This window comes from Cibotium barometz, chromosome 5 (assembly GCF_041138505.1).
Source record: "Cibotium barometz isolate CiBa-2024 chromosome 5, ASM4113850v1, whole genome shotgun sequence".
Classification (NCBI taxonomy): domain Eukaryota; kingdom Viridiplantae; phylum Streptophyta; class Polypodiopsida; order Cyatheales; family Cibotiaceae; genus Cibotium; species Cibotium barometz.
In genome coordinates this window covers 29,826,845-29,898,933 of record NC_141050.1, presented here as the reverse complement: position 1 = coordinate 29,898,933, position 72,089 = coordinate 29,826,845, and the positions used below count along the sequence as shown (strand labels likewise).

General features: G+C 38.7%; 1 protein-coding gene across 1 annotated transcript; it reads left to right on the top strand.

Annotated features, from left to right (window-relative positions):
* Positions 1 to 18,092: 18,092 nt before the first annotated feature.
* Positions 18,093 to 21,700, top strand: LOC147638338 (receptor homology region, transmembrane domain- and RING domain-containing protein 5-like). The gene is made up of 4 exons (XM_086798264.1): positions 18,093 to 18,502; positions 19,177 to 19,410; positions 20,264 to 20,668; positions 20,742 to 21,700. The coding sequence occupies exons 1-4, from the start codon at positions 18,346 to 18,348 to the stop codon at positions 21,290 to 21,292; spliced, it is 1,347 nt and encodes a 448-aa protein (XP_086654390.1). The 5' UTR covers positions 18,093 to 18,345; the 3' UTR covers positions 21,293 to 21,700.
* Positions 21,701 to 72,089: the final 50,389 nt, after the last annotated feature.

Below are 72,089 nucleotides of genomic sequence, written 5' to 3'. Positions count from 1 at the left end.
TATGCAAAGAGTGAGATCAACATGACTGAGGAGACTAAGTTACGTTTGGAAGGTTCTAATGAAAACCCAGACAATCAGACGAGCAATAGGGAGGGGGTTTGCAAGTTAAGTTTTCCCTCTTTTAGTGTCCAATCTGAGAGAGAGATGTGATAGCTTGGGGCGTTTGAAGTACCGAAGGAGACACATGAAGTGCTAGCTTGGATGTTTGATAGGATACCATGGATTACCAATGTCATTAAAGCATAGATTCAAGGGGAAAAATTAGAAGTGGAGGGCAAGGGCACTTATATAATAGACTGGCATTTAGGAGGTGGCTTGAAGACAATAAAGTGCCTTCTTGGGTGTCCACAAGGTACTAACACCCCAAATCCTTGTCCATGGTGCATGATAATGGTGAGAGAAAAGAAATAGAAGGCAGGAAGGAAGAGGAAGCTAGAGAATCAAGATGATGAGAATGACACAGTGGTGGATGATAATGCTAGCAATTGGGTTGGTGGTGTCTTGTCTGCTAACATGCTAGCTGAGCCAAATAGGCATTTGAGAGACCTCGAATGGAATCCTGTGATTCCATTTGAACTCAAGAATGTCCACTTTTGTACTTTGCATGCATTCATGCGTGTGTTTGATCGTCTACTCAAGTGTCACATTGATTGTGCATTTACTAAGCAAGGCGAGGAAAGACAGCACGAAGCTCTTCAAAAAGTAGAGGAACTACTGAACTCAATTGGATGCCATGGCCGCAATGTGCAGATTATTGTTAAAAACAAGAAGACCTCTGGCATTAATCATGAAGTGGTCCAACAGGTGCAAGACATTTTCTAGAAGGCCAGAAAAAGTAAAGAACTCAAAGTCCTGGGACTTGTGAAGGATTTGTGTAAATGCACAACATTTGGCTGCACCAATCTAAGCCTTGTAGTTGTACGTGAGAAAGTTTGGTCAGACTTCAATAAGATGGTTAAATTAATGAGCAAAAGCAGGACGACTATAGAGGAGCACCAAAAATTTCAAAATTTTACAAAAGCCATGGTCGATACATGGGGTGATACCAACATTACGCATTACATGGTAAACGAGTTTCTTTCTACTCATCAATTTGAAATGATTATAAGGCATAAAGTATAGCTTCTGAATTGGTCGTGTTTTCTTTTGTAGCATATTTTGTATGCACATGGTGCATACTTCATGAATGAATATGGTTCTCTTGACATGTGGAGCACCCAAGGAATGAAAAAATCTCACTACCGAGCTAGAGGAGTATATTTCAAAAACACCCGACATGGAGGAGGAAAGACTCGTATAAATTATCTCAAAGAAATGTTCAATTGGTTCTACATATATACTTTTGGGCTAAAACTATCAATGGAAAGGCTCGTACGAGTGATTAAGCAAAGCAGCACGAAATCGAGCCAACATGAGGAGATCACTGAAGTGGAAAACTGGAACAGGACCAACACGTCATGCAGTATGGAGATCATCAAGAAGACGAGAAGGAAGAATTTGGATTTAGTGTATCGAAATTTTGTATGCAAAATTTATAACATTTTGAAGTGTTGTAAACATTTTTGCTTAATACAGACTTGTAATTAAAACTTATTCGTATCATTTCATTACACAAAAGATATAACAAAATATTTATAATAACAAGATAATTAACTACTCTTGAGTCTCTTCTGTACTTGCTCTTCCTCTTCACTAGGCATTTTTCCTCTATAATGCAAAAACTTCTTGTGAACTATAACTCTTCATTCAGTGCATTTACATCTTCTAGTCCAGCACCTAGAGCATAGCTAGCATAACAGAGGAAGTATCTGGTTTTGGAAGGCCAAAATCTTGCACCATATCCAAAGATACAAATAGCAGCACACTTCTCTATCAGCATGACCTTATGTGTATTGTAAGGGATAAAGAAATAGCTCGTATATCTAGATAGTGCCTTGAGTGTGAGAAGTGGAATTTCATCATCACTAGAATATTTACTGTGGTAGACAATAAATATTTCTTTGTCAATAGATGGGATGTAGTGTGCAAGAGCAGCATCTTGGCCAACTCTTGCATGGGCAGCACCTCCACGTCGTCCAAGGAAACCATCGGCATCATCAAGCTCAATCTGCAATAAACAAAGAATAAGCTTTCACATAAATTCAGTCAATACCAAAACATAAATTCACTCAAGAACAGATAAATTACCTTCTAGTTCTCATCCTCTTCCAACTTCAATGCATCCCAAAGGTTGATGGAGCCTTCTTCATTTCCTTGATCAAGGGTGGGCAAGGGCTCTCTTCCTAACTCCTCTTGAAGATTTTGAAATTTCAGTAATTCCTAACTCCTCTTGAAGATTTTGAAATTCTAGCTCTGTGGGAAGAGAAGATTCAATTTCCTTGGCTTTTTCAAAGCACAATGACATGGCTCTAGGGGCTTCACTGAAGTTCTCTGTCACTTCAGTGTCCAATTTCAGAAACTCCTCTTTATGTTCATTTTCCACATCCAGTAAACCCTTGGTAGCTTCACAACCATCTACTATAATTGCAAGGCAGTAATCCTCCCTTAAATTATAAAGCTTTTGTATGTGGGAGAGAAGAATAAAATTCTTGCCATTAATAAGAAAGGAGGGCAGCCCATGGAGGATGAAGTTTGATTTCAAGTGTTCTCCATGCACAAACGATTCCTCATCAATAACAGTGGATGCCTTAAAATTTGCCACATCAAAACTTGTGCTTAGAAGCTTCTCCTCATTCACCAGAAACTAGGTCCATAACTTCATCTCATCAGATTCAATATCTGTGACAAATGAAGCTTGTGCAACCTTTTGACCCTTCCTGAACTTCCAGTTCATCCTTTGTGTAGTCCTCTTTGTATGCATAAAGAAAAAAATAAGTCACAAATCCAAAGTAGTAGTCAAGAACTTTGCACTTTTTCTTATGAAGAGGGCAGTGTTCAAGACATATCTTTATCCTCTTATCTTCTGAATAGGCATCCCACCTGCCTGACATGCTCTTCTTTTCAGATGAGGATAGGACAAAGCTAGACATGTGAACATATTGTGATGATCCCTCATTTATAATATCTATACTAACAAATTTACTATATGCCTCCCACTCTTTCACTAACATGGAGCTTGCCATGTCCTTAACTATTTGTTCTAAATTGAAGGGTGTGCACATTAAATATAGGCTCAACATCTGGAAGATGCTCATCCTGGCCTAGCTCTCCTTAATAAATCAAGTAGGTTCTCATGGGCACTAGGCTCATCTTTTACCTCTTCAAGTGCCTCTGCATCTTCCAAAGGATCATAGGAGTGAACCACTTAAACCACCTGCTCCATGCTAGCCACGACACGATGACAAATAACTAGTAAGAAGCAGAATTGTCTATCGCAAACGCTAAACTGTAGATGCGAGGGAAGCCAATCCATGGTGCGAGGACGAAGAAACAACTATAAAACAAACCCTCTTATCGCACATGAACAGAACTATAAAGCGTGTGTGGAAGGGGCAAAGGACAGAAAATTAAAAAAAAGTAAATTTAAACAAGGCACGAATATATATAAATCTTATTAGGGCTGACGTCATACATGCACAATGGAAGTGTAGGGCTGCATCAACAAATTGTGCTGTTGTGCCACGTGTAGGACTGACATCATCACAGGAGTGCCATGTGTAGGACTGACATCATCACAGGAGTGCCACGTGTAGGTCTGACATCACACAGGAGTGCCACGTGTAGGGTTGACATCATCATCAGAGTGACACGTGGCACTTGTAATGATGACATCGCATCCTATAAAATGGGTAAAATATTCTCTCTTTTTTATCGGTGCTAAAGTTTTGTCAGAGGTACCATTCCGTAATCTCCATCTATGGCGCGGATACTACCATCCGTCAGCACACTTTTCGCACCGCGGACAGCATCCTCCCTCAACGACACGAATAGCTTCGTCCGATAGGTTCCAATCACACACTTCGCACTGTGGACCGTGTCCTCCCTCGAAAAAGCAACCTCCTCCCACGTCGCGAGTAGACACATCCGACAGGATCCAAGACCTTCTATCACATCGTGGATGGCTAGCCTCTCGACCTCAACGCCTTCTCGCCCTCCTCCCACGGCGCGAGTAAACACATCCGGCACAATCTAATCTCTCCTATCGCACCGTGGCTTCCTCATAGTATGGCTCGTAAAGAGCAGCCTATGAGGATGGTTTACCCAGATCCCTCTCTTCCTAAAGATTCAACGCCAGAGCAAGAGCCAGAGTAGGAGATAGAGGCAACCACTTCAAAGCAACCATTAGAGAAGAAACAAGTAAAGGGCAGAACAAATTTATCCAAGGCAAGAACTTTCCTCCAAAGACAAAAGAAATTGTTTGCTGAGATTAGGAAAGCACAGGAGACTACACATCTACTCATCCCTAGGGCACCATTCCTTAGAATTGTAAGAATAGTTAGTGAGACAAAATCAAAGGGCAAAGACATTATAGATGGTAGAGCAGTGCACTGGCATGTCTTCAAGACGCTTGTGAAGACTTTCTTATAGACTTCATGAATGATAGCTTCATGTGTGCTGCCCATGCAAGAAGAGTCACTTTGATGGACATAGACATGACACTTGTTAGCAGGGTGAGGTATAGGTTTGATAAATTTCTTCATCCCTTACCAAAATGAGGGATAGGAGAGCCTTTGAGATCCTTGCAATTCCCCCAGCATTGAAAAGGAAATCAAAGGCAAATGATATTAAAGTTGAAGAAGTTACTTCCCCTCCCAAAAGAAGAAAAAGAAAAGAAAGTTGGTTAAGAAATCTAAGCTAGATGATAAGAGTTCTGAGGAGGAGGAGGAGGAAGAGGAGGTGAAGGAAAAGGAGGAGGAGGTGATTGAAAAGGTCTCACATGTGTATGATAGCTTAGAGACCCTTATGCAGCGGGGGAAGGCTAATACTCAGAGGCTTGCCCAAGTACAAGGGTAGCTAATCTGCAATGTTGGGACAGTGGAGGAAGACTATCTCTATATTGCACCTGGGGACCTCTACATGCTTGTAGAGAAGGATAGGGAGATCAATGACAGTGTTGTTTTCTTGTGTATAAGGTATTACATTTCACATATGTATATTTTCTTATATGTTTATTTTCTCGGATGTTAATATTTTCTCATATTTTGTTCATTCCTTCATAAACTCTTGTAGGACACTTATAAAGGAATTGCTTCCAAATCAATTCAACAAAATATTTATTTGTGATCCCTTAGTGTTTCTTGCATTGATTGATATGAAGAAGAAGACTTTTGAGCTGGCATCCTATTTCAGGCCAATGAGAAATAAGAACATTTGTTTTGTTGTTTTGCCATATGTAGAGAGGTTTGTCTCTAACTAATGATTCCTTTGTGTTTTGCAAATATTTGACATACGATATTTACTCTTATATCTTTTTTTTTTCCAGTGGGCATTGGAGTGCTTGTGTCATTAATCTTCTGAGAAGGACTGTTATTTTCACGAACAGTCTAACTGGCATGCATGGGCAGATTAAATTGTAAGTTCTCTAAATACTGAGCTTTATTCTCTATTTTTTCTTATATTCAAATTGTAAGTAGTTCTCCTTGATAACTTGAATATTGAGCTTTATTAATTATTTTTCCTTATATTCAAATTTGGTTTTTAATAGGGCATGTAAGAGAGATATTGCAACTATTGAAGATGAATATCCAAATTATAAAAAGGAGGTAGAGTATAAGTTTTTGAATCAGCCACGGTGACTTTACAAAAAGATTCTACCTCATGTGGATGGCATGTTATTGCCAATGTGTGGAAATATCTTTTATTTAAATATACCGAGATTGATAGCAGTGTAGGTTAAATTAAAAACCCACTATTTTTGTAGTTAATTTTTACTTAATTTTTGAACTTATTTTCTATAGCTCTTGGTTCTTAAATCTGAAAAGTTTTTTCAATTTGACAGACTCTTGGATCTCACGAGTTTTGGATGTGGAGTGTTCGTGCAAGAGCTATCAATATAGTTTTGAATAATTCAATTACTCCAAATGTTCCAGATTCTCCACTGCCCCCAAGGCAAGCCTCTCCATCTAAGAAGAAGAAGAAAATGCCTTTACATTCACATATAAAGCATTTTATGTTTAAACAAGGAACTGTACAAAAAAGAAACCAAGGGTGCTCCTCAACACACATAAAGAAACCAAAGGTACTAAAACAGGAAATACCTCAAAGAAAAGTGGTCCTCAAGTAGGTGCCAAGAAGGGTGTTGGCAAGAAAGCTAAGAAGGAACTCAAGTTCAAGTTTACAAAGGAGACCACAAAACCAGAGAAGACAAAGGGGGACATGGAGACAAAGGAGGCTACAAAACCAAAGAAGACAAAGGGGGACATGAAGACAAAACCAAAGGAGATGGAGACAAAATAGAAATCTTCATTCTCCTCCCTATTTATCATTGTAAATAGTTGTAAATTTTCTTCTAATTTTATAATCTTGCATGTAAATTCTCTTCTCATGTTGTGATGTTTTTCACTCAAAACACATTTGTACTTGAGTTTGTAATGGTTTTGAGATATTGTGCCATAATTATCATCTCGTGACTCGAGTACATCTCTAAAAGGAAAATATTAGAACTCTTAAAGGGATTCATAAAAAGAGGTGTGAATATTGTAATTATAAAAGAACAACCTAAAAAATTACAGACACACCAATTACAAGACAAAACTTTTCATTGATGAATTACATACGTAAATTTACAAAATCCAAAGAGTAAATAGACTTCAAAAAAAACTCCAAAGCTTTCTTATTAAGTCATGCTTATACAATTATATTCCCAATCAGCATCTACCAAGGTCTTCGACTCCATTCGCATTTGAATCTTTCTATTCTTCACCTTAAACTGTGCCCCACTTATATCTTCACTTCCCATGATATTGAGGTGCTCCCTAATATTTAGTAGGCTCCAATGCCCGCTTGCACTTACAATTTCCACCAAACCATTGGACAACCTAACACATGTCAAGAGGCAAAACAACTTGCTCATCTGCTTACAATGGGACCCAACTACTATTTTTCTTCATCCACCGTTCGTAATAAAAGCGAATGTATAAGGTAGCACGAGCTTTAAGATACCAAAATGTAACACTGGACTCTACTATTTTGCACTTGAATGTATCATCCTTATGATGCCACGCTACAATGTCCCACTGCTCTCCAAGAAAGGCAACCATGTTATCACCTAGTACTTTCTTGCACACAAACATGGTAAGTGTTTGTGAGAAAACAAATTAATTGAACATCTTAACAAAAATATGAATTGGACATACCCAACTGAGACCCATAGATCGAGATGGCTTTGTAAACTTCAAAGATCCTTGTATGTCACAAAGCATCTTTGATTCATAACCATAACCGTCCAAGCATCAGGAGTTGGCCATTCAACAGAAGAGAGGAGAGGAGATGTGATGATCTCTACCTTACGAAACTCACCGTCATGCATTGGCACCACATATAGGAGTGTCGGTAAAAGAAGATCTTTTCCTTAAGAAGGTTTGCACTGGTTTTACAAGAAAACAATGCCTCACCAATGTTTGCATGGAGTGCTTGAAATGTTCCGATAAGGCTTCGTAATGGTTGCTTCTCTATTAAGTTGGAAGGAAAAATATCTACAACCCAAAAATAAGATCATTAAACATGAAAGATGTAGCTATCATAATATCACAAGCCTCCTTCCTTCCCTATGATACTTACAGTTGCATGGGAATCAAGTTTATTTACAAAGATGTATGTCTCGTGCCGTGTACACATGTTGTACAATGGCCACCAAGTCTCCATTGCTCGATTTTTTGAATCCCTCTAAATGACCCTTCCAATGAAGCTCCATCACATCTCGTCTCGTCGAACTCGATGTGGACCAATAGCAGTACGCTGTAGGAAAACCCAAGCACCCTTGCAAAATGCCTCTCTCCCCCAAGCACCATCATTGTCCCTCTTATTATACAATGAGGTGTCCTCAATCTCATATCAATTGTGCAGCCATATCAATTGTGAAGCTATAGTAGTAAGATTAGGGTTGGGCAAATGAGATAGAGAAAGAAAACGTGAAGATGCTATGTAGATTAGGGTTTCGGGCTTGATGGTTTCATTAGGATTGGGCAAATGAGATAGAGATGGAAGAGGAAGGGAGGAAGAGTTTAATTTGGACGTTTTCAAGAGGGAAAGCGGACTGCACAAAGAAATTTTTGACTACAATAAAATTTGAGATGGGTTTTTGGGGGAAAAGTGAGTTTTGGGGGAATCTCAAAAATTTTAAAATTTTCAGGATTTTTTGAGCCACGAAAATGGTGGGACCATACCTACCCTAAACCCCCTACTTTTTTAGAGGGACAAGTGTAATTAGTAGTACTGAAAGCCTAGTCCCCCTCCCTACATCCTAGGCTCCCTCCCTATATTCAAAGAAGACCAAATGTGCACAATCGCTAATTACTTTCATTAGCAAAAGGCCCAAAATATGTTCAAATGTCCCCTAATGGTTCAGTTAGGTTACAAGATGGAAACTTGTACTCAAAGACTTGAGATGTTGTGCTTGTATTCCAATGCTTGAAATGTCCTCCCTTTATATGAGGAGAGTACAACATGGCCTTTCTCTTGCATGTGGGATAATTCTCACTTGGTGATGTGGCTTTTCACACTCACTCCATATTTTCCTTGTGCTCTTTGGTACCATATTTCTCAACATAACCAACTAATAAATATTTTTCTGTATTGTACCGTTAAGGAAGAAAATCTATTTATAAAATATTATCTTCAATAACTATCCTTAACTTCTTGAGCGTGTTAGAATTTTAAATAACTACCCCACTTCTTTAACATGATATGATTCAGGGCTCACTGCTTGAGATGTCAAAATTTTAAACAAATTGTCAATCTCTATAACCAACTAACATATATTTTTCTATGTTTTACTATTAAGGAAGAAAATCTGTTCACAAATTATTCTATTCAATAACTATCCTTAACTCCCAAAGCATGACAAAATTTTAAATAACTACCCACTTCCGTAATAAGATATGATTCAGGGCTCACTACTTAAGATGTCAGAATTTTAAACAAATTCAATGTTTGGGATATGGAGATCAATTTAGCTTGCTCTCTCTCTCTCTCTCTCTCTCTCTCTCTCTCTCTCTCTCTCTCTCTCTCTTTGTCCTCCTCCTCCTTTCCTCTCTCTCTTTCCTTCTATCTCTATGTGGTAGATGGAAATGAGTCCTCTTCAAAATTCTCAAGTTTTAGTTATATTTTATAAAATTTATAAAGAAATACCTTCTCTCAAAATGGTCAATTTCCTCTTAATGATGAGAAGGTTTTCAGTCTGGGTCAATAAAATGTGTTGCGTATCCTCTTCAAAATTGTCAAGTTTTAGTTCTATTTTATTTCCTTCTATCTCTCTCTATTTTTCCCTAGGTCTCTCTCTATCTCTCCTTGTCTTCTTCCTCCCTCCTCTTCTCCTTCTCTGCCATCTCTGTCTCTGTCAGGTTCCATAGCTACTGTCGGGCTGGACTATGCCGCCGTCATCATCGTCTTTGCCTCCATCATATAGCAAGACAATCTCTCTCTCCCTCTCCAATATGGTGCACCCATGGTGCTCCCCAATACCCCACGCCGCAGGCGCAGATACTCTGTGAGCTCTTGGGGAGCACCATGGGTGCACCCCTTTCCCCATGTGTATTCGAAGTAGAAGAGACACTTCAAGGAATATATTGTCAACACTATAAGAAGTGCCTAGGGGATTCACTCACAATAAAGGGGGACGCCACCTGCATGCATGAACCTCAAGAAAACCCCCTATATATGATTCTTATGAGATGATAACACCTCCCTATTTAAGCTTATAAGGATACCTTTAAAAATGACTATGTTACACCCCTTCCTGATATCTATGTTTTATCTCTAGCATTTACACACCCCCTCTCTTTAGATTAAAGTATCTTACTTTGAACCTTATTGGGCAAACATAAGTACTTCATGCATGCTACCAAGAAATAGATGTTAAGTACTAGGAAATCATCACTGTAAATCACCACAACCTAGTTGAATCATTATTGAAGCATGTTGTGATCATTTCTTGATATCATTAGATCATTACCATACATGCACCATGAAAGTAAGTACTACTAAGGCCCCCTCCCCCTAACTTAAATTTAAAATTTAGTATTCACCTAAATACATGACCTTACCCCTACCTTATAATCTTATGCCTCATTTCAAAAAACCCCCCTCTTGTACACTCACATGATATCATAAGTTTTCTAAGAGTGAATCCCTCGGGAAGAAGTGTCATGAGTGCCAAACACCAGTGTTGGATTAATATGCTTTGGGACATGCATGAACTACATGGAACCTATAGTTGATAGAGTCTTCCATAGAATTTTCTAGCTACTAAGGCTTAGGTAGATGCTGAAGCATCCAATTGGGAACCATAAGAGGAAAGGCCATTTTTTATCAATTGGGAGCATAGTGTCCTCAGAATCCTATTGGTTCAAGGCATAAATGTTAATACATGGATGAGAGGCTACCAAAACACAAAGCATGCAGCTTGTAGGAGCCTCTATCAATCATATACAAACATGATAGAAACATTTACCCTCAGGATGTCTAGCTCTGGTCCTTGAAGTGCATGGAGATACCATTGAACATTGAGCTCCGACCTTGGGTTTGGCGTAAAGGTGAGAGAAGGGCATGGGGCATGGGGTGCACCCATGGTGCTCCCCAAGAGCCCACAGAGCACCCGCACACGTAATAGTGACCTTAAGACGGGCCAAGGCCATCTTGCTCTGCTCATTGTAGCCAACAATATAAAAGTATTCATCCATTGCATCCACCCAATTAATGAACAATTTTAGCCACATTATTTCCTTCGCCTCGGAAAGTTCTTGGCTGAGATTTGTGCAGGGCTTTATGAATATCACATCCTTCCACCATATGGGAAGATTCGCGTGCTTGACTCATAAATAATAATTTTGAAAAAATAATTACACACTTAAAGCTTAGAGATAGCGACTTGAGTGAAAGTAAGATTCTTTATTTACTCAAAAGATCTTATTACATTGCAATAGTAGATGAGTCTAATTTGTTCTTCCAAATAAGTGAAAATTTTGATATTGTCATATAATTATAAATTTTTGATGGGGAAGATACAAACTTCACACTAGGAAATGCATACGATTTTTCCAAGGAAGTGTCCCTCCATAATTCTCATCGATAGAAGTCATATCAAGACGACTTAGAGAGACTACCACGTACTATCCCTTGATCATGGAGCAGACATTTGTTCTCAAATTTTTACAAATTTTAGAATAAAAAACCTATTTGACCCAAGTTTACTAAGTTTTTCAAACAATTTTTGGGTTTTGTTTGGAAAGCACTCGTCCACCCTACCTCTTGCTTTCTAGTGGTAAAACCAATTTCTACTTCAACCAAATTCATAGCCACAACCTAGAGTTCATCTAATCTCCTAGGTTTAGCCTGCCACCCTACGATTGGACCTATGGAGTCAGCGTGAACTCACACATCCGTAATTGATATTCCTAATTAGTTACTTACACACTCAACTGAATTGTGTTGGAAGGCAGTTCACGTACACACTCCATAGCATACAATTCTTTGACTGAAAACTTTTCAAGTACAGAAATATATATATATATATATATATATATATATATATATATATATATATATATATATATATTCTGAGTGTCATACTAAAAACACTGAAATATCAAACACGCACCCATAATTGATATTCTTGATTCGTTAATCACAAACCTAACTGAATTGGAAGACAATTCACACACACACACACACTCCATAGTATACAAACCTAACTGAAGTGCATTAGAAGACAGTTTACACACACACTTCATAGCATACAAATCTTTGACTAAATTCTTAAAACTTTTCTATTTTCTTCTTCGATTGTATATCCAATTTCTACTTTGACCAAATCTCATCCAATCCCCTGGGTTGAGCCTGCCACCCTACCACTAGACATATAGAGAGCTAGCGTGAACTTCCCATAATTAATATTCTAGATTTGCTACACACCTAATTGAATTACGTTAAAAGATAGTTCACGCACACACTCCACACCATACAATTCTTTGATTGAATTCTTAAAACTTTTCAAGTAGAGAGAAAAATATATATATATATATTCAGAGAGTCATACTAAAAACATTGAAATATCAAATAATAATAATGTCACGTGTATCAAAATATCTCCTTGTACCATGCCTTTGCTCCTCAAACCAGGAAGATATGCACCTATTTGAGCTCGAGCACTCCAATTTGTGCTACCATCTAGCAAGGAGCTCACAAGTCATGCATCCCAGATTGGCAAGGGCTTCTTCTAATAATGACCATATCCTTCCCAAGGCATAAGCACTCCAGGTTATGTTCACACCAAAGCCTTGTGATCGACATGTAGGTCTAGCCTAGACCTATCTGATGGCATAGTATACAGCAGGACTGCCTCTGTCCCCACACTAGATGTGCTAAGAGCACATCCACACCCACCGAGATGGATCACGGTCTCAGACAACCATCTTCGTGAAAAAGACTCACCACTCAGATGACGTCTGCCCGCCATCATATCAACTTGTGAGGTACCTTCACAAGTTCTATTAGGTATTTAAATAATTTTCACTAAGTATACAATATTTAAAATATCAGGAATGATCAAGCAACCATGCCTCATGCATGCATCACAAAATGGGGTAAACCATCGCAAAGTTCAGGTGAGCCGTCTCACAGTCCTCCATCAACCCTCCAAACGTGTTTCTCGATCCAACCACTTTTCGTTCTTCCAAGCCTTTGAATAATAGTTTTGGTCTTTTTAGTATCTAGGTTGAGTCCCAAGGTTACTTATTTTTAATTTGATCCTTTGTGCTAAGATGAGCCTTAATCTGAACTTTAACTAGACCAAGGCATAAGCTCTTGATTCTAGTCTAAACATTTTTGGTTAAATTCTCTAGACCTTTCTTAATCATTGAGAATTTCCTCGTTTCTCTGAGGTTTCCACTAAACGTTGTTCGTCTTCTAATTTTTATCCTGAGGTCTTAATTTTAGTATCCCAAACTTCTAGCTTTTTAGTCAACTTAATGACTCCAAAAGGTAGATCTTGGAGTTCCTATCCTTTCTTTGGAACTTTTTCTTGCATTATTTATTCTTTAAATCTAGATAAGAATCCATCTAGGATAAGCTCTCCTCAATTATCAGCTCGGATTAACTTATAAACACGCTTTAAAAAATTACTCTAGATTTCTCTCTAGGGTCTTAATGGGTATTTGAATTTGTCTCTACTCTTTCTTCAAGGTTTTAAATCCTTTTTATTTCTTTTAGGTTTTAAACCTCTACACTGACCTTGATTTTTCTCTAATTCTTAATTTCTACACATTCTATTTGTAGAGTTTCACTATCTCTCCCTCGAATCTTGTAGAATTTGGGTTTCTTCTTCATTCTAGACTTTTCTAAATTAAAGCTCTTTCCCATATAATTTTACCTTTCACTTTTAACTCCAGTTTCGATGGGGATAAATTCCATTAGAGTAGATATTCTCTTTAAAGATGACTAAATCTTTATTGGGATTATGGTCACATTCACAAGGATTCTCTTTCCATTGTTTATGTTGCTAGTAATACTATCATAAAAATATTTTAGAAATATAAAAGAGTATTTTCAAAGCTAATGATGATGCTTCTACTGGCATATAGTGAAAATGAGAGAGATAACCTCTTTAAATACATGAGGGCTCTTTCATATGCATGGAATTTCAATTGGCATGTATGAGTCTCAACCACCATGTGTAACAAAGGGATTTTAGGCTTGCACAAGCACATGGGGGATGGGCCTAGGCACATGGGACTTACACATATGGTGTTAGGGCATGGGGGCCTTGGGACTATAAAAGGCACTAGCCCTAGGATGATGGTACCTTTGAATATCATTTGATATTGGATATCTTTAGACTTCTCTAGCACTCTCTCTAATCTAGGCTAATCAAGCTCATCAAAGCTAATTAGGCTAATCCTAGGATAATCTAGGTGTAGCTTTCTTGTATTGGTATCAGAGCTCTTGGCTTAGATCTTGATGCTTTGATTAAGGAGTGATTAGTGCTTAATCCACTTTCATATTAGTGCTTTTACATGGTTTTCACATTTTTGTTGATTTTGTTTTGAGTGGATTAGCAATAGAATTAGTGATAATCATATTTAAATACATGCTAATCATAAATTTCAAAAATCCTAATTCTTGTACAGATTTGAGAAAATCTTGATTTTTTTAATTTTTTTGATTTTCGAGTTCAATTTTATAGTCATTTTCATCATAAATTTTCTTGAAATCCATTGTCAAACCATCTTGATTAGAGCCTTTCTTCAACCAACTTACAGATAAACCCTAGTTTTCTTCATCATTTGCCTAGATATGGGGAATCTTGGTAGTTTGGGAAAACTTGTTGATTGCTATGCAAAATCTTGGTGTAATTTTTAAGAAAGTGTGTGGAATATAATTTTATGCAGAATGATTGGTGTAGAGTGTTGCAGTTTGCAGATTCAATAAGAGTTTGCAGACAAAGTTGTGCAGAGTACAATTTACAAAGATTTAGATATAGTTTCCAAAGACAAGTGTGCAGATTGATCAAGACATATGTGCATACTATTAATTGTAGAAATCTTGGAACTATTTACAATAGTTTGGTCGATCAAAGTTGATTAAAAGCAAGTGTCTTGGTGAAAATAATCATAATCTTGAGTAATTTTGAAGTAAATACACCAAGACAAGTGCATTAAGAACAATTTTGCAAGCTACATTATGGGGACAACGGTGTTTAACGCATTTTCATCAAGAAAATGTATGGAATACATTCTATTACAAATCTATGCAATCAGTTCTTTATAAAGAACACATAGTTCATATCTTTTTGCAAAAGAACACAAGCTTAACAATTGTGTGCAAATAGTGTGAATGCATTACATATGCATGCAAGCATGTCTGTAGAAAGTTTTTCATTGATTTCTTGATGTATGTGTATGATTAGTGTAAGAGGAATCAATAAGGAACTTCACAAGCAAGAAGTCAAGTGTATAAGTAGGGAATTGCACATGTATTGAAACCAATCTTGTTACATTTAACATAGTAAACAATGGATGTAAGGCAGTAAACAATATTGATTAAGACTGTTACCCTGGTTATGTTCTTGCATTTTGATCCAAGAAAAGACAATATCACTATACAGATTGCAGAATTTTAGTGTTGGTCTATGTGCAAAGGAAAATCTAAGGGACTGTTGGTACAACAAGGCAACATCACAACTCCTACTATTCATGCATGACAATTCACCTTAATATGTATTTTCTATGCTTTATTCACATCATTCTATATCCACAATTCACCAAAACCCTTTGTACATTGCTTATGTTGCGTAATGTACATCACTATCATCATCAATTACAGTTCAATTTCAACCAAGCATTGAGTTTTTTCTCTCATCTAAGTCCAACATACAATATGCATATGCCAAGCAAGACAAGATGGGAAATCTTGGATCTAATTCAGTGCTAAAACCACCTCCGGTTTGGCTTCACACCAGGTGCATCTCACAACAGGTTTACACATCACAAGAAGTTTACAAAGTTCATTGGTACATGGCTAAAGGGAAGGGCACAAGCGTTAATAAAGAGCTTAAGCACCAACCATGCCAACTCTACTAAACAAGTTGGTGAAGGGCTTTAGTTACTGTACTAGCTTGGATGAGAAGAAGACCACCCTGATTACATCTTGCAAGTGTGAGTGGCTCGACATTATTGTGGCAAGTGTGGTTTGACCTATGCCTATCAAAAGACTTCAACTAAATGGCTCGGTCATTGAATTCGTAGGTAGGTTGAGATTTAATTAGGCAGATGGAGCTAAATAAACACATCAAAGAGGTTTTTGAAGGGAATGATGAAGAAATGACAGATATGAGAAAGAAGTATGAAAACAGGCTTTCTTTCTTAAGCTCTCAGGAGACTCATAGATTTCCCATAAGCTTTTAGCAATTGTAATCACAAGAAAAGCAAACATCACCCTTAGGCCCAAACGCAAGCTTTGCGCCATCTCAGTATTTTGCAAGTACAGATAATGGACACCAATGAGGAGTAGTCGTTTGGAAGGATTTTAAGCACTTAGGCTCTAGGCATCACTGATGCAGTCGAATTAGCCCCCAGCCCAAGCAGCTTCCAAACAACTCAAGTGTCAACCAGATCTTGAGCTCTAGAAGAACAGCGTACAGAGCTCTTGAGCTCATCTGAGAATCTACAACACACACACACATTGTGCTTTCAGCTCAGAATCCACAACACACATTAGTGCTCACTTTTCAACAGAAAATAACAACAAAAGCATAACTACACTTGGATCTAGCTAGCATCACAGAACTCTTGAGAGCTTTTAGTGAAGGAAGGAGATTCTCAACTTCTCAGCCTTTATTTGTAAATGGCTTCAAACTTCACAACCCTAACCTTAGGGTTTGTTTAACCTTTCACACTTACTTTGCCCATTTACACTTACCTTCCATTCCCACCATGACCCTTTTACACTTGAAATTTGGTCTTCACACCTACTTGCCCATCCATATTTTGTCCAGTTCGTCAACCTTCCATTCCACACACTCTTCCTTCTTCTTTTTTTGACCAACCCATTATTCCTTTTGTCTAGCCCTTTTACCGCTTCACATCTACTTGGCCCTTAGGGACATTTCACACACAGTGTGCTTTGTTGGGTCTATTGACACGCTATGTGACATTAGTGCATTGTATAACCCTTTTTCACACACGAGCACAGTTGGAGGGGCATTCACACGCTTCGTGCTTTATGGGCTTGTTCACATACCTTAGCACATTGTGGACTTGTTTCTCTCACTTGGGGATTTTTTTAGCCTTTGTTCGCATGCTTTGTGCTTATTTGGTGTGTTCATGTGTAGCCAACGTTATTTACTATTACCCTTCTACTACTTGTCACATCATGGTCCTTTCTTTCTATCATTTTGTGACTCTTGATGATTAGGGACACATGTGTGATGCTAGATTTTTAGTGGGGATTCTTCATACGCAGTACCATGGGCTACCCGACATGAACACATTATACGTCACTTTTGCCGACTTTATGAGACATCTAGACTTCGGCCAGTGGATCCTTCATCATCTATCTTGTGTGATGAGGAGATAGTCCATTCAAGCCATGGAGTTGCAGAGTTTGTTGTCTACACATGTTCATCATCTATGGTATGAGAGATATTGGCAGATTCGACTTGGCAGATTCGATGATCCCGTGTGATTGATACTTCTTAGAGGTAGATGGGTCAGTTTTTCTTAGTTGGGATTATTCCAATGCAAGAAAGCTACACCTAGATTATCCTAGGATTAGCCTAATTAGCATTGATTAGCGTGGATTAGAGAGAGAGAGAGAGAGCTAGTCCCAAGGCCCCCACTCCCTAACATCACGTGTAAATGCTCCTAAGCCCCATGCCATTCTTGATGTGCTTATGCAAGTCAAATGTCCCTTTGTTACACCATGCACATCACTTTAGATGAGATAACTCAAGGAAAAAGGGCTAGACTAAGACTTACTAGAACAAGAGCCCACCATGCACTAATGCAACTAGAGTTGAGGGAGCTCGACACTTCTCATGTAAGAAACCACTTGCTTTATCAATACCACTTAACAAAAACCATGTGCATATTACCACTTATCATTTTTCACTCAGCATTTGGTTTTCTCAAACTGTGCTTTTCACTCGACCTTAGAATTAAATTTCCAAAGAATGCACACACTTAGGCTAGGCCTATTTAATTTATTTTTCTCAAGATGCTACCAACACATTTACCCAAGCTCTTAGTGCTAGGCTAAACCCCGAGTTCGGGATTTAATTATGGGTTCATATTTTTCGAATTCACATGAAATCTAAGTGCTTTCACACAGGGGTACACATACATGTGTGTGTACATGTGCACGATTGTACTTTATAATTTTCTAAGCATAGAAACCTCAGAAAATTTCAAGGTTATCACCTACAAAATAATTTTCAAAAGTCTTTTCTTATTTTTCTTATATTTTCCATGTGCATAAAATTCTTCTTCAAGAATTTACAGTTTTTGAGCCAATTTATTTCTTTTAATTAAGATTTTCTTTAGTATCTTCTAGGGCTGTACAATGCAGACTTTGGGGCTGGGGCTAGGGTTAGGACTAGGGCTAGGGCTGTCACTCTATTGAAGGAAAGAGCTAAGGTTAGGGTTACAGAGTCTGGGCTACGGTTAGGGTTGTAAAATTTGAGCTAGGATTAGGATGAGGTTCTGTGTTTTTATGGCGGCGGTGGCAGGCAAATCTTCAGCTTCTGCACTGCTTTTCCTGATTTTATGCATGTTGGTGCTGTCGGAGGCCGCCGTGATCATCACCAAAGGCAACAGTTCTCTGGTATTCGAAGCAACAGACGCCAGCTTCGGTAAGAGAATTCAGCCCAATATTCTTATCTTCCTGTTCTTCACAAGATTCCTTCTAATTTGCTCTGATTGAACCGTTAAAATCTTATTAACTGTCTCATTTCATGCTGCAAAATTTGCTGTGAATTCTGGGCACTCGAGCAATTTGTATTACAGAAGCAGTAGATCTTACACCACTTAAGAATACTGAGCTTAACATGCTTTTCTGGGCTTTTTTCTGCTGTTTTCCTTTGCCCACCGCATCATAGCTGATGGACCTTGGCTGCAGCTGTCTACAAACACGGTTTTTACTTGCTTCTCCTTTTTTTTTTTGGGGTGGGGGGGGGGGTTTCCACATCAACCAAAAGGATGTAGCATCTTCCTTTTGGTCGGGTACACAGATGCTTGCAACCCATCACAATGCCAACCAGCAGGGCTTCCTTGTTTGTATGGATTTGTGTCGTCGTCCAACCCATCCAAGATAACACATTTCAGACACTTTGATGGCTGTTTAGTCAGCAAGATTGGTGTTACATATTGTCTGCCACGATATGGTGCTTCTATGGTACTGTTTTCCTTTGGTTCTATGTATGTTACTCAAATTTGATGTTGCTGACATATGCGAATGCAGTGGCATGCACTTTTATTTGAAACTCTAATTTGTGTTTTTGCAACTGTGTTTTAATGTCATGTGCAGCCCCACGGGTTCCGACCTCCGGCATCTGTGGGATCCTCATCTTTGGAAATCCATCTCATGCATGCACTCCCCTCAGCAGTGTGGTGGCAGCTTCCAATGACTGTGCAAGTTCACAACTTGTCCTGATATCACGTGGGGATTGCTCCTTTGATACAAAGGTTCGCCATGCGCAGGATGCAGGTTTTAGTGCTGTCATCGTTGCCGACAATGTAGAAAATGCAGATCTTGTCACTAGTAAGTGGAAAACAATTAAGTATGCCATTCTAAAGGGTTTTCAATACAAGACCATAGCGCCAGTGTTTATTTTTTCAAGTAGGGTACCCTTTTTCTTTAGAAGGCCTTCAAGAGAGGGCCAACATAGAGGTACCTTTAAAGTTCCTCCGTAAAACATTTACAAATGAAATGAAATCAACCCATATATGCGCTATCAGATTAGCCCTATTATAATCCCTTTATTTATGAAGTTTGTTTTTCTCGATCACCATGGTTCCACTCTAAAGCTACATTGGCAGCTATCAACAAATGTCGTCAAAAAAAGACCTGATTAATGTGTAATTTGTAGCTATGACAACTCCATTTTGATAAGATTTCAAGTAAGCTTAAACAAGTTTGATTAATCTTTATTGCTGTGCTAAGCTTAAACATCAAGTTTGATTAATCTTTATTATTTGTACTTATTTATGTTTAAATACAAAAGTTTTTATATTGTAACATTGAAAAAGTCTTAAAACATGTTTACCTATGCTTGAAGTGTTTCCTCAAGACCAGATTCATAACGATGATGAATCGTATGTTCAGGGACTTCTTCGGCCAATGTATCTAAAGAAGCAACAAATTAGTACCTACATGCTCTTCATGTGCAGGGTTCTCATCCTTCCATGTGAAGGACAAATTTTTTTTAATAGCACTTCAAGAGCTATACTTGACTCTTTCTCATATTGCTTTAGCAGGTCCAAATGCCGCTAGAAGGGCTCTAGGTCAAAATGTTGCTAGAAGGGCTTTGCAACCTTAAAAAATAAACACTGCATAGCGCTTTTGATGTAAGCAAGCTTGTAGTGGACTCTAATTTTCATGTCTTTTGTGTCAGTGGCTGGTAACAGAAGAGGCATTACAATACCAGCAGTATTCATTTCGAAAGTAGCTGGGGATGTACTTTCGCAGTACACAAATGATTCATATGCAGACTGCTGGATTTTGTCATCTTCTTATGAGAACGTTGCTTGGCTAGTCATGATTATCGCCTTCATCTCCTTGCTTGCCATCACGGCAGTCTTTGCAATATGTTTCCTTATCCAGCAACAACGGAGGCGACGTATTCGCAGGAGGAGATCAAAAGAGTCGAATGGTATTAGTTATCAAGTAGTAAAATCTATGCCGACTATGGTATATCAATGCAATAGTGATGATGGCAGTGAAGCATCTGACACATGTGCCATCTGCTTGGAGGAGTATGTGGATGGTGCAAAGCTGCGTATACTGCCATGCAATCATAGTAAGTGGAGGCTCAAGTTTTGTTGCTATTTGCATGTCAATTGAGTACCCTTTCTCATTTCTCTTCTCTGCAGGGTTCCATTGCTTATGTATAGATGCATGGCTCACAAACTGGCGAGCATTTTGCCCTGTATGCAAACAGCATGTTGTCAAGGCCACTTCTCCACCTTCAGAACGCACGCCATTACTGCTTCCCAACAATTCCCAACAGCAGGTTACTTCTGCACAGGAAGGCGCACAAGCACTAACAACACAAGAGTCCTATGCGAACAGCTTTGATTTGAACTCTCCATCCTTGCTGCGAGATGAAACTTGCCGGTTTTCCTTCAGTCAGCTGGCTTCAAGGTCTCTTGTGATGCCCAGTAGAGCTATGTGTGCATCTAGACATATGTCTCTGCAATCCTTGGGCGTCCAAGGGTCTTCCAGGCAACCTGGTCATGATTCTGTAGAGGCTTTTCGCGTGTCTCCATATTTTACCCCGCCATCTCTCTTTTGCAACTCAGCTCCAAATGTACTTGTCCCCTTAGAGTCTTCATCTAGCGACTCTCATTACAGTGCTATGAACTGTGGCCTATCACCGGAATCCTCATTGCTGGAATCTCCTCAAAGCAGAGGTGAATCTTAACTTCATTAGGAGTGGGGATCCCTTGTGTTGTGTACATACTGAACACAGCTTTGCTTATCATGGTTGTCAATGTCTATACAGCGCTGAATCCATAGAGATCAAGGAAAACCTTGTATTCAAGGTTTTCGATAGTGCCTTTTATCCAAGGCTTTTCCCCCGCTTTTTTTGGAGGCTCTATAATAGATACATAGCTTTTGAAAATTTAAGAGGGCAAGCATTTTCAGGAAAACTGGAGAGAACATTATAAGAGGGAGCTTGCTGTATGCTGACTTCTGGGGGGTCTACTGTATCTACCCTGTTAACTCAAGCTTCTCAGGAGGTCACTTAAGGTACGCCGGTATACATAATCTTTTGTATTTTTTATTATTATTTAATATTGCTGCATTGTGAGAGGTCATTTCATGAAAATCTAATTTTACAAGTGACATTCACCACTGGTCTATGACTGCATGGCATTCACTACTGGCCTGACTCCTCTGTTGCATCTCCACTCATGTCATTGTTCTCTAAGGTGGCACCATTGTTGTGTTGTAGCTCTTATTACACCTTGTAGGTCATCTAATCTAAACGATAATTTAGTTGCAGTAGCATTTAGGGAATGCCCTAGGCTTCTTCTATTAAATCTCTCTCTCTCTCTCTCTCTCCTCCTGCCCCCCCTCCTCTTGGCTGTACTGGGCTCCCTCCGTCCCCCCCTCCCTCTTCCACCACCCACCCCCCCCTCTCTCTCTCTCTCTCTCTTCCCCCCTTCTCCCTCTCCCTCTCCCTCTCCCTCTCCCTCTCCCGCTGCCCCCCCTCCTCTTTACCTACTTCCATCTGGATTCTGGTCTCTAAAATGAATATATCCGTTCTAAAACTTGCTAATGCTGCAATTTCATGTATCCTAGCATACACACACTATCAAAGTTCCAGAGCTGCTTAACCAGTCGTATGATCTTGGACTAGTAATTCACAAGGTCAATGTCAAAGAGTCACAATCCGATCAAATTATGCAAGCAAGATCCTATAAATAAATTGCAATGTACATGTACCTTGGCACAAGCTTTTGCAGCAACCACGTGCATGATGAGCATCATTGATCTTCCTTTTAATATGACATGCCTTTTGATTGCTTAGCAATCATGAGTAAACTCTTGCTAGTAACTCCACTTGGAGAAAAATTAATTGTTAACTTCAAAACCCAAGACGTTGCTTCGAATACGTTCTCCTCCATTCGTTGGATAACCAATTCTTGAACCATACACTAAGAAATTAAAATGGCAGTATCTCCTAAATAGCAATGTGAAGCTGCATCTGCACATAAGTGGTTTAATAAAAAAGTAAATGTGGATGTGATTTCGAAACTTCAACTTTAGACCATGGAAATCTATCTTATACTTGAAATATGTAAAATCTTAGGATCTAACAGATGAATAGCATATTGATTTTTGCATTTGTTTGTGAGCTGTTTTTTAAGAATGTTGTATTCAAAGGTGTGTATCTATTGAATTGTACCTGCCCCCAACCGTACTGTCTTAATAAAGTAGGGTCCCGCAATGATTGCCACAAAAGATGACAGAAACGTAGATTTGTGTAAGGCCACAATCAAAGTTGTGAATTCTAACCTGCAATCCTCATTGGCACTTAAATTAGATAATCCATCCTTCTTCCTCTCTTCTGGTGTTTGGGGTTGGTAGTGTGGTGATGGTCGCTTGGCCCTTAACCTTCAAATACAATTTGGGATCCCTGCTGTGATTTTTGTGTGCCACTTATCGCCCATTTGATTTTTCTTTATTGACTTGTTTCTGTTTAGCCCCTTTGTGTCTTTTCCATTTTTTAAAACACTCAATTAGATCCCTTTCTTGGAGGGGTTGTCCTTGATTTTGCTTCTTTTGATCCCTTGTTGAGAACAATGTCAAGGGTCTTCCCTCCTTTTGAAATACTTTCTTATGAACCTAGCAAACAAAACGAGATTTCACATTCAAACAAGTGTACTTTCTTGCTACTAGCAAACTTTACACATGGTCCTAGGTATAGGTTTGGTGGCTATGAAGGGACCTTAGTAGTTGTTGCCACATAGGAATATGTTCCTTTTTTGCAATCCTTGTTTTTTTCCCCCAACCCTTGAGTGTTTTTTTTGAGCCCTCCTTTCCTTGTAAACCTAGCCCTCAGTGTTTTTTTCCAACCCTCCTTTTGAAGTACATTTTCACAATCCTTGTTTTTTCCCCCCCAACCCTTGAGTGCTTTTTTCCAACCCTACTTTTGAAGTACACATTCTTATAAGCAAAACGAGATTTCACATGTGAAAAAATGTTTCTTTACACCATTCTACAAAAGTCTTTATACATAGTATATAGACTTCTTCACATGCAAAGATTGTTCCAATACACCATCGTACGATATCTACATGCAATTTTTAGTAAATCAAACTCTTACACGTGTAGAAAGTCTCAAAAGCTACACTAGTTTTAGAAACTTACATACATTTCTTACATAACAAGATTCCTATCTTGAATGATCATCACATGTGAACACAAAGCATCCAAAGATCTAACTACTATACTTAGGGGGTATCAAACAAGAACGGAATGTTAGAGAAACTACCTTTTCGCAAAATGAAACAAATATATAATTGATAAATCAAGAATTTCTATGAGAGGAGAATTGAATGTAGGTGTAAGTACTTACAAAGAAGTCTGTAATATAATGTAGTGAACCCCATGAACCAAAGTTGTCATTGTATCCAATAGGTAAACAATCTTACGACACCTATGATATCTCAACGCATTGTATCCAATAGATAAGCCATCCTATCATAACACTTGCATCCAATAGATAAGCCATCCTATCATAACACTTGCAACCAATAAATAAGCCCTACCATCACACCAATGACTCTCGACACATAGTAATCAATAGATAAGCCCTACCATCACACCAACAATGAGTCAAAACACCTAATTACATCAATTTCTTCATCAATTGGAGGAATTTCGCTCTCTTTTGCTTATTTTTGCATAAAGAGGAGACTAAAATCAAGAGTTTAATTAATCGCTAATTATAGACTAATTTATATATTATAGCTTAGAAATTTCATGCTCTATCCAATGATGTGCTCAATGGTATGAATTAATTAGTGCTTAGTGATTAAATAGAGCTTTTAATTAGTCCAAAAGAGGAAAAGATTATTGAAAGGATCAATCTTTGATTAATTCTTAAGCACCTTTTTTCATAACTCATTAAGGCTAATGAGTATTGAATGAAAAGATGTCCCTTAGTTGGAAATTTCACTTTCGTGAAACCCTGACTTTCACCTTGTGAAACAGGTCCGCATGGAAATACTCATTTCACTTTCGTGAAACCCTGACTTTCATCTTCGTGAAACAGGTCCGCGTGGAAAAAAAATATTAACGACAGGAGATCCATCTCACGGCGTGAAAGGTCTCTGCACTTTGATGTTCGTGAAAAGGGTCTGGAGAAAAAATAAATAAATTTAATTAAGTTCATGAGATCCATTTCATAGCATGAAAGGTCCCTGCACTTACACGGCGGCATGAAGCAAGTTCTGGGGAGGGAGAAAGAGTATAGAAAATAGCCCTGTTTGGAGGCTCATATCTCCTAAACCGTGAGTCTGATGAACGTGTGCTAGTGCTCATCAGAAAGCCTGCAAGGAGCTCTGCAAAATTTGTCTTGAGAGTCCGAGGAAAAAAGCCATCGTTTTGGCCTTTGACCAGTAGCCTCAAGATTTGACTTGACAATTGAGGCAAAACACGGGCCTTAAAAGTACTAAAAATTACCTAAAATAGTCTGAAAAGGACCTCGTATCATATTCGGGCTACTTTTTGAGTGTCTAAACAATAAAATCACGAAAAAGTCAGGGACAAAGGTGTAGTACTCCAAAAATATTGTAACTCTCTCGTAGTCTTTTTTCAAATTCCTTTTGGAACACATTCAAAAATGGGTTGTGAAATAGAAAAAATCTTTCCAAATTTTTTTTTCATCTTGAGACAGTGATGGAAAATAGATTTTGAGACCTACTCTTCTATCTGGGATGCCACTAGCATGTACTTTTTTCGAAAAAGTTTATCCTAGGTGTACATGTGCTTTTGAGACGGCTTCTATCTCGGATACCACTGGCATGCACTTTTTTTCGAAAAAATATCTTTAAGAGGTCGTTCACATGCGCTTGAGCGCCTAAGAAAATTAGGATAAACGGACCCTCGTTCAAGCTAGAGAAGGGTGCACCAGGACTCCTTGGGTTATAACGGACTATAAGAAAACCTAAAAAGGGAAAAAAAACCCACGTGTGTGCTTGTTCATCAATGAGAAATTAGCAACGTCAAGATATGGCAAACGATAGAGGGATTACGTAGACCCACAACCAGACTGAACACAATGGCTGAAATCTTCAAGCCGTTGAGATCCATGCCCCAAATACAACTCTCAATACCATTTGCCATGCCGACAAACAAGTGTGTCAACGGATTTTACACCCCTTGTCACATCAATTTCTCTGGGATTTGGACCCTTGCCTAGCACTACCACAAGACCTAAACCTTTAGAAGTGCTACATACTACCCCTTTGAAACCCCTAAATGCCCAAACCTTGGATATATTAACTAATCTAGGAAGGGGGACTTTCCAAGGACTAAATGAGGTCCTAACCACATTAGCACCCACACACGGCCTCATTGACTCATCATCCAAAAACACGGCCGTACAGATTTTCAAAATCGTGGGCAAATACAATGGAACGACTGATCTTGCTCATGCAAATGTTTGAAACAGAGATGTGAAGCCTTTGGAAATCTAAACTGCCTTACCAATGAAAGATCCCTGCCCCCGAATTCTGGGGTGCTAGCAGCAGCGGAAGTAGCACTTCTTGCGTTGGGCATAGCCTCTCACTCGGGGCCTCGCCCCACGGTTATCTGGACAAGAGACTAAGAGACTAATCCCTCGGTTCTTCCAAAACCGAACCCGGAAAAACTTCCCTCGCCCAATAGACATAGGTGATTCCTCCAGGATATTTTATTATAACGTAGTCAAGGTCTCCCCACTAACCAAACTAATTCGACCAAACCCGTAAGTCTCATGGTCAGATCAAGGAAGAGACTTGCACTTGGATCATAGAGTCCAACGCTTTTTTCCTCATCAAGAGGCACAGCCATTGATTCTTTTCCATAGAACAAGGGTTATCTGAGATTTACTTCAACTATCGTAACTTAACAGAATTGAGTCTCATTTTAGGGATCCATCAGTCTAGCCTAACCCCATCCAATCCCATTGGTTAGCCAATCGCCCAACCACTGTAGTGATAGGATCCATTTAGAAATTTGGTTATGTTTTGCCTCGGGTACCAGGGAAAAGAGTTCCCAGGCCCCCTAGTAGCTGGCGCTTCAAGCAACTTCAAGATAGTCACACCACTTACACACCCAATATGAAATTGCATATTTCACAGATTCAGATGTCTTTAAAACAATCTTTTAATGAAACCATAGTATCACTGATCATAATGCTCCAAAATATCCAGCTTGAATTCTAATTTCCAATCATTTCTTCATCGGTGTACCTATGGCATCATTGGCAACCAGAACGCTCACCACATGTTCAATCAGGGGCCTTTTCAATAGTTCCTAGCTCATAGTACTCGAAAATATAATCAAGTATTACATTCATTTCTTCCTCAGCGTACCTATGGCATCATTGGCAACCAGAACACTCACCACCTGCTCACTCAAGGGCCTTTTCGATAGTTCCTAGCTCATAGTACCTGGAAATATAATCACATAAGAAAGATCTGTTATATGCATATTATGTGTGCATATACTAGGAGGCTAACCCACATTAGGCTTGTGAGCATGGGAGCATGGGAACAAGCTCTAGTGGAGCATGGGTTAGGACTAACCTTAAGGGTTAAGGTTAAGGTCAGGCATCCAAGGGTCACACATGGGAAATGGAAAGTCAAGAGTCACTTGAGGGCCCTCCTATATAATAGGGGCATGGGGCACACTCAAGGGAGGCTTGGAGGCTTAGGCTATGGTCTCTTGTGTAGAGGTCCATATCAACTCACCTACCATTTCACACTATAGCTACATGCTATTGGATTTTGGAGTTATACCTCTACCTTGATGGTATAGGACATCAAGGTAGAGGTATGATGTATTTCATTTATAATTCATGTGTGCATCCCCCTTGGGCTCGGGGGTGGTCGGGTGGTTGAGTTTATGCCTGATTTATGCATGTTTATGCATAACAATTATCTATAGAGATCTCAGGGTTTTAACAGTGGTATCAGAGCAATCTCTAGTTAATTGTTGTGTTGATTTTTTTGAAGTAAATTTTAATATTTACTAATAAAAATATTATTTTATTGATTTGTGTTGATGATTTGCATGTAGATCATTGATATGGTGATTGGAACGCATGTTACTACAATTCAATGGACGAATTGACGTTACAGGGGAATTTCGTGAGTTTAATGCTATTTTTTTCTATTTTTTGTGGTTTAAAATAAGCATTAATAGAAATCTTTACAAAAATACCACATATTTTATTGTGGATATTTTTGATAGAATGGATTTCCTAAATTTTTAGAAATTTTAGGAATTTTTTTCTAATTTTTAAGAATTTTTTAGAGCATTTTTATGGTTAAAAATATTTTTTTAAATACATTTTTACGAGTTTTTTCGCGGATATGCGATCAAATTTCGGTCGATTTTTTGCTGAAATGCAATAGGAGACAGCATATTGATGCATGAAATGCTCTCCCGTGTGCGTGGGACCCTCTCCGCCTCTCAATTCTAATTTTTCCTTCCTTTTTCCGTGAGAATTTCTCTTAAAAGGGATTTTTTAAATCAAACATTAATTATAATTAATGTTAATTATGATTAAGTAAAGTTTAATTAAAAACTTTAATCAAAAGATTAAAGTTAATCTCCCTGTTAACAAAGGAAAGAGGGGAGAGGAGGAAGGTGTATTGGATGGAGAAGGAGAGGAGAGAGAGGAGAGGGAGGATTCCATCTCCCTCTTCTTCATCACGCGCAACGCAGGGGGGGGAGGGGGGGCTGCACTGCAGCCAACCGTGCAAAAATCGCCCCCCCTAAAAATTCAAAAACCTTAATAAGCTAAAAGCTTATTATTATTATTATTTTAAAATGAGTTTTTTATATAAAAAAAAGAGCTTGAAAAAAGCAAAAAAATGTGAAATTTGAGATAAAAATTCTCTGAAAATTTTCTAAAAATTTCTTCTTGAAACCTTTTGGCTTTTCATCTTCCGGAAAACTTTTGGCTTTTCGCTTTCGCGAAACCTTTTGGCTTTCTAAATTCCGAAAAAACTTTTGAACTTCCGTATTCTGGAAACTTTTGATCTTTCACATTCCATTTTTTTTTTTGTCTTTTCATTTTCCCAAAAATTTTGGCTTTCCATATTTCGGAAAAACCATTGGAATTCCGAAATTTTTTGACTGTTCGTATTCTAAATCCGTTCAGGGTAAATTAAAAATTTTAAAAAATTTCTAAAAAATTAGTGGAAAATTAGACACAGGTTATTTTAAATTTCGAGAAAATGTGGGGTTCGTGTTTAGCATGTGGTGTGTCCATTCAGGCACTCGTGACCATTCAAATTCCTTTAAAAAATATTTTTTGATCCAAAAATTTAAAAAATTCATTAAAATTAAAAATTTTCATTGGACGGGCAGAATTGGATTTGAGAATGGTCGGACAGAATTGAAAATTTCGTGAACGATGGGATTCTTAGAAAAAATTAGAAATTTTCTAGAAATTATTTTTAGAAATCCTAGAAATTGGTATTTTTAAAATATCAATGGTATTTTAGCAAATTTATTTGCTGGAAATTTTTTAAAAAAATATAAGTTTCGAATGCCATAAGATAGGTTTGGTGGAATTCAAAATTATCGTATTTTGAGGCCGTATAAAATTAGAAAAAATTAGAAAAAAATCATGATAATTCTTTTTCTCGAGAATTTAATATTTTCTAGGGTTATTTAATGTTGAAGTACGTTTTCTCGTGCTGACATTAGATAGACGTGGGTTATTCACATATTATTAATATGATTGTACCTCGTATTAGTAGTTATATCTGTTTGGATTAATTCTAAACGATGTTTTCATGATTTTTTACCTTTGTTTAGCCATTCTTTTTGGACATGTTCCTTAATTTCTCTTGATGGCTATAATCTGCGTTCAAAGTGTGTTTCACCTTTAACACTTGTCCATGATAATTTATTATGCACTTATTTGAGTGTGGTTTGTGCTTAATTTCTTAAGCCTAAGATAAATTATATCATGGGTTAGTTGATCGGTTTGTTTTGGTGGATTTTATTGGATGTTTTCCAAGTTTATATGACTCATCAGGTTCTGCCTAGATCACTTGTGTCTAGGGTTTTCTTATTGAGTGCTACACACATGTGTTTCACTTGTTACTTGGAGTTTTGCTTGAACGACACCACGTTCATATACTCCAAATTGATGAGTTGGCCACCAATTTTATTACTTCTTTTGGCATGATTAATGTCCATTAGATGGTATGCATTGATTGTTATGATCAACTATGGTTTTTCATGGATTCGAGGAGCTTCTATGCTTTTATCCATGGTTTTATAAGGATCTTTTGATCTTTTGGATAATATCATGTGCTTTGAAGGTAGCATTTGCCTTCGTTTTTTGCACGTAATTTTGGACTATGTTCCTTGTACTCTTGTACATATTCCAACTCGATACCTAGTTGCTTATGTATCTAGGTGAGTTATTTTTCTACCCCAACTTTATTGTGTTTATTGGGTAGTTATCATTAGGAAGGCGCCAATAATTCAATTTCTTTTCTAATGATGTACTCGAAAAGAGTTATTCCTTGATGTAGCCTCAGGTATATATAGAGACAGGTTTTAGTATATAAAAGTCTAGATAAGGCCATCTTATTCCTTTTATACAGGATTTTATTCATATTTTCCTAGACGGCATACTAGGGAGTTTTAAATTGTTAAGGTATGTATGGGTGGTATCATGGTGGTATGGGACGCTAGTGATCCCTCACATATATTATCTTATGGGATAATTTGGACTCAAGATTGTTGCTTTGCTTACATTACTTAGCATGTTGACCTCAACATTCAAAGACAATCTCAGTACAACCCATCGCCTGGAATTTTCCTTCAAATTACAAACCTCTCCAAACAATTTTGCCTAATGAATTCTTTTATAGACTTAGAGCCTTATCTTTTGACGACACGACACACAGACTAGACACATGGTAAGTGCTTATGATACACATAAAATCGGCTATAAGAGGTTGTTCACACACATAAACACACTAAGCCTAAGGGTTGTTTCACACACACATGAGATTCTAGAGCTCATTATTCTCTTGAGTTAAAATTTGACCTAATCAATCCTTTAACCAAGTTAATGGTAGTAAAAGTTCCTCAAGGAAGTGGATGTCGATGGTGCAAAGTATGCAAGGAGAAGCTATGACCTTGATATGTGTGAGGTTCACGTCAATGGCATAAGGATTTAAGCACATTGTGTCATCTAATCCATGGACAAGTGGCACTCGAGATGGGTAAATATGCTAAAAAAAAGGTCAAAGACAGAGATGTAAGGTGGATAAGAAGAGTGCATCAACCAAAGCCAAGTTCTCAATGCCAAAGACCAAAAATTGATCGCATTATAAGAAGTCATCTGGCTTGAAAGTTCAACATAGCATGTATTTATGATACTAGACTCTTATGTTAGCATTAGGGTGTAATGATATGCCTAGGCCAATTTTTGATGGATTAGGGGCTAAAGAATAAAGAGTTAGAGAATATAATAAGGGGACTGTAGGCACAAGGCAAGTGTGAAATGCCCATAACTTCACTTACTGACATTAAAGTCTATTTATGCACACTCTAATGGACTTTATCCCATTAATTTGTGAACTCTACTATGCTTTCCCTCTTTTTGATAATTATTCTAATCTCATGATCCTTGTGAGTGAGCTTTCACTTATTGAAATTATAAGGAGTTTGTAATAGCTAGTTGAGATTTGAGGTTTATAAAAAGTGTGAGAAACTTTGTAGAGTTCTCTTGCATGGTTGAGTAACAATTACAATGAAATTTCATCATGTTAGAGTGGAAGAATGGGACTTACACATATGAGAATGTGATAAGAAGAATGGTGGAAATTATAAGTAGGCTTATTTGTGTCCCAATGGAGGAGGAATGCTTCATTGTGTCTCTTCTTCTTGAGTGGCTTGGAGAAGGAGTAAGCATAAGGGCACATAGCCCTTGTGGAAGAAGAACAAAGGAGATTAGATTAGGAAACTTTTATAATACATAAAAATAGCACAAGGAGACATAGCCCTTGTGGAAGAAGCACGCAAGCGATTCCAATAGGAAACTTTTACAGTACATAAAAATCACTTGGAAGGACTCGCTATGTATTCTCCTTGCCCCCCATCATACTCACTTTGAACTCTTCTCACACTCATAGTATCTCGTACTCATCTTGTCTCGCACACATTTCACATTCGATTCAACTATCAAAATTTGTGGATATTTGAATAGTAAGCTTTTATAATACATAAATCACTTGAAGAACTTGTACTATACTCACCCCTTGCATTCGCATTCACACTTGAAGAACTTGTTATGTACTCTCCTCGCCCGTGCATCACACTTGAAGAACAAAGGAGATTTGAATATGAAACTTTTATAATACATAAAAATAGCTTGAAGAATTTGTTATGTACTCTCCACACCCTTGCATCACACTCACTTTGAACTCTTCTCATAGTCGTCATTTCTCATTCTCATCTCGACTTGCATACATTTCACACTCAATTCAATATCAAAATAAAAAATAAGAAAATTTATGGATCTTAGATCATTGATTTTCCAAGGGGTAGTAAGCACTCGTTTAAAAAAACTATAAGAATAGTTATCAATTTGTGTAGGTAGACATGAAACTGAGAAAGATAAGACACTAGAGGAGTAGGTGTAGGTAGATACATGAAGTGTCTACCACCACCAAGCAAATAAACTAGGTACTTGCTCTTTTAGGTGACACTTGAAGAGGGAGGAACACGTTGACCTATCATCCAATGGGTCACCTTATGCCTTATCCGACCTACCTCAACATAGTAGCCACCCACATGGCTAGTATCTCTATGAACCCTTAAAAAATTAATTACGTGCTCACAATGACCATAATCAAAAAACTTGGTGTGAGAAATTACTCGCTAGTGATACTTTAAAAGAGATTTAAAAGAGAGAAACAAGTTGATCCACTACCCAGCAGTGGGTCACCTTGAACTTATCCAGCCTACCTTAACATAGTAGCCACCATCGTGGGCTAGTGATACTTTAAATTACTCGCTAGTGATACTTTAAAAGAGATTCAAAAGAGAGAAACAAGTTGATCCACTACCCAGCAGTGGGTCACCTTGAACTTATCCAGCCTACCTTAACATAGTAGCCACCATCGTGGGCTAGTGATTGAAAACCTCAAGAAAGACATTTTGTGTTCACAATGATTGAAATGACAAAATCTAACAAAAGTTGCTCCAATTTTAGACCTCAATTTCAGTTTTAAGAAATGACTACCCATGATGAGAGTCCTTTTGATGGCTTATTGTTGCATCTAGATGTTCAATAAAGAAATGATTTAAAAGATAATGTATTTTAGGAAAAGTTAAGTAGTGAAAAGGTGTAACTTTTTAATATTCAACTAGGCACATGCTATTGTGAGTTGTTACCACCTTTGCCATAGCTAGCACATGAGAGGGTTTCATATGGAAGAATGCATTGAAGGAAATGTTTCAACTAGAGAGGAGAGAAAGAGAAAAAGAATGGTTAAGGGGACATATCAATGGAGAGACAAGATGCAAGGGTAAAGCTGTAGTTGTACTCAAATCCATTGTTAGCTCTCGGTGAATGAAGAGCTTACCTCTGTAATAAAATTAGACAACAAAGACCATAACTTATAGCCTTGGATATTACAAATTATAAGATTAGGACCACAAACTTCTAGCAGCAGTTGGGTCCAATGTAGTGCCACTATGAATAGGATGGTTGGTGTGGCTCCAAAAGATCAACAAAAGAAAAAAAGAATTATTGCTTTTAAAAAAAGGGAGAATATGTTATCATGGCTTCAATTTGAAGGCCTTCCCTAACCTTCAATTTGAAGGCCTACCCCAGCCTTCAATTTGAAGGCATAAATTAGCTTAACCTTCCAAAATTAACTAAATATATAGGTTTGTCTAAAATTTAGAGAATTTTTTAAAATAGTTGCAATCCTATTTTCTAAGAGGCCTTCTTTAGGAGGTTTGAAGGCTCATCAAATTAATATTGCCAATGATCAGAGAAACGAAGGATAGATCTAAATATGGATGAGAATCAAAGAAATGAAAAGGCTGATGAGACACTAATAGAAGCATCACAAAGAGGGAGTTACTAAAACAAGTTTCATGATGATGGTGCTAACACACAGCAGCTCACGAACTAGTGAAGAAGGAGGTCTCTAGTATGCTAAAGCTTTATTCACATTTGTCAACATCACATTACAAACAAGAAAAAGGAGGTCACTACTAGTAGTTATCACCCACCATCCTGTGCAAAGAAGGTCCACTCAAATAGTAGCTGCCTATGAAAACTTGCCACACAGCATTTAAACTAGACAAATTTGTCATCATCAACAGAGATGCACAGGGAAGGTTCACTCAAATAGCTGCATGTTATAACTTGCCACAAAGCATCAAACTAGCCAAATTCATGCTCATCAGTAGAGATTACAAATGAGAAGCAAAAACCAAGAGTAGCCAACAAAGACCTAATATAATAACATTGACATAACAACATTGCCAACAACAACAGATATAGCATTGGATACCATGCGCACATCAATTCCAGCATATATATCATTGGATGCCATGCATACATGCATATTGAACTGCATATCTTCAAGATTATGAATGTGGCCTAGGTTGCCATGCACACATGCTACATTTTCCATGCCGAAATTACTACATCTATTCTCACTCTCTTTTTCATCATCATTCTCGACATGACTCTAACATTCCTCCTTTGCATTTCATTAAACATTGTCCTTGCAATGTTATCACGTCTTTGTGACCCTACACCTTGATAGGAATCATGTGGTGCATTATCTGAATGCTGAGCCCTCTCAGTATAATGAGCATGGGATCCATCTGCAAACAAGGTTGTCACCTCATCGATTCCCACTTGAAATACATTCTGAGCGGTGATGTCATGTATGCTCATATCCATATGGTAGCCCTTTGCAGCTCTACCTGCACGTCATGGATCCATTCCTCATCAAATGCATATCGGTGCACAATACACATATTGTGCAGAACCAAAAATGTAGAGACCATTGTTGGCACATTTTGAAAAAGGATGTCACAACTTTCAATAAATTCTAAGCCTTGATTTTAGCATACCAAATGCACGCTCGACCGACATTCTAGAGCTTGACTGGATGAAATTCCAATCGTATTTCTCCCTACTCAATCCGGCTGCTATACTGCCCTTGAATGGTGGAAGCATCCAAGAATGGGTTGGATAAGCACAATCACCTGGTAGACAATACTTTTCCAACTTGTTTGGTTCACATCGTTGCCTAAGGTCACTGCATTGGAAGACATTCCAATCATGCATGGAACCGGCCCATCCAATGTCATAATCCCAAACCAAGCAATTTTTCGTTAACCACCATTTGCAACAACACTAAATGAAAAGCTTTCCTGTTGAAATAAGCTTCTAGATGCACATGTGGAGCAATGATAGGCACATGACTACCATCCATAGCACCAATAACATACGGAATGCCATGTATAGCCTCGAATCCCTCGGCCAAGGTAACCATCCTTTCAGGAGATGGCCACTTTATATGTATAAGTTGTGTAAGCGGAAATTCTCCATAACCTCACAAAAGTCTATCACTATTTTCTGTGCAGAGGACGTAGAAATGCCATATAAGTCTACCACCACCTATAAGTTATAGCCAGTAAATTGTAAGATTCCTGTTTGGTTGAGAAGGCAAATAGTTCGCGCTTGGATCTTGGCATCATAAAGCTGCTGTTAACCCATTCCTAGGGTTAACAAGAGCTACCGCCATTATCTTACATCAAAGAGTCACTCACGGTAGATACACCAAAGGGTCATACATTCAAGATATGAAGCTATGGTGTCCAAAGCTACAACTTGGAGAACAACAAAGCGCCTGTAATGGTATGACGGAGTATTTATGGTGATTCCCGCTTCAAGAGCCTGTGGTAGCAAGTTAGGATGAAGTCCATGTACTTCATGAAAATAGTATGAGAGTAGTCATTGTAATAGCATTAGGCCTTTTATGAGCCTAAAGTGCCCAGCTAGCCACAGTTTAAGTGAGTGTGAACACTTATGGCCATGTATATAAGTGAATATCTCTCATAATATAATATACTCTCCCATTGTGTGATTGAGTCTTGCTCTTGCTAATCTCTCTCTCTCTAATGCATGCTAGTGAGTGTGTGTGTGTGTGAGTGAAGTGAGGTGAGACAAGGGACGAGTACCCGTAGTGCAAAGCGGCGGTGTGACAACGCTCGCGGGAGGTACGGTGGAATTGCTTCTCAAGGAGTTGTAGAGCTTGGAGACCTCAAGGTTTATGAGCTCGGCTATTGGAAAGATCCTCACAACAGTTGCGGTTCACCAGGTAATCGCTTGTTGGATGTGTTTCAAGGAGGATTAGGGTAAGGCATAACATTTTTGGTACCATTACATCGAGGAGCCATCCCTTAGCTTTTTTCATCGTTTTTTCTCTAATCTATGCATAACCCATTTCCCATTATCTTGATTAATGGTTTCCCATGAAAAATATGTGGATTTGATGGTAATTTGTGTGTGATTTGGTGTAGAATAGCTCTCTTTTTTGTTTCTGTAAAGAATGTTCTTTGCTTAATTTTTAGCTTAATTTGTTGTTTTTGTTGTTGTTAATGTGGTTTTTCATGTTCTTAGGGCTTACACATAGTTTATATTAGGCTTAGTTTGCATCAAATAATGCAATAGAATATAATTTTTAGTTCTCTTTAGTGTTAAACATATAACTAAAATTATTAATTTTAGCTTAATTGTGTGTTTTTTATTTGAATTATTTGCATTAGTGTTAGCAAGCATTAGGAGTAGCTTAATCCTTCAAAATATTTTTGAAAACCATAAAAAAATCCTTGAATTCAACTAATTTCTCTTAATGGACTGGTTTTTGTCATTAAGAGTAATTAATCCACTTCAAGACACTAAAAAATTAGAAGATGTGTTATTTGTAGTCTAAATTGATCATGTGAGTAGTCAAAATTAGTATTTTTGAGTGTTTAGAGAGCATCTAGATACATCAAAACACATAATTACATCAATTGGAGGAATTTGACTTTTGCTTAATTTTGTCTTAAAAGAAGAGACCAAAATTAAGAGTCTAACTAATCTCCTATTTTAGATTAATTCACACAATTGTTGATGTACATAGCTTAGCATTCCCTTGCTCTATCCAATGATGTGTTCAATTGTGTGAATTAATTAGAGATTAGTGGTTAATTTCTTTGATTAGTGTAAAAGAGGGAAAGATTAGTGAAAGGATTAATCTTTGAGATTAATTCTTAATCACTTTTTTACATAACTCATTAAGGCTAATGAGCATTTAATGAGTTGTCAAATTGTCCATTTTGGGAGTCATTTATGAAGGGTGTAAGGGGTGTAAGGGGTGTCATAAAAAGGTTAACTTTTTTGCTTCCCACTTACCTTTTTGGAAAAATGTCCATATCTCCTTAATTTTAAATATCCCCCCCAAACAAGGAAATTTGTATTTCCCACTAGACTTCAAGATATATATATATCTCAAAAAAAACTTAAAAAAACTTGAAAAAAAATGATTCACGCCGTGAACCATTTCTACACTTTCACGGCCTAAGGTTTCATGCCCTAAGAGTCCGCGCAAAAAGAAAAAAAACCTCGAAAAAAAAATGGTTCAAGCCGTGAATCATTTCTACACTTTCACGGCCTAAGGTTTCACGCCCTAGGAGTCTGCACACCCAAAAAAAAAACGTGTGAGACGCGTGTTTCACAGCCAAACGTTTCACGACCAAGCCTCTCACAGATTAAGGGTCTCACGCCTTAAGACCTAATGCAAAAATAAAAAATAAAAAAATCAAATTTGATATAATGCGTGAAGTCCGCTTGCAGTTCACGCTGTGAACTGCACCCTGCTAGTTCACGACGTGAAAGGGGGTCTGTCGGTTAAAAAAATAAAAATAAAAAATCAAATTTGATAAAATGCGTGAAGTCCACTTTCACGTCGTGAACTACACCACGAGATATGAAAGGGGATCCGTCGGTCGCCAAAAAAACACCCTTGTTATCTCTTAAACCGTGAATCCGATGAAGGCACTCTAGGGCTCATCAAAGAGTCAACATCAAGCTCTTCAACTTTGGTCTTGGCCATCCGAAGTCAAAATTGATCGTTTTGGTCTCTGATGACCAGTAGCCTCAAAATTCCACCCGAAAATCGAGGTTAAAAACAGCCCGAAAAGCATGAAAAATCATATTAAAAAAAACAAGACGAAAACGACTTCGAACTATATTTGGGCTACTTTTTAAGGGTCTAAACGAGAAAATCACGAACTATATTTGGGCTACTTTTTAAGGGTCTAAACGAGAAAATCACGAACAACTCAAGGAGACAAAGTTGTAGTACTCCAAAAATACTACAACTCTCTAATACAGAGTTTTTCAAAATTCCTTTGGAACACCCTAAAAAACATGTGAAACAAGGAAAAACATTTCAATTTTTTTTTTCATCTTGAGATAGTGATGGAAAATAGGATTTAGAACCTCCTCTTCTATCTAGGAAGTTACTAGCATGCACTTTTTCAAGAAAAATATCTCTTAAGAGGTTCACGTATATATAGCGCTTAAGCTAATTAGGGCAAACAGACACTCGTTTGACCCAACAAGGAGTACGTCAAGCCTCTTGAGGCTGTTAACAGGCTGTGAGAATATAAAAAGCCAAAAAAAAGTGTGCTTACTCATTAAGGAGCATGATGGGCTTAAAGAAAAACAGCTTATACAACTTCATCATTGTATCCAACCCGGAAACATTCGATCAATGTTGTAAAGAAGTAGTACGTTTAGATGACAACATTCTGGAAGATGATCATGCTACAAGATGTTCCTCATCTAAACCAAGTGAAACAATGGCAAAAGAACGATCGATCTCAAGATTATCATTCCCTGAATTCTATGCAGCCCTTCTTAAAAGCTTTCAATTGACATCTCTAAGAGAGAATGAAATTCTTCAAAGCCAAACATCCTTAATGCCTTTACAAAGTGAGGAGCGAAATGCCTTGTGTTAAGTGCAATCACTACAACCATCCCAATTTCCATTATACATATAAGGAACCTATTTTTTTATACTGCATATATTATAAATCCTTTGATCATGATACTACAAAGTGTCCCAATTAATCTACAATTGACTCAAAACCCCCATCTCCCGTACACCAAACAGAAACAGTCTAAAGGGTAGAAATTGCTCAGGAAGCAGTTAATCGAGCACTTCAGTGTTTCTATTGTCGTGGACCTCACAAGGTGGCTGACTGCACAGTTTGGAATACTTCCATTCCCATGGTCACTGTGACACTTTGCAACCCATGTGTGAACGATATGGGGTTGATCATATGTTCCAAGATTTCCCAAGACAAGTTGCTTCAATGCAACTTATCTCATAAAATATAACTCTTAACATCTTAAGTGTACAAAACGAGCGATTGTCCACAATACCCTTGAATGTGCTTACATGCTTACAAGCCAAGACACAAGAAACGGTCAAAAAGAATACAAAAGACAATACCTCAAAATGGGTAGAAGAACATGTTTCAATGAAAACGGAATCGTTCTCTAGGATAGCTTGTGGAACACTCGAGAAATTCAACACATAAATTCAACCATGAAAACACATGGTTTGCAGGTTTCAATAAAATCAAATAAATTAAACAAAAACATAGCAAACATAATACTTAGCTCCAAGACAAACATGCTGGGTGCAATCTTCTCCCCCCTTGTGCGTGGCCTTCCCCCCACACAAGAGTATTTTTATTAGCTTTCAATCAAAAATAGGCCATAGCCCCCAAAAATATACAAAGTGTGCTTTTAGAGAGCACGACACTCTTCCACAACAAAAATAGAGTGTCCCAAAAATTGGGGCTAGGGTAAAGCCTTTAGGCTTTAATAAATTCAACATTATAAATGTATTTTTTCCAATGTATCAAAATGAAAAAATCAACTACTAAGATTACAAGCTACGCTTGTAAAAATAAATATGATGCGCATAAGAAACATTCTCCTCGACATTATTTATCAATCCTCGTAATCTTCATCACCTAAAAATATAAGCCCAATTAATAATTAAATTAATTGGGCTTACAAGCTACGCTTGTAAAAATAAATATGATGCGTATAAGAAACATTCTCCTCGACATTATTTATCAATCCTCGTAATCTTCATCACCTGAAAATATAAGCTCAATTAATAATTAAATTAAACATTCTCCTCGATATTATTTATCAATCCTCGTAATGTTCATTACCTGAAAATATAAGCTTAATTAATAATTAAATTAATCCCACAAATATTAAACAGGCACAAACCATCACTAACTCATGACTACCAGGCGTAAGTACCCCAGGAATCACCCTGCCATACAAACCTAACTGAAATAATCATAGACGGCCCCAAGCATACGTCATATACCGCACGTATTAATATTTATAGTGGTGTCACCCACGATATTAACCTAGCCGGCATGATGCAAGAGTAACCTAGGCATCCCCAAATTACTCAAGAGGGGAAAATAATATTCTTAAAGAGGACTTAAAATATATTCTCATGACATTCAAAGCAGAACCCAAAAGAGAAAACAAAACCTTCTAAACCCAAGAAAAACATGGGACAATAAACTATTGAAACCAAGGTTGAATTATACGACAGGGAAAAGGAGCCTGTGGAGGACATAAACACAAAAGGGGACATAAACCCAAAAGAGCCAAAGCTACACATGATGTAGAAACATCCACCTCAAAGACTACCACACAAACCCCAACTCCCATACGTGCGACACAAGATTCAAAAGTCCAAAAGGAAATTCGATCTTGTTGCATGGGCAAATATAAAGAAAACGTGAGGATCCAAAGAAAGTCAAAAGATGAAACAAGTTCTAGTATATCACTAAGTGAGGATGAAACAAATTCTGACTCTTCACTCAATGCACCTCATAGACCAATCAAGAAACTAGAACCACCCAACCACCCCAAATTGAAAATCATGATCACATGATATATGCGAAACATAAAAAGCAAGCTCAGGAGAGCATGCTTGGCATGGTTGAGTGTCCTTACAGGATCACCGATTGTGATTGAGCCTAATAATGCCAAACCTAAAAAAGCAACCAAAATACAAAACCCAAAGGAGTACTGCTCCCCCTTTCAAGAGGAAGACATACTCTCTACAGAAGAGTCATTCGAGATAGATTGCACGAATTATGCGGTTGAGAAAGCACGTGAGGAATTCGATGAATCCTTTACGAAATTAAAGCAGTCTCTTAAAACCTCATTTGGAGGAATGTTCTTCTCTCATGGTGAAGCCTGCATAACATCAGCACTTGCACCTTTAAGAGCTCAACATGAGTTATACCAAGACATAAAGAGCTCCATAGAACAAGACTGTAAGGATTCACAAGTTTCCAAACATAACTTAGTTAAAATTGTCAGAGCTCCATACATAGAACAAGACTGTAAGGATTCACAAGTTTCCAAACATAACTCAATTAAAATTGTCAGAGAACCAAGTGTGCTAGTGTACACATTGGCTACTCTTGAAAAAGCTAAGATCCAAAAAGATGATGAAAGTGAATGGGAATATGAAACAAAAATAGAATCTAAAGCTAAAACACAAACGAAAACATCCATGGTTCCTCTTGAAGATTCTATCATAGTGTGGTTAGATTTCCCTACAGGCAATGATATTAAGTGCAACCGTGCATTGATTAGCTCTCGAGCTAGTCATAACATCATGACAATAGACACTTGGGTGTCATTTGGGACAACCTAAACTCATCCCTACTACAGACAATGTTCTGGAACCCATGGACAAAACATTGAAGTTCCCGGTTACTTTAGCTATGCTACTCAAATAATTGGTGGAGATGTAGAATTTACATTCCATGTTATCCTAGATTCCCTTGAGTATGATGTTGTCCTGGGTGGAACTATGACTCCTTGTATTCAATTGGGTGAATCCATGTAAACAGCCACCTTGAACACTCTTGCAGGCATTGTACAATTGCTATTATGAGAGGAAGAGACCTTGGAGGAGCTAGAACTTCCAACATATCTTACTCAAAAGATCCCTAGGATTCTGGTTGGATTGGAACTTTCCCAAAAAATCACCACACCTCAAGCACAGCTTTATCCAACATGAGAACACAATCTCATGACCCTCGAGTTATGGGATTTGTTAGGTCAACCAACACTCACGACTCATCTTGAAAGAATTTCCTTTACATAAGATTTAAACATACCAAGTTTGGGGTACTTTGAACAAACATACAATGTATATTGAAACTAACTCCTTTACTTGCAAGTTTTTTTGTGATCTTGGGGTATAAATGGAATGTTGCTATCCAAGAACCACTGTGCTTTGCAGCAGCAAGACGACGATAGGGTCATCATGATAAAGTTGACAATACCATACTGCAAAACAAGGAAGAGAATCCAACTTTAATGGATTTCACAAAAGGTTACAAGTCTCTTCCACAAAAGGTTACAAGTCTCTTCCACAAAAGCCCCTCTACATAATGACCTACCATTTGCATCAACAACCGACTCTCCGATAAAACATCTACTCCTTCAATCCCATCCTCACTAACAAAGTTTGATACCAAAACCTCGCAATCAACAGCTATTCACATGAAGAAGTTCCCCCCATGCAACCATCTATCTCTAGCAAGGAACTCAAAGGAAAAGCTCTGGAGCCTATGCCTCTTCATCGACAAACCTCACCAAAGGAGATGGAAATATGCTCAAAAGCCACATCATTGATAACCACTCCACAAGAGACTCTAGCCTCATCATCGTCAACAATGCACATGAGTCCCAAACTTGTAGCCTCAACACCAACCAATGTTGTTAATCCCATTCGGTTTAACACCATGATCCTCAATTGAGGACATTAATAAGTGTCATGTAAAGGACATTAATAAGTGTCATGTAAAGGCACTATAAAGGTTATACATTATGAGATATTGGCCACCCAAGGCCTAGTTAGTTTTGGGCACCCAAGTGTGAATAAGGGCCAATTGTATATAAGGTATTTTCTCATAATGAAAAGAACACAATCCCCTTTGTGCTATTGAGATCTCTCCCCTTGTGCTTGTGAGAGACTGAGGAGTGAGGAGTGAGAGCATTCTAGCATTTTTCCTCTTACATGCTTGTGTCTTTATGCTTGTATGAGAGAGTGAGAGAGAGTGTGATTAGTCTATGTGATGGTGTGAGTGACTCCACGGTGACAGAGTGGAGGTGGAGCTTGGAGTTCAGAGCTTTACAAAGCGAGCTTGGAGGTGAATGTGTAGAGTTCTCTCTTGGAGGTGAAGCAAACCATAACATTTTTGGCGCCGCTGTGCCAGGGAAACACCTTTATTTCTCCCATACTCTTTAGATGAATGTGTAGAGTTCTCTCTACACATTAGATGAATGTGTAGAGTTCTCTCTTGGAGGTGAAGCAAACCATAACATTTTTGGCGCCGCTGCGAGGGAAACACCTTTGTTTCTCCCATACTCTTTGAGTTTCAGCTTCTCCCATTGCATAGTATTCATTGTTGCCTTTGCATTGTGGTAATGCATTGTGTGGAAAATGGAAGGATAAGGTGTGTGTGGTTGAGAAAAAAGTTATAGTTTTGATGCTATGAATGTTGTGGAAAGTAGTTTAGGAAAGGATTCATTGGTTACTCTTAATAAGTTTGATGTTAGCACCACAAAAAACACCAACGTGAAGAAGCAGGTTGGGTGTTATTTTCTTCTTTTTTTTAAAAATTCAAAAAAATAAAAAACATAAGGGACCATTGATTGAGCCAGGAACTTGCATTTCATTCCCTAGCATTGGCACAATCTAATTTTCATCATTTGGATAAGTATTATGCACCCAAGACTACTGTGACATGAAAAATTGATATCTTTCATTTTCAATTTTGTGCATATTTTGATGGTTTCTCAATGGTAATAAGGTGGAAGCTTGTCCAAGAAGATTGCCACGTGCCCACAATGATATAACGGCGTGGTGATGCGGCGGCTTGGCGGCTACCCTGATAATAGCATTCTATCTTCAAATATAATGGTTTTACTTGATTTAGGGTGCACACATTGTAAATGCCACAAGTATGCTTGATAAATACTTTGGTATGGTAGATAGGCTAGTGATGTGAAAAATAAAAGTGGGCCATCATGCTCACATGGATTTTAATTGTATTATTAATGTAGTATTCACCACCATAAGGCTACAAGTTGGGGAGTGTGGAAGGCATGTGGAGGAGTGTGTGTAGGTGCATAATTGGGAAAGATTCTTTTAGAATGCCTACATGGAAGAGGAGAATTCCGCCATGTGTAAGTGGGATTTCCACCTACATGCCACTTAGACTTGGCTATTATCTCATCATACTTTCAAAGTCAAAAAGTCTTTAATTTAATAATCAATAGAAGACTTAGCCTAAGAGGATAATTGATGGTGACATCTACCCTTATGTCACTGTGAAGGGTTGAAGATTTTGATGTTGTAATTTGTAACAATGGAAGAGAGGGTGATTCTCCACCTATAAAAGGAGCCCTCCTATCCTTTTCAAATCAATGAATGAGCCTCCTCAATTGAGCATTTTGTGTCATTGCCATTCTCTTATCTTCAAACCCTTATTCAAACACTCTCTTTACATGTGAATGTCTCATTTAGCATTAGCTCCTCATGCTTAACCCAATTTTGGACCTCTTTGATGATTCATGATAAGTGGGATAAGGAGTTATTATCTTGGTGGGTCTGTGACTTCTCAAGGTAGCCCTTGCTTTATTGCCGCCCTCCTTTAGAGGTAACAATGGTTTTAGCGGTAATGAGCATGTGGAAAGACTTTGGGGACCATAGGTAAATCTTTACGATTGTCCGCTGAGCAATGTTAACCCTTACCCTCTAGCTTGAATCATGAAGGAGATGAAAGGCAAGAGGCTATATGAAAATTGAGGTTTCATGCAAAGAGAGGGGAGTATAGTTTTTGTGGTCCAATACCCAAATTTCAACTAAAATGCTCATAACTTTTCGCTCGGTCGCCCGTTTTTGAAAGTTTTTATATAGGTGCAAAGCTCTCTTCAAGATCTACGCACCCATGTAATCCTCTTTTGCATAGTCTATATGGATCTAAAACTGTAATTCTCTGTGTATCTCTATTTTTATAGACTTTTGGCCATTCTTTCTAATTCCTCCTTCTAATTCCTCCTAATCCCTTATCAAAAGGCCAATCCCATGTGTCTTATCCTTTTGTAAGTGATTGCTATATTCTTTTACTTTAATATATTGCCCAATTCAAACGAATGAACCTTACCAACATTCCTTGTATGTTTTCGTTCACATAATCCTGAGTCGGAAGATTTTCTTCCAACAAAGAATTGCCCTCTTGTTTGGAGCTGCCAGACTAGCAGAAATTCTTGCTTCTCCGGAGCCTTTCATCTTTCCTTCCATGAATTATGATCTCACCTCTGATGTGTATATCTTTATCTTAACCTAGGGAGAGAAAGGGAGGTGAGGAGGCTGTGAGGTTTCATACAAGTGTGTTTTGATTCTAAGAAGTGACCAAAGTCAAAACCCCAACTTTGCATCACATCTTTTGGTGGAGACGGTGGGCAGGTTTTACTTAGAATTATTCTATTTTAACCTCAAGGTCCCGCATGATTAAAGGAAAGTTATTTTGAAATAAGTAAATTTTCCTTGTTGCTTACTCATCTTTTGGTGCAAGATGTTCAACATTCCGGTGTTCCAAGGATCGGAAGGAGAAGACCCGGGGACTCTATCCTCCGAGAGTTTAATCGAGCATGCTGCTTGACTGGTTGGTCTATGAAGGAGAGGACAGAAATACTTCTAGATTTCTTGGAGGGTGTGGCCTTAGCTTGGCATGAGGCTTTGCAAAGGAGTCCAAGAATGATTGGGAAAGGTTGACCAAAGCAATGAAGGAGAGATTTGGGACAGTGGAGTCACCAAATGCTTTACTATTACAATTGGATCAGATTTTCCAAAAGGAAGGAGAGTCAGTTTTTGCCTTTTCAGTGAGGTATGAAGCCTTGTTCATCAAATATCAACAAGCTACTTTACATGTTGTTGCTTCTTCTTCTTCACCTTCTATGGGAGATTCAAAGAGTTCTTTAGCAATGGAGCACCTTAAGATGAGCAAGTTTATCAGGGCTATGGATCCCCGCTTGCATGGAAAAGTTCTTAGCAAAGATCCCACTAATTTTAAAGAGGCTCTTCGTATTGCTTTGAAGAAGGAGGCCACTCTTCATATTGAGTCCACATTCCAATCTTCTCCGAGTGTGCCGATCCCACCACGAGTAGAGATAGCCTCAACATCTCAGGTACAAGCTCCATCCTTGGATCATAACAACATTGCACAACTTATGGAAAAATTTGCTGATTTGAAGTTACACTTAGTCAACGCAAGGCCACCTAGGGTTCCACGAGTTGAGGAGGATAAACCTAGGGATAGAAGTAGTGTCACATGCTATGAATGTCAAGAGAAGGGGCACTATCACACTAAGTGTCCAAAATTGAGGAAAAGAGAGGATAAAAGTTTAGCACTTTTAGAGGAAACATGCTCAGAAGAAGAAGAGAAAACATTGATGCCATTATGGCAAAAAGGGGTCGTAAAACTAGGAGCCGGGAAGAAGAAGAATAAGAAGATAAATCTGAAGAAGAGGAGAAAAATAAGAAGAAGAAGAAGTCGTCTAGGAGAAAAATTAAACAATCTGACTTTCCTCTTGGACAAGGATCTCTTCGTTATGACCTCTTAACAGATCTTAGGGAGAAAATGACACAAATCACATTTGGGCAGCTTTTGGCACTCTCTCCAAAGCTCAGAAAGGAATGGGGTAAGCTGGCTAGCACAAGGGAATCTAAGAAAAAGAAGAAGAGGGATAATGGGACTCCTATGGCTCAAAAGGTGGATATTGATGTAGGAGATAATGTGCCTGTTTGATGTCATCATTGAGGGGCAAACAATTTCTAATGCATACATTGATGGAGGTGCGTCAATCAATGTCATGAGTGAAAAAACAATGAAAGATGCTAATTTAAAGTTGTCTTCTACTAACTCTCCCTATCGCATCAAACTTGCTGATAATACTAGGGTGAACACCTTAGGAATTGTCAGGAATTTGGGAGTGGATGTATGTGGTATTTCTGTGCCTACAACTTTCTAGGTCATTCCTACAAAGCCTGATGCTAGGGCTTACCCATTGATATTGGGTAGGCCATGGCTTCGCCAAGTGAAGGTAATTCAAAAGTGGGAGACAGGTGATCTTATTCTACAAGGTGAGAATAAGAAGGTCCACTACAACATCAAGAGCCATCTTGCAAACAAGAAGGTGGTAAGAGGTGAACCTTCAACTTCTGAAAGTTCAGAGTCAGAGTCATCCGCGCCGATGAAGAGGAGATAAGTGATAGCTCCGAGGATTCCATCTCAGAAGGGGAGGTGGAGGGAGTTGCATTTGGTCTTTCCCCTGGGAATGGATCGAGGGGATGCTGAAGACAATGGAGCCTTGGAAGGGGAATCTTCTTCAACCATGTTCAAGAAAGGAGATGTGGACCTCACTAGTCTTCACCAACAGAATGAACTTCTTCTTGATGATGAGTCCATAAGCAGGTACTGAAAGGGAGAATTACTTAAAAATGTTGGATGGATTTCCTAACCTTTTTGCAAATAGCTACTCACAAGTATGCCAAGTTACCCTAGTAGAGCACAAGATTGATCTCAAGCCCCAAAGTAAGCCAGTGGTACAGCGACGGCTAAGGCGTTTGGGAGTAGTGCAAGCGGAGGTGCTTAAGAATGAGATAACTAATTTGCTTGAGGCTGGATTTATTTTTCCAGTAGAGAATTCAGAGTGGATTTCTCCAGTTGTAGTCACTCCCAAAAAGGGTGGAAAATGGCGTGTGTGTGTGGACTTTTGCCCTCTGAATGCATGCACAAAGAGGGATTATTATCCTCTACCCTTTTAGGATGAGATTTTGGATCAAGTTGCAGGTCATGAGTTGTATTCAGTGTGGATACTCTAGATACTTTCAAATCCAGATTTGTGATGAAGAAGATCAAAGGAAAACCTCATTTATCACCCCTTGGGGAGTGTATGCCTATAGGGTGATGCCATTTGGCTTGACCAATGCACCAGAAACTTTTCAACGCTTCATGAGTCAGGTATTTGCACCTTACATGGGAAAGTTTATAAGGGTCTTTTTGGATGATTTTTGCATTTATTCAAGCTGCATGGATCACTTGGAAAAGTTGAGGCTGGCCTTGCAAAGTATTGATGATGCAAAAGGGTGTCTTAATCTTGGAAAATGCCGCTTGGCACGAAGGAAGGTGGTTCTCTTGGGACATGTTACCTCAGAAGAAGGCATAGAGATGGATCCTGAGAAGGTGCAGGCAATTGTGGCCCTCCCGCCACCTACCAATGTAAGGGAGGTAAGGAGGATTTTGGGTAAAACAAAGTATTACCAATGCTTTGTTGACATGTTCTCTGAGAAGATGTATCCCATAAATCTGTTAACAAAGAAGAATGTTTCTTTCCAATGGGGGCCTGATCAAATTCAATCTTTTTGTTTGCTCAAGCATGAGTCAAACTCCAATTGTGCAGCCTCCTAGGTGGGGGGAGGACTTTTATGTGAACCCAAGTATCTCATCACCTTTAGCCCTTCTAGGCAATGTGGGGCTGGGGGAGATAGTTTTATTTGATCTAGAAGGAAAAGAGGTATGGGCCAAGGGTAGGGAATTTCCAAAGGCTATATCAAATAATGTGGCTGAGTACAATGCATTAATTTGGGGATTAGAAGATTGCATAAAAGATGGAATTAAAGAGGTAGAGGTTAAAGGGGATTCGCAATTGGTCATCCGATAAATGAAAGGAGAATATAAGGCAAGGAGTCCTAATATCCAAGAATTATATAAAAGGGCAATGGAGTTAAAAGAATCTTTTGAGTTTTGTAAATTTGTGCATGTTAACAGGAAGGATAATCAAAAGGCTGATGAATTGGCTACTCAAACCTTGGCTGCTTTCAAAGTAGTTACTCTTGCATTAATGGACACAAGTTGGCCTGAGCTCCAAGATGTTCAACACTATTTAGATACAGGATACTTCCCTCTTGGATTGAATCCTCAACAGAAGCAAAGGCTTACCAAGAAAGCTCATCCTTACAAAATTCTAGGGGATGTTCTTTACAAGCAAGGTAAGGATAAGATTCTTAGGAGGGTAGTGAGCCTGGAAGAATCTAAAAGGATTATGAAATTATGTCATGAATGTTCGGGTCACTTTGCCTCAGCCAGCATAACTCGGAGGATCCTTAACACATGTTATTATTGGCCTCGACTTAGCAAAGATGTCTATGAGTGGTGCAAAAGCTGTGAAGTATGCCAGGCATATGGGCATAAGCAATTGGTTCCCGGACCCTTAAACCCTATCCCAGCATATGGTCCATTTGACAGGTGGGGATTAGATTTTGTGGGCCCACTTCCTCATTTCCTCACATGGGAAGTATTACATATTGGTGGCCACAGATTATGCAACAAGGTGGGCAGAAGCAAAGGCCATGGTCAATAATAAAGCAGTGGTGGCTGTGGCATCCTTTCTCAGGGAATACATATGTGCCCGATTTGGGTGTCCATTAGAAATCCTTACGGATGGGGGGAGGTCTTTCAGGAATGACTTGATTGAAGCTTTGGTGCAAAAATTAAAAATAAAGCATGCTATGTCAACTCCCTATTATCCCCAATGTAATGGTTTAGTAGAAAAAACTAATGGACTGCTTTGTGGATCTTTGTCTAAGCTAGTGGACACTATGAAGAGAAAGTGGGATGTGCATTTGCCAGAGGTCCTATGGGCCTATAGGACAACTCACAAACTCTCTCTTGGTTTCACACCTTTTCAGTTAGTTTATGGAATGGAGGCTATTTTGCCAATAGAATTGGAAATCATAAGCCTTCGCACATCTTTTGCACGCTTGAATAATGAAGAAGAAACACATGCCCAATGCCTAGTACAACTGGAGACCTTGGATGAGAGGCGACTTCAGGCACTTCAAAATTTGGAGGCTGCACAACAACGGCGCAAGGCAAGGCATGATACTCTCACGAAGAAGAAGAAGAAGCCAGAACTCAAGCAAGGAAGCTTAGTCATGAGGTATGATGGCCGTGTGGAGAAACGGCTAGATAAGAAGCTTCTTCAACGCTGGGAAGGCCCCTTCAGGAGATAAAGCAAAAGTTTAAAAATAACACCTATCTTCTAGAGGATGCAAGTGGCCAGGAGGTTCCCGGATGTGCCAATGAGTACTGGCTAAAGATATTTTACCCTCGAGCACCATGGCCAGTAGACCTCCAAGACAAGCATGGAGGATCTGCTGGGGGGGGGAAGATGTGACATGAAAATTTGATATCTTTCATTTTCAATTTTGTGCATATTTTGATGGTTTCTCAATGGTAATAAGGTGGAAGCTTGTCCAAGAAGATTTCCGTGTGCACCCACAATGATATAACGGCGTGGTGATGTGGCGGCTTGGCGGCTACCTTGATAATAGCATTCTATCTTCAAATATAATGGTTTTACTTGATTTAGGGTGCACACATTGTAAATGCCACAAGTATGCTTGATAAATACTTTGGTATGGTAGATAGGCTAGTGATGTGAAAAATAAAAGTGGGCCTTCATGCTCACATGGATTTTAATTGTATTATTAATGTAGTATTCACCACCATAAGGCTACAAGTTGGGGAGTGTGGAAGGCATGTGGAGGAGTGTGTGTAGGTGCATAATTGGAAAAGATTCTTTTAGAATGCCTACATGGAAGAGGAGAATTCCGCCATGTGTAAGTGGGATTTCCACCTACATGCTACTTAGACTTGGCTATTATCTCATCACACTTTCAAAGTCAAAAAGTCTTCAATTTAATAATCCGAAATAGAAGACTTAGCCTAAGAGGACAATTGATGGTGACATCTACCCTTATGTCACTTAAGGGTTGAAGATTTTGATGTTGTAATTTGTAACAACGGAAGAGAGGGTGATTCTCCACCTATAAAAGGAGCCCTCCTCTCCTTTTCAAATCAATGAATGAGCCTCCTCAATTGAGCATTTTGTGTCATTGCCATTCTCTTATCTTCAAACCCTTATTCAAACACTCTCTTTACATGTGAATATCTCATTTAGCATTAGCTCCTCATGCTTAACCCAATTTTGGACCTCTTTGATGATTCATGATAAGTGGGATAAGGAGTTATTATCTTGGTGGGTCTGTGACTTCTCAAGGTAGCCCTTGCCTTATTGCCGCCTCCTTTAGAGGTACCAATGGTTTTAGCGGTAATGAGCATGTGGAAAGTCTTTGGGGACCATAGGTAAATCTTTACGATTGTCTGCTGAGCAATGTTAACCCTTACTCTCTAGCTTGAATCATGAAGGAGATGAAAGGCAAGAGGTTATGTGAAAATTGAGGTTTCATGCAAAGAGAGGGAAGTGCAGTTTTTATGGTCCAATATCCAAATTTCAACTGGTAATTACTCATCACTCGAGTATTGGTTTCTAAAATTGATTATATGGCTAGGAATCTCTTTATATTCTCTTTCCACTCATATAACTAATTTCTAAATCCTTTACTTCATTGATGATCAGAATTTCTCCCAAATTTGTCAACTTTTAGGCGAATACAGTTTTATAGTCTTGTAGTAAAATGCTCATAACTTTTCGCTCGGTTGCCCGTTTTTGAAAGTTTTTATATAGGCGCGAAGCTCTCTTCAAGCTCTACGCACCTATATAATCCTCTTTTGCACAATCTATATGAATCTAAAACTGTAATTCTCTGTGTATCTCTATTTTTATAGACTTTTGGCTACTTTCTTCTTAATAATGATTAATTCCTCCTAATCCCTTATCAAAAGGCCAATCCTATGTGTCTTATCCTCTTGTAAGTGATTGTTATATTCTTTTACTTTAATATGTTCCGTCCAAATTGCCCAATTCGAACGGATATACCTTACCAACATTCCCCGTATGTTTTCGTTCACATAATCGTGAGTCGGAAGATTTTCTTCCAACAAAGAATTGCCCTCTTGTTTGGAGCTGGTAGACTACCATAAATTCTTGCTTCTTCGGAGCCTTTCATCTTTCCTTCCATGAATTTTGATCTCACCTTTGATGTGTATATCTTTATCTTAACCTAGGGAGAGAAAGGGAGGTGAGGAGGCTGTGAAGTTTCATACAAGTGTGTTTTGATTCTAAGAAGTGACCGAAGTCAAAACCCCAACTTTGCGTCACACTACAAATTGCCGATGCAGAAAACTCCACGTGAAAGTGCAGGAAGTTGTTCAAGAGACGTGAACCATTTTCCTGCAATTTCACACTGCAAGTCTCACGAAATTCCGAGATTTTCGCCAAAAATCACAGGATTACATTCCAAAAATAGAAACCCTTATCTTGATACCTCTGACACAGTACAACCCGCCCCAAAAATTGGAGCACGTGAAAGTGCAGGAGACTTTCACGACGTGAACCGTTTTCAAAGCAGTTCATGGCGTGAAACACTTTTTTGTTTCACGACGTGAAAGAAATCCCACTTTTTCACGTGAAGAACAAAACTGACAGATTGACAAAACTAAGGCTGTGAGGGTCGGCTAAAGAAGGGAATTTGACTGAATGAAGGAATTTAATCTTAAGGAGGGAAATAATTAAGAACGTGAAAGTGCATGAAAACAATTCACGATGTGAACCATTTTCCTGCTGTTTCACGACGTGAAACATTCCTTGTGCTAATTCACGCCTCCTAAACAAAGCAATAGAATCGAAAATTAAATTAAATTGGATTAATTAATAGCGTATCAAATTATATATACATGCACTTAAGATCTAGAAAACTCATCGGAGATGATCTTATGCGCCTAACAATAGTGCATCAAATCATCTAGGAACTTCCTACCAAAGAAGTGTGGGATCAAGACATTCCGCAAGCACACACTTGAGTGTTTTGAGAAACCTGACCACCGCAGAAACTAGTAGTGAAGAATCCATGGAAGAAGGGCTGAGATATGCTAGGTTTGGGGAAGGAGATAAACCACACTTCCCAACCAAGTCCAGTGGGATCATAGATATCGCTCGGGGATTTTTTGGTCTCCAAACTAGTCATGTGATGAAGAAGCGCAATCTGCGGGCATGGGTCCGTCAACTAGTGCTGGTGGACTCGGTCTAAGACAAGAAGGGCCATTCCAAACATTGAATTTGAGGCTGCCAAATATTGGCACCCCTCGAATCAGATGAGATATAGAAAGTGTAGTTATTAGGACAGGTCAAACATTCTTTCCCACCACCGAGGAAATCGAATTGGACCTCCAACGAAGTGAGGTAGAACAACAACTCTGAGAATTGAGCTTAAGGAAACAAGAGCTTGATACTCATAGGGCAAGAGCTGAGAGAAAGGAGACAGGAAGTGTTAACCCTCTCCAATCACAAGGAAAAGAACCTGAAATTGCTACATGAAGAAGCGATGGAGAAATTCCGAACTTGGAACCCATCAATGAGGAATCCAGAATGGAGGAAGGGTTTGCAACCAGAGAAGAAGAGGGTAACATAGCTAACTCGGCTGTAGAAGTAGAGGACCGACTCTATACCAAGAAGGATATTGAGTTAATGATCAATCACCCTACATTCTTACAAGACATGGAGCTCTTAATTACACAAAGATGCACAGAGGCCACTATTGGGGTGAATCCCACCAGGGTACCAAAACTGGACCAGTCCATGAACCTGAGATACCTAGAAGAGCCAATACAAGTAGGGGACGAGGTCTAGGAAGGGGGGAGCAATTCCCCAGGGACCTAGAAACGATCCAGCCATGGACCTTAATGTAGCCACAAGGGCAGACTTGTTAAATATTGCAGCAAAGATGGGTAGGGGGATGGTCATGGAGTTAGGTTCTCCTCTAGAACCCTGACCTCCAGATGAAACCCCATATCATCTCAAAACTTGTCCAAAAATTCTCTGGGGATGGGGATCCTATCCAACATATGTAGAGATTTTTGAATCTAGATGTGAAACCTTTGGACCGGTCACTGATGTGACCATGATACATGCTTTTTCACTGACCTTAGAGGGAAAAGCTCATCAGTGGTTCATAACCCTTAAGCTTGAGGACAAGGTTAACTTCACCAAGTTAAAAAATGTTTTTGTGCCTAGCTTTACACGTAGTGTGGTGTGACAAATGGAGCCGTGTGGCCCAACTACATAACATCAAACAAAAGGAAGATGAGTCTATGAGAGACTATGTTTCTCACCTGAAACACTTGAATTCAAGATGCAAACTTCGGGAAAGATTGACAGATGATCAATTGTTACCTTGTTTCAGGAGGGTTAGAGACCATAAAATGCATGATTACCTGGTACTAGCTTGGCCAGCTACTCTTGATGCATGCTGCAAATTGGCAATCAAATATGAAGATAACATGTTAGAATTGCTGCAACCCGAGAATGTTAGAACGTCTGCGGAAACCACGACTTTGCGTGTCTCGAGTCACCAAGAAATTGGAACTCGAAGCAAGCAAGTTGGACAGCAATGCCATATTGGAGAAATTAAAGGTCAGGGAAGGAAGAGAGACGACGGGTCATGGGCATAGTCACCTCTACCCCCACAGGGAATTGGTGTGGTGCTCCATGTGCAGACTAAATCATACCACCATCGAATGTCCACAGTTAAGGGAAAGACCATTACTGTATTGTGCGCATTGTGTTAAATTGGGTAATCATGACACGTCAATGTGTAGATTTCCAAGGTTTCGGAATATGGCACAACTACCAACAAATAGAGCCCCATTTCCAAGGTTTCAGAATATGGCACAAATAGAGCCCCATTGGCCTTGCCCAGCACCACCCGTGCAAACCACTGCCACTGCTGGATAACCCAACTCTTCTTACTTACCTAGGGGGATGTTCCGGGTGGTGCAAGACGCTTCGCCCTTACCACCACCAGTTCTACCGCCAAACAACCACCATAAGCTAAGATCAATCAAGTAATGATTTCCAATGGTAGATTTCCAAGGTTTCAGAATATGGCACAACTACCAGCAAAATAAAGACCCATTGGCCTTGCCCAGCACCACCCATGCAAACCACTGCCACTGCTGGACAACCCAACTCTTCTTACTTACCTAGGGGGATGTTCCGGGTACAAGACGCTTCGCCCTTACCACCACCAGTTCTACTGCCAAACAACCACCATAAGCTAAGATCAATCAAGTAATGATTAAAGAGCCAACAGAAGATGTTGAGTTGGTATGGGAATTAGAATTCAATGGGGAATACTATGAGAACATGGGTGAGGCCACACCAGATTACTATGTCCTATAGAACAACACACCAGTACTTGTGTTTCAAACCACGGTACAGTGGAAGGGCAAGGAAATAAACTCAAATATGAGAAGAGGACCTTTACAATGCTATGGCTACGGTGGGCCACATCGAATAGTCGAATGCCCAAACAGGAATATAAATCATACACACCAACCAAAACAAGTGGTGACCACGCCCAATGACATGCCAGTTGCTCACATGCACTAAATGTGGAATTGATCATTTGATCAAAGATTGTACCTACCGAGCAAGTGATTCCACTTCTACTCTGCTAATCAGGCCACCATTCGTACCATTAGTGTGCAATGTGGGAAGATCACACCGCTCAATGTCCTAACACGAGCTCAAGCTCAATCGGGAGACAAGGGAAAGAACTGCGTGAATGCGACTATTTCCAGATCTAGCCGTAGCAGAAGAGTGAAGAAATTAAAAAAAGGAGACACACGGGTTACAATCCAAGATGGATCCGAAGAAGATACAATTGATACCAGATCCACACAATCAAAGGAAGAAGGGGGTCAAGGGATCAACCTTGGAGGCTTAGACCAGGGAAAGCAAGGAGGACAACCCACAACCCCAAAGGGGGTTCGTGAGTATGCCAATGCCGACGATGAAGAAATAAGGAAGCTAGAAGATGCCAAAGTCTTAGTCGAAGAGTACCAAAACAACTTCATGAAACTAAGCCAAGGGCCAGTCGATCGAGTAAGGGATACCATCTATCCACGAGATGAAGTACCTCGGAATAGGGTCTTGAACATGCCAACCCCGATTCCAAAAGAAACTGAAGAGGACTCCCAAACAAACACAATGACTAGAATGTTTGAGGAAAATGAGTTAGGAGAATTTATTCATTCCTTTCCCTTGGAAGTGCATGAGACCCCTCGATGGGAAGAACACTCTATATCAAAGGAACCTAGGGATATAGGAAGCCTCGCGGTTATACTATCCACACCTGTCCATATGCCCTTGGGGCAACTGTTATGCAATTCACCCACCTTATGGATAGATGTAAAAGAATGTGTCGAGTGAGGACTAAGGCCAGCTGATAATATTGATGAGGCTCTGCCACCCTTGGCAGAAATACCCTTGAAGCATACAAAGGAAACGCGAGTCATTAAAATACCAGTTAACCAATAGGGATGCTACTATATGAGAGTGACGACACAAACGCTACCATCCCGATTCATCATAATGAATACCAAGAATCGGCTATCCTAGATGGTGGGGCAGGTGTCAGCATCATTACCAAACATTGCTGGGAAATCTAGGAAAAACCTATTTTAAAAAGAGCAACTCTAATCGTTAAGATGGCTGATGGAACATCTTTGAGACCCATTGGGCCCTTGAAAAGTGTTAAGTTCAGACTTTTTACATCTTGCTATCGTCATACATTTATGGTCATGGACTTCCTACGCCAACCTGATACATATGACATAATATTGGGATGACCCTTCATGAGAGAATCCAAATTGGTGCATGATTGGGCCTTGGACCATGCATATGTCCGCAGGGACTCACAAATCTTGAAGATTGATCTAAGAGCATGGAAAGCACACCCCATATGGAAGGGCAATTGTTCGGTAATGACTCAGTCACAACCGAGCAAACCACATCCTTAACAAATATGCCAACCTACAGAGACAAGGAGACCAAGGAGGAGGAGGAAACGAGAATGTATGCATCATTACCTCCCCCGAACTTCAATGAGAATTGGATGCATGCGTTGGCTACAATTGATGTAATGCAACCCAAGGGAGCCCAATATTTGGAATCTGGAACCATCCCTACGACTTCTATCTGCATGGTGAATTGGCAAACCATGGATGAGGAATCAGAAAGAGAGACATCAAGTACAGGAGGTGCTGTGACACAAAGCCGTACCAGTGATCAACGTCTCAGACGATGGTAGAGACAAAAACAGTACCTAGACTGACGAAACGCCTTGCTTACGAAGCGGACCTACGGATGCCTAATGGTTGAGATACCTTGAGGCTACAAGGGTACATGATGAATTCTCAAAGGATTGAGGCTACAAGGGTACATGATGAATTCTCAAAGGATTGGGGGCGAGGAGTTGAACAAAATATCATTGGAAGGGAAGGATCAAGAGAAAATCACCCTTCTTCAAGAAATTGATACACCCAAACTTACAAAAGTGGGATGCCAAAAACACAACAAAGCCTTGGCAGAGGCAGAGCATGAGGCTAAGAAGATCATGGAAAAAACCAAAAAGGACAATGAGGACAAAACGGATATGCTTTTAGTGGCCCGACCATTTTAAGAACTATACAATAAATGATCGACTGTCGATATCATACGATGGCCTGGGCAGAAGTCAAGGAGGTTAATATTGTGGGACCAAGGGAAGAATAAAGGCCCATATACATTGCTAAAGATTTGACTTCTGTAGAAGAAGAAGAGCTCATTGCTCTCCTCAAGGAATACAAGGATTGTTTTGCCTGGAGTTACAAAGAAATGAAAGGGGTACTGCCAGAGGTGGTACAACATATGATTCCAATTATGGAAGGCTCACGGCTTACCAGGTAGAAACCATACCAGATGAATCCAAAGTATGCAACAATTGTAAAGGAGGAAATTGATAAGATTGGCTGCTGACTTTATCTATGAGATCGAACATACGGATCGGTTGTCACCTATTGTGATAGTGCCTAAAAAGAATGGAAAACTGAGAGTACGTGTCGATCTTAAGAAAGTGAATGCAGCCACTTGGAAGGATCATTACCCATTACCGTATACCGAACATGTCTTGGAAAGAGTGGCTACTGGGAGGGAAGCGTACAACTTCTTGGATGGGTTTTTCGGGTACAATCAAGTGTCCATAGCACTAGAAGACCAACATAAGACATTCTTCAACACTATATGGGGGACATTTGCTTACAAGGTCATGCCGTTTTTCTCACAAATGCCCCAATGATGAATGTGCACAGCTTTTAAGGACTACTTGCAAAAGTGGTTGGAAGTGTTCATTGATGATCTATGTGCACATTCTCGATGGGGGAAGATCATTTGACCTGCTTGAGGAAAGTGTTTTAACGTTGCCGATTATATTGCATATCATTAAACCCCTTGAAGTGCCAATTCTAGGTCAAGCATGGTGTGATACTGGGGTATATAGTCTCAAAAAATGGTATATCCATAGATGATAGCAAGGTCAGCTGATCTTGGAGTTACCACCGCCTACCAACTACAAAGGAGTGCAAAGGTTTATTGGTCATGTGGGTTATTACCGACGCTTCATCGTATTTTATGCGAGATAGCTAGACCCTTATATAAACTGCTCATTGTCTTTGAGTGGACCATGGAGTGTTAAGAGGCTTATGATTGTCTAAAGCAAGCCTTGGAAAGCGCACCCATTTTGCGACCCCCCAATTGGGATCTCATATTCCATGTACACATCGATTCATCAAATTTTTCCATTAGTTGCGTGCCAACTTGGTGAGTTCAAATTGGACTATCCAGTTTGCTTTGCTAGTCGTCAGTTGAATGATGTGAAGGTGAACTACACCACTACCAAAAGAGAAGGATTGGCCATGGTCTACGTAGTCAAGAAATATTGACATTATCTCTTGGCTAACAAATTCTTATTTTTTGTAGACCATCAAGCCTTGCTATATCTAGTGAATAAACCTTGCACCATAGGAAGAATCACACGTTGGCTACTATTGTTGTTGGAATTTGACTTTACTGTCTTTTCGGGCCTACGTTATTTAAGGACACCATATAGTTTGTCAAAAGATGCAAAGAATGCCAACATTTCGCTGTCCCACAAAAAAGAGACAAGATGCCACCAACCTTTTGTTAGACAACCATTTGAGAAATGGGGAATAGATTTTGTGGGGCCGATTAGTCCAGCGGCTCATCCATCACAAGACCGCTACATAATTGTAGCCACAAATTATTTCACGAAGTGGGCGAAAGCCGGAACTTCAAAGAGAGTTGATGGGTGAATAATTACAAAATTTGTATATGAGCAAATCATATCACGATTCCGTTGCCCATTGGAATTGGTGAGTGATCGCGACTCGCATTTCATTAATGAGGTGATTAATCAATTGCTTGTTGCGGGATTCTTGGTAATCCATCGTAAATCATCACCTTACTACCCCACAAGAAAATGGTCAAGCAGAAAGTACCAATAAGATTTTGTGTACCATACTGAACAAAGACAGTGGAAGCAAATTGAACAGATTGGGAGCATAAGATTACAACAGCTCTTTGGGCCTACCGCACATCATATAAGGTAGCGACAGGATATACTCCTTTTTGTCTAGCTTATGGTGTTGAAGTGGTTATGCCCATGGAATACCTAGTCCCAAGCTTAAGCATTGTTGTACAATAGCGTCTGACTGAGAATGCATTAGCTTTGAAAGGCTAATAGACTTAGAAAAACTTGATGAGACCCGGTTGCGCATGGTAGAAAAGTTACGCAGGAAACACTGGCTTGATAGAAACCTCAGCAAAAAGAATTAAAAGCGGGGGACCTTGTCCTAATGTATGGTGTGGGAAATGCCACGAAAAAGAAACTTAAATACCGAGGTCTGGGACCATTCCGCGTATCAAAAATCACACCTCAAGGGTCTGTCCGAATAGAGACAATTGACGGCATCCAAATGGAGGGCTATGTTAATGGGGTATACTAAAAAAATACTTTGGACCATTAACCAGGAGATGCTCTTACAAGAACACCTCTTAAAACAATAGAAACAATTAGCAAAAGAAAAGATCCAGCAAGCGCAAGATGAGGCTAAAGCTAGGCAAGGAAAAGCTAAAATGAAGAAGGGCTTGATTCATGTCAACATGGCATCCATAACCCTTGTGGTGGACAAAGAAGATCTAACCATTGGGCCAGCAAGACTCAAGTTGGGACTCACAACAAATAAGGGAATTGCAACAAGTGTTACATTAATAGATACAGGATCTAGCCCCCACAACCTAATCTCATATGATACTTGGATAGCCTTAGGGAGACCAAACCTTGAACACACAAATGCACAAGTTCGTAGTGTGCACCTAACAACCACTAAGGCCGAAATGTCAATATTTCCATCAGTAATAATCTCTTTGGTCGAAAAGGTGTTTGTGATGCCTGCAGGTATAATGGAAGAGGAGATGATCTTAGGAAGGTGCCAACAAGCGCAATATTCAATGGGAAGAAAGAACAACATCACTGAGCATCAGCAAGAAGGTCATGTCCATACCATTATGGACCTCGGCAAATCAAGGAGGCAAATCAAGGAAAACAAATCATCACTCTGCAGAAGCAACACTTTGAAAAAACAGAATATGCATCCACTGTGTTGAATAAACCTACACAATACCATACAAGGGCACACATAAATGGGTGCCCAATAATCACCTCAAGGATCAACCAGAGAGGAAGGAGACAGAGAGTAATGAACGTATTCAAGGGAAGGCCCAATTCAAAAGTCGGGCATCGCCAGCACCTACTAAGTGTGGCAAAACTTCAAGCACTTACAGAGGCCTCATGATTGTCGTCAATTGGCAATGGATCCGAAAGGACCTACTGTGAGCACAAGGCTACTATCAAGGCAATACAACAATATGGGTACCCAAAAGAAAGTCTATGACCAACACCACAACATGTTCGAATCAATATGTAAAGGAGGGTGAGCGCTTGTGCAGCATCAACTCTCCTAAAGAGCAAACCCCACATCTGCACATGTGCGAAGAATAAAGCAAATTCAGCAAACTGAGTTGAAAATGACTCAGACAACAACAATACCGACATTGAATAAGGAATGGAACAAGATATGTGAAGGTAAAGGTAAGGGTATCCCAAATATAAGCAATACACAACCAGACACCGCAACAAAAATATTTAATTGGGTAGAAGGAACACTAAAAACCTCCTAAATAGAATTAAAAAGATTACATCAAAAAATGCCAGAAAGTGCCAAGGAGAACCTTTGGTTTCCATGGTAAAATTAAAGGGAAAGGAAAAGCAATGCATTATCATGTGCATGTGTGAGTGTTTGAGCACAAAAGATAAAAATTTGATCTTATAGACTCCACGTGAAACTGCAGAAAAAAACATCGTGAACCACCCTACACTATTTCACAATGTGAACCATTTTTAGTGTTTCACGCCGTGAAAGAGTGCGAAGAAGTTCATGCTGTGAAACATTAAGAACTCTGGCACACCAATTATAAAATGACACGTGGATTGTTCATTTAATGTAGCCACCCTGTCCGACGGTTACACTCTAAAATTGAGTTTCCTTCTTGATTTCATCACTTTACCCTCAGTGATTTCGCGTTTTCTCTTCTCCGATTTCTTGCACAAATTCGTTTCTTTGCTCCCGACATCGCCTACCCGAACTAATCAAGGTGGGAGCTCTTCCTTTTGCTTTTTTTACTTTTTCTCTCTTTTCTTTTTGCTTTCCTCTTGTATGTATATATCTTGTGATTCGTAATAATATGAACATGTGTTGAGTCGAAAATCTTTTGCTTTATATTACATGTTCATGGAATGATCATGGTTGACATGCATTATCAATTAAATGTAGATTCGTGAATTATCATTGTTCGAAGAAAAATCTACATCCATACATAGGTGTGGAAAGCCTGCATTTTCACATGAAGACATTCACGCCTGTAATTTCACGTGAAGACATTCACGTCTTCACTTTCAAGCCTGTAATTTCACGTGAAGACATTCACGTCTTCACTTTCACGCCTATAATTTCACGTGAAGTCTTTCATGCCTTGACTTTCACGTCACATCTTCACCTTCACATCCTGAAACTTCACATGAAAACATTCACGTCTACTATTTCACGTCTTCACTTTCACGCGCCTGCATTTTCACATGAAGACTTTCACGCGTTGACTTTCACGTCATGTCTTCACCTTCACGTCTACTATTTCACGTCTTCACTTTCACGCGCCTGCATTTTCACATGAAGACTTTCACGCGTTGACTTTCACGTCATGTCTTCGCCTTCACGTCCCTAAACTTCACGTGAAGACATTCACGTCCTGCTGTTTCACGCTTTCACTTTCACGCTTGCATTTTATTTTGAGATCACATATAGGTTAGGGAAAGAGAAGGTGGTCATGGATATGTGGATATGTGCTTAGAAGAAAAGTTTCCTTACTCACACGACCATGATTTCGAATCCCTTACCTGTCGAGATAAAAGGAGAGAAATTGATCAAATAAATTCTTTGGCATTGTCATTACCTTGCTTAAGCAAGAAAGCAAGACAACCCATGAAATGAAGAAAATGTTGTACTTTAATACCGGCTGTGTTCTTAAAGGAAGATATTTTAAGTGGAGAATTCTAAATGTGGCTCGTGATAAGTCTATAGCAAGACACCCTAGATATGCGAAAACTTTCATGGTGGTTGTAAAGAAGAGTTTCTTTTGGCCCATACTTAAGGATGTATTATAACATGTTCAGCAATGCTTAGTTTGCCAAAAGAACAAGGCTAAAAGAGTAAAGATGCCAAGAAAATTACATTCCTTAGATTTATCGTGGTAGAGGTTACAAGATGATTTCTTGTACTTTAATACTAGCTGTGTGTTCTTAAAGGAAGAGATTTTAAGTGGAGAATTTTAAATGTGGCTCATGACAACTCTATAGCAAGACATCCTGGATATGTGAAAACTTTCATGGCTATAAATAAGAGTTTCTTTTGGCCCAAACTTAAGGATGTATAATAGCATATTCACCAATGCTTATTCTAGCAAAAGAACAAGGATGAAAGAGTACAGATGCCAAGAAAATTACATTCCTTAAATATCCCACAAACGAAATGGCAATGCATAAGCATGGATTTTATCATGAGACTACCTTTAGTGAATGCAAGGTGTGACTCCATCCTAGTAGTGGTGGACTGTCTAGCAAAGATTGCTCACTTGATCCCAATGAAAAAGACCTATATGGACTTATTTAGATTTGCTACAGTCTTTTTTAAGGAGATGTTTATATTGCATGGGTTACCTAGAAGTATTATAAGTGATAGAAATCCTAAGGGATATTCAAAGTATTGGGAACCTCTCTAGATCTTAGTACTACTTATTACCCAAAAATGGATGGCCATATATAAAGGGTAAACCAGACCTTATTCAGTTTAGCTAGATGGGAATGTAACAGAGTGCCAGTTTTAGAGTCCTACCCTTGTTCATCCATAGCATCTTCTAGATGCTTATGTCTAAATGTCTCCTTAAAGCATGTAAGTATATAAGTATAATGATGGGTTGTATACCCATCATATCTCAACTTGTCCACTCGATATCTAATCCTCCTAGACTTGCATACACCTAGATCTCACTATCAGGTGTTCTCAACACACTACTTTAGCTCTTTGTACACTTGGTGTGACAACATCTAGGATCCCAGACTCTTCATCAAGGCTTTGTTCTGAGCCACTATCCCCAATAAATGAATGACCTGTTAAAACATTTGGCATTATAAAAGGTTGATCCACTTTCTCTTTCCCCTTAAGTGATATATGTGAATTTGTTGACCCCACCAAATGATGTGTCATAATTCCTAGCATTCTTCCTCACCTTTCCTGATCAAGATCTAATAATAGACCCATTTCTAGAGGACTCTCCAAGTCCACTAGGCACATGTGAGTTGCTCTCCGTTTGTTGGGATAGCCACAGAGTTGTTTACATCAACCTCTATTGGAATCCATCACTGGAGTGTACCAGCATCTTATCCTATCAAAAATAACATCCTTGCTCACTCGCATCTCATGAGTAGTGCGGCTATAACATCTACAACCTTTCTGCTCACTTGCATCTCCCAAGTGAGAAGCTATGGAATCCTTCACTGGAGTATACCAGCTACTTATCTCATCAAAAATCATATCTTTTCTCACAAGTAGTGAGTTATAGCATTTATAATCTTTCTACTCAAGGGAGTCTCTAATGAAGATACTTTTTTCTACTTTGGGATCTAATTTTCTTCTCAGTTCATCTGGCACATTTACATAGGCAATTCAACCAAACACTTTCAAGTGTGCCAAATCTAGTTTTCTTATAGTAAATTTCTATTTAGGCGTCATGCGATAAACTTCTATAGTAGGGGTCTTGTTCATAATATAAACTCTGCAATTACTATACTACTTCAACCCAAAAGTAATGAAGCATTTCTTTCTCATTCATCAATGCACGGGCAATACAATGTGTTTGTTCTTCCTTTCTGTAACCTTGTTATGGCTCTCCCTAACTCCTCTTGAAACACATCCAACAAGAGATTACCTGGTGAACTGTAACTGTCGTCCAATGGCCAAGCTCGTAACCCTTAGGTCTCCAAGCTCTACAACTCCTTGAGAAGCAATTCCACCATGCCTCCCGCGAGCATTGTCACACCGTCGCGTTCCACTACGAGTACTAATCCCTCCTCTCACCTCACTTCACTCACACACACTCACTAGCATGCATTAGGGAGAGAGATTAGCAAGAGGATTAGCAAGAGCCAGACTCAATTTCACAATGGGAGAGTCCCTTGTATTATGAGAGAAATTCACTTATATACATGGCCATAAGTGTTCACACTCATTTAAACTATGGCTGGCCGGGCACTTTAGGCTCATAAGAGGCCTAATGCTATTACAATGACTACTCTCATAATATATCCATGAAGTATATCACTTGGGACTTTATCCCAACTTGCTATCACACACTCTTGAAGCGAGAATCACCTTAAGTATTCCATCGGACCATTACAGGCGCCTGTCCAAGTTGTAGCTTTGGATACCATTGCTTCATATCTTGAATGTATGACCTTTTGGTGTATCTACCTTGACTCCTTGATGTAAGATAATGGCGGTAGCTTTTGTAAACACTAGGAATGGGTTAATAAATCCCTTTTTTTGCAGGGTGTTCCTACCTGTAAACTACCTCTTTATCCCATGCTCTCTTAGATAATCATTGAAGTCATTAGAGAAATATTCTCCCCACCATCTGATCTTAGATATTTTATGTGCATAGATTTTTCTTTCTTAACCATGGTCCTGAAGCTCTGAAAGTGTGTAAACACTTTGCTTTTCTCTTTCGTTCATGAAGTAAACCCACACCTTCCTAGTGTGAATGCGATACATAGTAGTGGCATCCTTTGATTGATGCCATTTTTGTTGGACCCCAAACATCATAATGCACCACATCCAATGGTCTTTGACTCACATTCCTATCATGTGAAAATGCATGCTTAGATTATTTGTCCAATTGGCACACTTCACATACCTTGTGCATTCCTCCATCCACTTTAAACTCTAGCAAACTTGTAACAATGCTTTGGGCCTGCATATTTTTGAGCCGCTAAATATTGAAATGGTGCTTATGCCAAATATCAATATCTATAATCACACCTATACCATGTGCAAATATTGAAATGACTAATACACTTATGCCAAATATCAATATCTATAATCACACCTATACCATGTGCAAACATTATAGCCTTCAATTCAAGCATGTTTACATCCAATGTTTAATCATTCTACCATTTTTTTGCCCTTTGCATCCATGCGGTAGTGGTTATTGAAGTCTCCTACATAACGGTTGTGAGGGTTAAGCCTCACAAACCATGCTCAACCATTTGTCCCCAAAATAGAAACTAGGTTTTTGATAATATCAAGAACATGAAGTACACAACTAAGTACTTCATTTTGCCATCTTTGCATAGCTAATAGCACCTTACCAACATGCATAATAGGATGTGCAATATCACCACATGTTTTTACATTCGCTAGTTTTTCTATTTTTTGCATATCTCTAAACCACTCCCCATGATTGGTCATGTAGTTAGAGGCATCTAAATTGATATACCATACATCTCCAGGGTTGCTTACATCTATAGTCATAGAACTAAGCATCTAAATTGATATACCATACATCTCTAGGGTTCCTTACATCTATAGTCATAGAACTAAGCATATGTTGCATCACAAATACTTGCTCACTTGTATCCTTAGCTTGCTTGCTTGAAGATGCATAATTGTAGCTTGATTGCTTGAAGATGCATAATTCCCTTATTGTAGCTTCCCACTTTTGATGTCGTTTTGTCTTTTATATCACTCCTTGGCTATATGTCCTGGTTTGCCACAATAATAGCACTCCATGTGCTATTTTCACTTTGGTTTCTTTGCCATCCACCACTGGCTCCCCTTTCCTCTAGAGTACCCTCTTCCACCTCCCCCAACCTCTAGAGTAGTCTCTTCCACTTGTTTGTTTATTAGATTCTTATTTTTGGTTACTACCCATAATTTTGGTTTCTAAAGCATCCTTTTGTAGTACTGATGTTTTTGGTAGTGTCCCACCATCGTTGACTAAATGATTTTGGTTTCTAAAGCATCCTTTTGTACTGATGTTTTTGGTAGTGTCCCACCATCGTTGACTAAATGATATTGGTGTGTTAATTTGTCTCTTGTTCATCTTTGTATGCTAGTATGTCCTCTGTTTTGTTGGATTTTAGGAGTTATTCCTTTTGGGTTTCAACCTTGCATCTATTTTGTTGGGTTTTGGGAGTTATTCATTTTAGGTTTATACCTTTCTTGTCATGAGCTTATCCAAGGTCTAATCTACCTAGGTATGATATGTATAGGATTCACTCGAGTCTATTTTTCAAAAGCTCTAATATGAGCCTTCTCTCTTTTTTTTGGGGGGGGAGGGGGGGCGGGGTAGTTCTCCACATTCTAATTAAAATATTAGAATGTGGGGAGTTCTCCATATTCTCATATTTTAAAATATGAACCTTCTCTCATTTGGGCTAGTTGGGGGGGAGTCCTCCACAGTCTAATTAAAGTTCTTAAAATATTCAAGCGATGAATTTCAAGATGTTATATGATTGCTAAGCTTACCTTAGCCTTGCCATAAGCATGTGTCATTGGGTTTTGCCTTAGAGACGCAATCTAGAACTTCCCAATGTGGGTGTGCTAGCTCATCCACCATTGCATCCTCACTCTATTGTTACTAAAATCACTCTTGTGTTATTGGAAATCTTATTTTATATCGAGGATGCATGTGTGTACTGTGCTCGAGCAGTGGTGGCTACATGAAGTTTGATACTCTGGTTGTCTATTACTCAAGACATCATTGGGATTAATCGATGTGACTTAATTGATTGTTTAACTAACATGGATTATTATGTCTATGAGTATAGGTGCTGAGATGTGCGAGGGTACCGATTGAGGTGTCGTACTTTGTAAGGATACCTGTTGAGGTATCATGCACAGATGGTGGTGGTGGACTGAGCAGTGGTGTGAAGACAAAGATCATGTGTTAATTATGACATTTTGCATATTAGCATGTGGCTAGAGTTTACGTGTGAGTGTGCACAAGATAGTTGAATTTGTAAGCATATGTCCATTTGTATATATTATTGGGCCATGGTTTTATCGTGGAAATCTTAGAATTTTGGAAAATTTTATTTATTGTTAAAAAAAATCCCAAAAGTGGAATAGGTACTATTTATGGCTCTTTGGGCTAAAAATATGAAATGATTAAAATACCATGTGTGGGAGAGAGCCACACACGTCGAGGGGGGAGATTGCACCCAATGCTTTTATTCTTGGTGTTGTTAATTATTTCTATTTATTCCTTATGCTATGATATGGTGAAGTGATCATTTTGATTGTGAAATTTACATGTTTTTATTTGAGTGAGAGAGCTTACATAAATTCTTGGAGTAACGGTCATGTTCTAGTGGTATTAGATCTTGAGCCAAATACAAGGCATTTTGATATGTCTTGAAAAGCCAAGCTATTTTTTAAAAATTACTTACAAAGGCAAGTCAAGCCTCTTCCTATTATAAGTTTTATTAAATTAAATTCATAAAATCATGTAAATATTTTTAAGTCTATAAAGCTTGTAAGTTTTCCAACTGTGCAAGGTACAACAAAATATTTAGTCCTTTGAGTAAAGAGAAAAAAAGAGATTTTATCCCTTGGGTAAAGGAAGGCCTATGAGCTAAGCCTTAAGCTTGTGTAAGCTTTAAAAAAAACAAAACAGGTGTCTTCTTTACCTCTCTAGAAGCTGATTACATAGCCATATTTGCCAAGCTTTGAGCTACTCATCCATGCAATAAAAAATCCATGGGTATGAACAAAAAGTAGATTTTCCTCAAGCTTCTAGGGGAGGCTTTTTGTTTTCCTTCATAGGTAGCTTACGTTTCACTTAAAGGGACTAAATATGGATTAAGTAAAGCTAAAGCTATCACATCAAGTATCAACTAAACTAAGGCTTTTATATATATATATATATATATATATATACTAGAGTTCTAAAACTTGGACCTAAGGTGTATAATGCTTAAACAAAACCGTAAACAAGGCTTACAAAAATAGATCACTATGTAGGGAGGTCTACAACCTTAGAAACTAAATTATTTGAATCTCCAAAATTTGAGATGAATGTAAGCCATATGTTGGCCTCATTGAAGTGATGTGATGAAAAATTTATGATAGTGGGAATATTTATAAGACCCTTTTCTTACACGTCTTCTCATGTAAGCTAAAAATTATTTGGGAGGCCTTAATCCATTTAATTTGAACTCTACCCTATCTACAAGTCTGTTTTCGACCAAGGGTGACTACGCAAAATCTTGAGTGTGACCAAATTCCTTTTTCTTTTAGAAGAGAACATGTGAAAGATATTTTGGAAAAAAATATTCTCAACGTGAAAATTCATACCCCCTTTTATCCTTTTAAGCAACCAATAACTAGAGTAGAATCCAATGTATAGGTTTCGGTCAAGCTAGGGGGATAGTATCATGAACTCTAACCAAGTCTACAGTTAGGCTAGTTGACCATTTAGCAATGAAATTGCATTGTTTGTTGCTGACTAAGTTTAGCTAAATTCAATACACTTTTAAGGTTATACTTTCAAACAATAAGTGGAACATTAAGTCAAATTTACTTTTATTTTCGCTTATGTTTAAGTTTTATACACTTTTAAGTTCATAGTTTTAGAAAGTAAGTGGAAGATAAAATCAAATTTACTTTTATCTTTGCTTATGTTTAAATCCAAAAGAGCTTCCCATTATGCTCCCAATTGGGACCAAAAATGTCTATAAGAGAGACCACAGCAGTAGGAGAATTCCACATTCATTAGTTCTTTTAATCCTACAACATTTGAAAGTTTTTATTTTTATAATCTCTTATTAAAATCCTTACGTGAGGGGGTTTTAAAAGACACATTGATCAATGTAAGCATTCCTTTAAGGGGTTTACATATATTCAACTTCCACACATACCCCCCCAAAACAAGAGAGAGAGAGAGAGAGAGAGAGAGAGAGAGAGAGAGAGAGAGAGAGAGAGAGAGAGAGAGAGAGGGAAAAGTAGGGTTTTTTCATTGATTTGCTTGATGTATTGTCCTTGTAAAATGTTCAACCTTTTTCTATTTATCAAATGTTATGTTTATATCTAAATTATACTCATTTCTTTAATTTCATCGAAATAAATCATGCATGTTATAAGTATTCAAGTTGCAAAAGATTTTTATTAAACACAACTCTCATAATAGTTTTTACACTTACTATGGTCCAATATTTATAAGATTCATGATAACATGTAATGAAGATATAAATTCGTATAATGTAGAAATATAAATTATGTTTAGGTAATACACCTGAAGGTTATGTTTAGGGAAGGGAACATAACTTATGTTTAGGGAATGCATTTGATAATTAGATGGGTAACCATTTTAATATCTTTATATTTTTTGAGTCAAATTTTTGAAGTAATTATTGGCATGCTACACAACATTAAAAATACATTTTGCCTATTATTTTGGAAACTCGCTCACTCTAGTGTATCTTATGTAGAAACTTTAAGAGTTCAAAGAATGAAAATTCACAAACTAATATTATTATGAAAATTATAATGTGGCATAAAAAAGGTAAAAAAGTGATAATTTAAAGTAATAAATTCACTATAATATAAGCAACATAAATATATTTATTACATGGATGATTATGTGATTGAGAAATATCAAAAATTGATTTAAAAAAGCATAATTCCAATATGATAATAGTTGTTATAACTTGGCAATATTGATGCTACTTAAATACGAGGAAATATAAAGTCTGTTAAGTGTTGTGATGCTGCTTAAATATCGACACACATGAAGTCTTTTAAAATGTTGATGCTAATATCACCACACATAAATTCTCTTGAAATGTTGATGCTACTTAAATATCAACATATATAAAGTCTTTTAGAATGATAATTTCAATGCACAAAGCTATAAATGAACATCTATACCTTTTGAATGCTTGTAATCGATTTCAAAATTAAAAGGTTGTGCTTTGAAATATTGTCCCAAAATCTTATGACTTCTAAAACAAGGTTACTAACCCTATTACGTCTTAATTTTAAAAGAAAATATTGTGATGCCCAAGATAACTTCAAAAGGGCCTTAATCTAGCTCCAAATGGTGCTAGAGTTGCTATTATGGACTATTTCTACTCTTTTAAGAACTCTCCCATTCAAGAAAATAGTGAAATAGAATACAACCTTTATGGGATTCTTACCTTGCTTCTAGCCTAGGATCTCTTTGACCTCTAAGCTCCAGCTCCAATCTTGCAAGCCTCCTTCTTGTTGTCACCAAGAAGTTTGTTGCACTTCCTTATATAAGTACTCACCTCTCTTATTGTTTACACTCTCCCACACAAAGAATAAAGAGTCACATGTGCAAGATGCTATAATCATCATCATCTCTCTCTCTCTCTCTCTCTCTCTCTCTCTCTCTCTCTCATCCACATAGTAAGAAGAAAACTAGAGGTCACTTAGCACAAAGGGGGGTTGCACAATCCAAGCCCTAGATTTGGAGATACATAACTATAAAGAAGAGCTCACAACTCTTAGTAGAGAGGTGAAGAGGGATGGAATAAAAGCTATGGAGATGGAACTATAGGCATACACAGAAGAACTATTGGATCTCAAGGAGACTAAGGAGAAGGAGGAAAGGGAATGGTATATTCCCAAGGCTTTCTCCATGGCGATTGCATAACTTAAAGATACAAATGCCAGTTGGCATCTTGGGGGGGAGGTGGATACCCTATGGAAAGAACTTAATGATGTAAATGGAGATTGCACAACTTAAGGATGCAAATGCCAAAATCTAGTTGGTATCCGTGAGGATGAGGTGGATAGCATATGGAAAGAACTAAATGATTGCAAAAATGGTATTTAGGAGGAAGGGGATCTCACACCTCTCTTGGAAGAAGTGGAGGGACTCAAAATCAAGCTACGAGAGGGTCTTGTAGCCACAAAAAAGGAGATGGATCAGCGATGGGCAGATGTGGTTAAACAAGAGACTAAAGTGACTTAAAAACACCCACCCCTACCATGATCCATGACACTTTGGAGGAAGAGAAGAAATGATGAATGCGGGCACTCAATATATGGGTGTTCAGCATGAAGGAAGGGGTCTCAGTAAAAGACAATGCTATAGATTTGTGCCACAAGCTAGGAGTGGAGCCTGGACCCCTTCGTTTACAGATATCTAGAGGGCAGGGAAGGATACGATTTAAGAGCATCCTTCTCTCTTGAGGTTCCCAAATTTAGCTACTAGCACGCGGTCTTTCCTTGAAAGGTGCATAGTCTTGAAAGAAGACAAGATCTGATCCCACTCCCAAACAGGTAGCTCATCAAAGGGTGAGCACGGTCCGGGTACAAGAGGCCTACTACAAAGACGATCATGTCATCATTATCGAGAGACATCCCAAATAGGGATGCACGGCTTGTGGGACCCAACACCTATACTTAGTAGTTTGGAATTACAATGGTGCACTTTGGTCTAACCTGAGGGGATGCAGGAGGTTATTATAGGTAGAGATATCATCTTCTACATAGAGACACATCAGAGTCCCGAAAGAGGCCTACCACATGTTAGTTGGATATACTAGTGGGAGGTAGCATACAAAGGAGAGACTCGCACTTCAGGAGGGGAGGGAGGATCCAAAGAAGTGGCTATACTTCTCAGGATACACTTACTGCAAATAATCCAGGTGGTTCAGAGGGATGAGGAGGCGTGATACATGTGGCTAAGACTACGGATTAGCACAAAGAGGATTATCTACATTGTAGTTTGCTACTTTGCCCGG

Coding starts and splice junctions, on each gene's coding strand:
- LOC147638338 (XM_086798264.1), top strand. CDS start 18,346: ATGAGGTTCTGTGTTTTTATGGCGGCGGTGGCAGGCAAATCTTCAGCT. Junction 18,503..19,176: donor AGCAACAGACGCCAGCTTCG/GTAAGAGAATTC, acceptor TGTCATGTGCAG/CCCCACGGGTTCCGACCTCC. Junction 19,411..20,263: donor AAATGCAGATCTTGTCACTA/GTAAGTGGAAAA, acceptor CTTTTGTGTCAG/TGGCTGGTAACAGAAGAGGC.